The 66,788-nt window shown below is 44.6% G+C and overlaps 3 protein-coding genes across 10 annotated transcripts in view; 1 reads left to right on the forward strand and 2 right to left on the reverse strand.

The window, feature by feature from the left end:
• The window catches only part of PITPNM2 (phosphatidylinositol transfer protein membrane associated 2), a 226,410-nt gene extending 223,103 nt beyond the window's left edge, over window positions 1-3,307 (forward strand). For all 8 annotated transcript variants that reach the window (XM_060785502.2, XM_060785507.2, XM_060785506.2 and 5 more), the window contains one exon: window positions 1-3,307. This exon is cut by the window's left edge and continues 1,971 nt beyond it. The gene's annotated coding sequence lies outside the window, so the exon portion shown is untranslated.
• Window positions 3,308-5,851: 2,544 nt separating this feature from the next.
• ARL6IP4 (ADP ribosylation factor like GTPase 6 interacting protein 4) lies at window positions 5,852-29,084 on the reverse strand. Its single transcript, XM_060785511.2, has 6 exons — window positions 29,002-29,084; window positions 16,565-16,767; window positions 12,469-12,837; window positions 10,571-10,688; window positions 9,302-9,371; window positions 5,852-7,089 (listed from the first exon to the last, which is right to left on the reverse strand). Exons 2-6 carry the CDS (start codon window positions 16,752-16,754, stop codon window positions 7,033-7,035), a joined length of 804 nt encoding a protein of 267 aa, XP_060641494.2. The 5' UTR covers window positions 16,755-16,767; window positions 29,002-29,084; the 3' UTR covers window positions 5,852-7,032.
• Window positions 29,085-33,705: 4,621 nt separating this feature from the next.
• On the reverse strand, window positions 33,706-45,228 carry OGFOD2 (2-oxoglutarate and iron dependent oxygenase domain containing 2). The gene is made up of 7 exons (XM_060785510.2): window positions 45,085-45,228; window positions 43,319-43,375; window positions 41,166-41,276; window positions 39,813-39,912; window positions 38,941-39,065; window positions 36,317-36,574; window positions 33,706-35,128 (listed from the first exon to the last, which is right to left on the reverse strand). The coding sequence occupies exons 1-7, from the start codon at window positions 45,226-45,228 to the stop codon at window positions 34,853-34,855; spliced, it is 1,071 nt and encodes a 356-aa protein (XP_060641493.2). The 3' UTR covers window positions 33,706-34,852.
• Window positions 45,229-66,788: the final 21,560 nt, after the last annotated feature.

Raw genomic sequence — 66,788 nt, forward strand, 5'->3', positions numbered from 1 at the left:
ATTCTCTTTGGACAAGGGAAGACCTGCTCGCCAAAGGCTGGCACGGCCCCATCTGGCCTTTAGTTCCTGGAGGTTTCTGCATTGGTTCAGGGTGCCCTCCTTGGTTCAGTGTGCCCTCTCCTCGCCCGTTTGTGACCGCCCTCGACTTTATAAGCTCTTATACGTCCAGATGATTTCCTTTTCCAGACCAAACGTTGCGTTTCCTTCCCTTTTTGTTTTCTTTTCAATACCAAGACTCGTAGCACTGTGAATGAGGCCTCTACTGAATCACAACGAGGCTTTTACAATTCATCCAGATGTTTGTGGGAAACACACCCACACTGGTTTGCTACTTCGGTTTCGACACCAAATACAACCGTGGGCTCTGCCTAGAAGAACGTGGTTCTCTAAAGAAGCCAATGTCTTTTTTTCCCACGGGAAGAGCTCTTCTTTTGAGATGAAGCTCACAACATACGTCAGCAGTTTAGGTAGCCATACTGCACAGGTCTAAGCCACTAGTGTTGGATACAGTTGACAAGGAGAAACTAGCAGTTTTTTTAACTATTTAAAACAAAACTAGCTTCCCTTTCTGCTCACGGAACCTAGTTCTTTGCAAAGGGAGGGGATTGACATGGACTGTAGTGTAGCTCTTGGCCGTATAGCTCAGTCTAGGCCATAGGGCCACACAGGTCTGGATCATCCTGTTCCAATTCATCCTCACAAGAGACAAAGATGGTGACACAATCTAGAAAGGACTTTCACTAATTCAGCCTATCCTTTCAACATTACCAATGAACCAAATGTGACTTGTACATTTTTTTCCAATTTCGGATGAAATTCCACTTTGTGTATTTGTGTGTGTGTGCGTGTGCGTGCGTACGCATGTGTGTAGTATAAAGCAATGGGCAACAGGGAGGGGTGGGGAGGAAGTGGGGCTACAGATTACGGAAGTGCATTATTTAGTCTTCTAAAAATGTCTCTGGAGGGGCAAAACCCTTTAGGGCTTACTATGTCAAATTTCAGCTTTCTTACCCTACCTTTTGGTTTCAGGCCTTGCATACAAAATCGTATTTTTATGGACCTGACAGGACTGTCAGTGGATGCTACGTGCAGCTTTCTAACTGCCTCTCATCCAACCCCATTAGAAACCAGTAGTTCATACGAGGGACAGTTAATCCCATGCACATCCGAAACCATGGCCAGGCTTTGATATCTCCCAGACGTTCTCCATGTTTGTTTTCTCAGCGGGCAAAAATCTCCCGCACTTTTCTGTGCTATTGTGACAGTGCTAGGTGGTGCGGTACATCATGAGAGAAAATGGGAGGAAGCACTGGCTTGGTGCTTTTTACAAGTCCCTCCCAACGCTGTCATGCTGGTCTATGGATTTTGTGTAGCATTCTACCGTGCATTATATTATTCTGGGCTTTGAAATGCAATTTCTTACTTATTTACATTCAAACAGTAGCAATAGGCCAGTTTGAAAGTAGGCTAGCTTGTGTGTGTGTGTGTGTGTTTGTGTGTGTGTGTGTGTAATGCAATTGGAGAGCAGCGCTTCAGTGGCAAGTGACGTGGCATTTGAGGCAAGAAGTAGTCGAGAATGGAAACTTTCCCCTTGCCAACGTCGAGAAGCACTTACACCGTCGTGTGACGTAGCCATATTTGTTGTCAAGGGGAAACAATGTCTATTGCTATAAGCTGCCATGATGGCACAGCATCCTAGGAATCTTGGCTCTCATTGGAAATCCAGAGCAAATGCAAAGCCCTCTGGGGCTTGAAAAGTCAAGGGGGGCTCTGCAGGGCCATCAGTGCAGAAAGATGTGAAATGTTGTGCTTTGCCTCCTTCTCTCCTATAGCCAACTCTTTATGCATTTGTGAGCGATTTGTGTGATTTGCCTCATTTATTGAAGTGACACCGTTTTAGCCCAATTTGTAGACTTATTAGAATTGTCATGGGTTTGGGGCTTTCTTATGTTAACATTTTCTTCAGACCTCAGACATCAACTTACCATTTGTCTTTGGGTTGGGATCTTTGCAGAGGAAGGTGGTCTTGCAGAAACATTTCCAAATAGCTAAACTTTCATCAAGCTCTCACATGGGATACGGTCATAATTTATATCCCTGTATACAGAGCACACCTTTTGGCTCCTTGTTCCTATGTTGCACAGTCAACTTGGCAAGGCTCTCTCCCTTGCAGCTGCAGGGGAAGAGTGAGCCTATGCCCACTGAGGTGGATGGGGAATTGAGTTAGATTTCACTCACTACTATCACCCCAAGCTAAGCATTTCTTATGGGACAACGCTCTCAATTAACAATCTGAAAAAGCAACACGTAAGCACATAGCTTGTTCTCACTGGATGGAATTCTTTCAGCACACTCTTGTTTCTATTCACTTGGAGGTTCTGCTTCAGTGGGGCTTATATTCCCTCAGAAGTGTATTTGAGATGGCCACTTTGGTGCTGAACAGGAATCCCCACAATGCAAACAGGAGGAAGTTGAGCTCAGTAGGATGTGTTCTCTGCAAAGTGTATTTAGACGGGCAGTTGGGATCTAGTCTGGCTCCAGCGCATGACCTGAGGGCACACAACTGCCAAAATGGAGGTCAGGACTGACCCCGGATGGGAAGCCCCCCCCCAGCTTCCTCAGTGGAAGGTGGTGCGGACTCAATCAGTGAGGCAAGCTTGATGGGAAAGAGGCCGTCTTTCTGCACGAAACAAGATTGTTTCCTATTAATTTTCACATCCTTTGACACACACACAAACAAAACATTCAAAAATCTTTAATTTTGAAAAAAATGTTTACAATGTCCTAAACCTAGGTCAAAGAATGTCAGCTGCTAAAAAGATTTCAAGTGAAACTGCTGCTCACCTGGAGCATTTTGTCCCATGCTCCTGTCACCAGAGCAATCCTTCTCGTTCAGGTATCTCTCCCATTGCTGCAATTTCCCGTTCCCGTCCAAAAGCCTTACGTTGTTGTCTCCTTCAGCCCCCAGGCGCCTTTCCTCCCTGACTGTTCAAATGTTTGTCTCTTGAGAGTGTTCTCTTTTTGGAACAGAGGTGGGAAACAATGGAGGGGGGAAAGCAGATTGAAATATTTAAGACCGTTCAATGTAGAAAGGCACAACTGCAAGGCCCAACTCCCATCTGGGCCTGTTGTTTCATCTTTTCATTACTGTGATTGTGTGCATGTTACTGTCAATCTCCTGACTCTTGTACGTAACAACCCATCCTTCTCCTTTGCTGTTACTGCCGCCTTGTATTGCAGCCTGGGTGTGCTTTGTATATGGTTATCACTTGTATGTTAACACCGAATAAAAAAAAATGGGAAGGTGCTCTTTTGTGTCTCTGCTTCTTTGAAAGACATTGGTAGCATGTAGCATTATGGGGATTTGAGGTACTTCTCTCCAGGATCCTTTAGTCAGATCCTTTGGAGAATCACAAGCTGGAGGACATCGCAGCAATGGATGTAGGGGGTCCCCAGACATACAAAAACTGGTGACTTCAGCATGGCTTCATATTACTGAGTGACCAAGCAACCAACTAACATGCAAAACAACTTGGAATTAGGAGTTAATCAGGTCTTTTGGCCCCATGTAACTATAGTGTTCCCTCGCTTCACTTTTTGCGGTCTCGCTGTTTTGCGGGTTTTTGCCTCCCAGTTTATGAATGGTTGTCGTTGCCCAGAGCAGCGTTCTAATCCCGCCTCCTGGCAACGATGGAGTGGGGAAGGGGGTTTCACCCTCCCCCTCAGGAGAGACGCAGCCAGTCAAGAGAGACTACAAAGCAAAGCAGAGATAGCTAGCAAAAAAAAAGTGCGCAATGCCTTTAAATCTCTCCTTGCTTCTGCCCTTCTCACCCTCGGAATGCGATATACATATATAGCATCCCTACTTCGCGGATTTTCACTTTTTGTGGGTGACCCTGGAACTTAACACCCGCAATAAGTGAGGGAACACTATACACTCAAATAGGTGGTGGTGGCAAGGAGGACAAGGGGACCAGTAGCTCTCAAAGAAGCCAGAGGTAGGCAGCTTCCATTGTCACCACTGTGCCACTGGGGGGAAAGCTACTGCTAGTGTTGTGCCCAAGAAGGGAGAGCAATAGGTTAATACAGAACTCTGGGTCAAACCTCCCTTTAGCTCACAGTCTTACTTTGGACAGGTCGCAACTTCTCAGATGTATCTATCCCACAGAGTCGTTGAGACACAGAAAACAAATAGGTTCTGGCTGTGACTCACTCAGAACAAGAAAAAACATCAACAGTTTGATCTCATATCACATTTACTCACTTATTGACAAAATGAATCAAGCAGGGGTGTTCTTGGCCTCCTCCTTGGTTCAGTAGGTCTTCCCAGTGCCATAAGGATCCCATGCGCATGCAGAACATCATCCATATGCCTTTTTCAAGCTACATGTCCACTGATAGAGGACCAAATCTTTCGCTTTACAGTGTTCCATAAGGAACAGATGATTCCCTGATGCTCATAAAGCTGATGGGCAAGGAAGGTTGTTTTAATACAATAATGTGTTTCTTCAGTTGGAAGACGCACCCAAATTTCAGGACTGCCACCACCAACAAAAATACATACAATACCCCTGAGAATCTAAGACTCGCCTCATTTTCAGATCTGTCTGCATAGGAAAAAGGTGCGTCTCACAATTGAAGAGAGACCGCATATTTGCAGCATTTGTTATCTGAATGGGTCTGAATGGCTTGAAAAGAACTTCTGATTTTGAAAAGGAAGCCACAGACGTCTAAGAGCACAATCAATCCAAACTTAAGCCATGAAAGCTGTGTGTTTTTGCAACCTTCCTACAGTCAATTGTTCCCTTCTAGCATTTTGTAAATACTTCACGACGTTTGTGGTCCTGCTTTGCGCCGACTGCCAAATCCCAGGTGCATTATTGTTCAACAATGGGGAGCTAATTAAAAGCACAGGACGCAAATTACATTTCTGCCCCTGTGCCTGATTGCCAAGGCAGGACTTGGGAACAGCTGCTCCCACCGCTTATGTAAGGTGTCTCTTTAAGAGGACAGATCATCAACCTCTCCAAATAAATACTGGGGAAAGAAGAAAAGACCCATTCTCCTTCATCTGCCAACTGCATAACGCTGGCGGCATGAGCAACCCTCAAGAGCCCTCCATTAGGGAAACCAATTTCAGGGGGAGAGATGTCGCTAAATGTCAGCGCAGATAGACACGACACTCAGGAGTGCTTATTATCTTCTTTGGCTGATAGTCCAGCTGCGCCCCTTTCTAGAATCAGAATAAATACGATGATGCAACATGCTGGTGAGCTCAAGGCTGGACTTCCACAATGCACTTTACATTGGGCTCCCTCTATACCAAGTTTGGAAAACCTAATCTGTTCAAAACATGGCAGTCAGATTGGTTACAGGAACATCACACCCATATTAAAGTCACTCCACTAGCTGCCAAAGAGTTTCGAGGTCAAGTACAAAGTGTTGGTTTTGGCCTTTAAGGCCCTACATCAGGGGTCCTCAAACTAAGGCCCGAGGGCTGAATACGGCCCTCCAAGGTCATTTATCTGGCCCTCGCTCAGGGGCAACCTAAGTTTGAAAGGACTTGAAAGCACACAACAGCAACAAGAACAACAATCCTATCTCATCAGCCAAAAGCAGACCCACACTCCCCATTGAAATACTAATAAGTTTATATTGGTTAAAATTGTTCCTCATTTTAATGTACTGTTGAAGGCTTGTAGGTTTGTGGGTTATATGGCCATGTTCTAGAAGCATTCTCTCCTGACTTTTCACCTGCATCTATGGCCTACAACCCCCCCCCCCCCCAAAAAGCCTACAACCCAGTTCTTCATTTTAATTATTGTATTGTTTTAAAGTGGGGGGGGGGGGGTTGCACTACAAATAAGATATGTGCAGTGTGCATATGAATTCATCAATGCTTTTTCCAAATTATAATCCGGCCCTTCAACAGTTTAAGGGACTGTGACCTGGCCCTCTGTTTAAAAAGTCTAAGAACCCCTGCCCTACATGGTTGGGTCCAGGTTACCTACAGGATTACCTTCTCCCATACAATCCATGGCCCTTTAGGACACAGGTCCTTTGAAGGATGCTTAGTCCAACCAGCTAAAACCTGACTGACACCTGTCACTCAGAGGACCTTTCCATCAGCTGCCTTTTGTCTATGGCACGACCTGCCGGAAGACGGCCGACAGCTGAACAAATCTGAACTAGAATTGAAGACCTCTCTTCGAGTAGGCCTATCTAGTCCATTCTAATTGATAACACTTCTAATTGACCTTTTATTAGTCTCAATTATTTTAATGTGTGTTTCAATCAATTATATCTATTGATGTTGTAACCCGCCTTGGAGAGAGGTGGGTAACAAATCAAAGTATTCTTAAATTTCATAAAGCCTCAGATGCTCTGTTGCAGAATCCTCAACCTAATTAACAATTCAGCTAACATTGGAGTTCGGGAATTTTTGCCTTTTTGAATAATAACACCCAGCGTAGCAACATGGCCATACTAACCAGGGAATGCTCCAAAAGTTCTGCTCCTTGCCTTCTGGAGTCAAGGGGGCTTCAATCCATTTTTATTACCAGCTCAGATGGGGAATGTCTGTCTTATGGCACAGGCCAGAGTGGCTGTAGCGACATGATGGACTATAACATCCATCATCCCTGATTAGACTGCTGGGATCAATGGGAACAGAAGCCCAACACTGCCTAGGTCTGTTTCTACTCGGCCTCCTTTTACTTTGGAAGAAGCTCCCTCTGGTTTCCCTATGGATTGTGTTCAGAAAGGAAGTGGGAGTCTTCTCCCGGAGGACCTCTGCGGAGTGCAATGGAGGAGCCTTGCAGCAAAACAGGGAAGCTTAACACCAAAAAGTGGCAAATACATGCAGCAGCTGTGGGTTGGGACCTCACTCTCCCCCACCTTTATCTGCAATGTAAGTCACTGGTCATGCGTTTTTCGTGGGGACAAACAGGTTGTATGCGCTCTTTCAGACAAAGCCTGTTGTGACTGGGCAGGAAATCCATCTTTGGCACAGCGGAACACACTCTACCAGTATTACTGCAGCATTCCCGTCCGCATCTGGAAAGAAAGGCCATCTCCTCGGGTGGCTTGCTGTGGAAACACATGCAAAAGAATCATATATTACTCGTGTTCTGTGCCAAAAGACTCAAAAAAGGCAAAACATGGGGGGGAAACATAAGAGAACTGGCTGATAAAAAAATCCGTTAAATACGGTATGGGCTACTACAGTGCTATCAGAAAAGTTAACTTAAGCCATTGATTAATTTCAAACCAAGAAAGACTGGATGAAGAATGAGTCAGTAAATTACAGCAATTATATGTAATGGATGTAACTAGAATAAGTAGAAGTAATAGAACTGACAGAGCTATATTGTATATAGCACGACATGAATGATGAGGTGAGGGGAGCATAGATCGGCCTTATGAAAAATAAAAAAATAAAATCAATATTATAAAAAAGCCTATAATGTTGAAGAACTACAGTTTCTAAGAATTGGTCCGTCAATCCAATGGGGCCCAGACAGCAGCACAGCTTACTTTGAAAAACCACATGATCAAAGAAAAGTTACTTGAAAATGGAGGTAGAACAGAGTAAGACATGTAACCTACACTTTCCTTTAAAGGGAAACTGCAGCAATGCACTCCAGTTTTACTGCAGGGGAGGGCAACAATCAGGCTTGCTTTACAACACAAACTGGTAACCAGAGTCCCACCCGCTGGAGCCAGGGATAAAACAGTGGGTCAGTTACCTGGGGAGGCCCATAAGCCAAGTGATAATATGGCTCGCACAAAGAAGTCTAAACCTCTACCTTGGTGATGACACATTAGGGTTCTAAGTTTACTTTGTGGAGAGAAAAAGCGGGGTATAAATAAAATAATAATAATAATAATAATAATATATTATTATTATTATTATTAACAATATATAATCAATTATATTATACATATAATTAATTGTATAATATATAATAATATATAAAGATGATGATGATAATAATAGCAACAATAATAATCATAGTCTAATAGACGCTTTTGAACTGTGTTGTTGGAGGAAAATTCTGAGAGTGCCTTGGACCTCAAGAAGATCAAACCAGTCCATACTCCAGGAAATAATGAGAAGTGAGGAAAGCTTGGTGAAGAGAATGATGCTGGGGAAAAAGGAAGGAAAAAGGAAGAGAGGCAGACCAAGGACAAGATGGGTGGATGCTATCCTTGAAGTGACTGGCTTGACCTTGAAAGAGCTGGGGGTGGTCACAGCCAACAGGGAGCTCTGGTGGGGGCTGATCCATGGGAAGGCACTGAACAAATAAACAACAAAAGCAGTCTAATTGCTCCTGTCCAAACCTGGGAGCTAGAGGTACTTACTGGCCTTCTGCAAATCACCCAAAAATTTAGACCAGGTGTCTTCAACCTGTGGACCTCCAGGTGTTTTGGACTCCAATTCCCAGAATTCCTGTCCATTGGACAAGCTGGCAAGGCCAAAAATCTGGAGGGCTACAGGTTAAAGATTCCTCATCACGGATATTTAGGAATCATTTAGCAATATGGTAACCCACCTCGAGCCATGAGGCATGGCGGGTAAGAATTATTATTATTTGAAACACAACAAAATGAGTCCACAGCAAACAAGATCATTCTGCTGGCTGTTGCATTGGATCACGTGTCAGACACTTCCCAAGTGTCTAGGACTGTGTGATGTATCAGCAAATAATGCATGCAGATCCCAGTAAGGTGGCCTTCTGCAGCTGGCAGATGGTAATTTTGTCAGCGCCGATTGTGTTTAAGTGCAGGTCAAGGTCTTTAGGCACTGCACCCAGTGTGCCGATCACCACTGGGACCACCTTGTTGCAGTTCAATCTTTAAATCCTTGTATTGTGTATTATTATTATTATTATTATTATTATTCTTTAGAGAAGCCCCCCCAATAATCACCAATGAGAGATCTTTGCCACTGCTACTAAAAGGTAGGAAAGCCACCATCTCAGAAGGGACTGACGCTGCCCACAGCAGCACCAAAAGAGAGACCCCAACTCTTGGCCAAGCTGATCAGAAATATTTCAATAAGATAAGATTCCAATAAAATAAGAGTGTGAGGTTTCATCTGTTTCTGAGCTGGAGGTTATGCACCCCTCCTGCAACAATTCCAGCTTACAAAATCCTCTCGCTTAGTCCCAACTAAAGAAAATGAATCCATTGTTGAGCCATTTACTCAACTGTGGGGATCAACAATAGGCTTTTTCCTGTTCAAAATACTCAAATCTGCTGTCTGTAAATCTCACGACTTTACAGCCTATGTACGTACCTTGTTAATTTCCTTATGTCTCTCCTTGGTAACAATTTCCTCAAGGACCTCGCCATCGCCCTTAATAAGCCTGGAAGAGAAACCGAGTCAGTGCTCCCAGCTCAGTTTCACGCACAATAGCTATCGATAAACCTACCATTAGTACTTTTGTGGAGTTACATTGACATTTTGAGAACAGCAGGGAGTTCAGAATGGCTTTCCATGGAGAAAAACCATAGATGGGAGAGAAAAGAACATGATATCCATTAAACTTTGGAGAGGTGTGTTTAGTGACCTCTATTGTTGTGTGCCTTTCAATCAATTCCAACCTTGGGGGGGGGGGGGGGAGAGGTCCCACCATGGGGCTTTCTAGGCAAAGTTTCTTCAGAGGAGGCTTGACACTGCCATCCGCTTCAGTGACTGAGGCCCCTTCCACAAAGCTGTATAAAACCCCACATTATCTGCTTTGAACTGGGTTATATGGCAGTGTGAACTCAAATAACCCAGTTCAAAGCAGATCTTGTGGATTATCTGCTTTGATATTCTGGGTTATATGGCTGTGTGGAAGGGCCCAGAGAGAGTAGGACTTGCCCAGGGTCACCCTATAGGTTTCCTGGTTGAGCAGAGACCTAAACCTGGATCCTAGTCCCACACCCAAATCATGACCTTTAACATTTATGCATTTATTTATTGAAAACATTTATGCCCCACCCTTCTTGACCTCTGTGGAGGGACTCAGAACAGCTTCCAAACAGGCAACAATTTGATGCCAAACATAATATAAAGCATATAATGAATACATCCACAAAATTAAAATAATTCTAAATATGCATTAAGAACCCGCTCACCAGATCAAAATCACCAGAATTAAAATCATCATCCAAAGCAGTCCAAGTCCGCTCCAATAAATGTTGTCTTTTCCAGTAAACAAACTATTCTGTGAACACCTCATCCCATAACCAGGATGTAAGCTTCTTCCAGAAGGTTAGGAGGGAGGGGCAGATCTAACCTCATTGGGGAGGGAGTTCCACAGCCGAGGGGCCACCACGGAGAAGGCCCTGTCTCTCGTCCCCACCAAACACGACTGCGATGGTGGTGGGACTGAGAGCAGGGCTTCCCCAGATGATCTTAAGGTCCTAGACGGTTCGTAGGGGGAGATACGTTCGGGCAAGTAAACTGGACCAGAACTGTTTAGGGAGTTATAGATGAGCACCAGTACTTTGAATTGAGCCTGGAAGCTAATAGGCAGACAGTGGAGCTGGCATAATACCACCCCAATAATTATCACACCTTGTTCTCCCTGTTTCTGGATCGGTGACTCTCCTTATGACGCTCTGCCGTGCATCCCACTCCTCTTTGGTCATTGGCTTCATGGCTTGGATGCGAGATTTCTGCTCATCGGTCAGGGCTGAAAGGTAGACATCCATCAACATGGCGAACCCTTCTCTTAATGGGAATGACACGTCAGTCTCCACATACCACTGGTTAAAAGCACACACACACAATCCCACCCAGCAACCAGTCAGTGTGTTCAAACCACAGCATTTGGGAGGAAAATGCTCTCCTCTTCCAATAGGGAAGGCTAGTGAAGAGGAGGGGCCATTCTCCCAAGAGGGCCTGATTGACTGAGGTCTAGATCAATGGCTCGAGTTTTCCTAAGCATTAACACAAGCCTCTTCAACCTGTGTCCTCCAGGTGTTTTGGACTGTGGCTCCCAGAATTCCTAAGCATTGGACAAGCTGGACAAGCCTCTGGGAGTTGGACGGCAGGAGGTTGAATTGGCCTGCTTTAACAAAACATGCCTATACCTGGCAAGGAAGAGACTATGGCAAAACCATAACAATGTAATTTTCTGTCCTTAACTGTTCATAAAATAGAGAACATCCAGTGCAAAACATAACAGCCTGCATCCCTCCTAACCATCGGATGCCTCAAAAATGGAGCCCAGAGACACTGGCGATGAAGGAATTAATGATGGTAACACCCCTGGTTGGTCCTGGCACTAAAACATAGTGGCAAACAGTGGGAATTCCCAAAGATGGAGGTGCAGGAAACCTTGCACATAATCAAGTCTTCTTAGTTCAAGCACCTCCACATCCATGCTGGGGACCCCAGAGGCTTTGGGGAAGGTGGGGCTTCCCTCCAGGGCTCCAGCTCTTTCTACCTGGGCCCCAAGCATCCACCTGTCAACATACAATAACAATAATAAGCCCAGAAACCATACAGCAACAACAACAACAAACAACATAACAATAACAATAACAATAACAATACAATAATAATAATAATAATAATAATAATAATAATAATAATAAAAAACACGAGAATGATCTCCTGCAAACTCCTTCTTCCCCATTCCCTGCTAGCTGTGAAACTGGGTCACATCCTGACTATCTTGTGCAAAGCCCAGAAAGATCCCAGGATGGTGAAGCCAAAGGCAGTGACGAGCTGAGCCACTTCCGTGTCCGAGAAAGGTCATTCTTTTAGAGTGGTGGTTCCCAACTTTTTTTTTTTACCAGAGACCACTTTCCAACATTAGTACCAAAAGAGTTACAAACCAATTTTTGGTCAACTTTAGATTCAGTTCAGTTATTTGGGGTGTTGATTCAGAACATTGCATTGGATAGACCACATCAGCTCTAGCTTCTAATACAGAACATATGCCATCCAGTAGTCGCCACCTGCTCACCCACAAAAAACCTTATTTAGTAAGCCTTAGCACTATAAGAGGGTTTTGTGAGACCAGTTGCTGTCGTTGCAATGGTGTAGTAACAGTGAGGCCACGGACCATATTTTAGTTCTTGTGGACCATTGGTGGTCCATGGACCACAGGCTAGGAACCACTGTTTTAAAGGACAACCCCCAGAAACCCCTTCCAGTCAGAATAGCAACAAATCATGTTGTCTGGGGGTACATGCTGAACATTGCCATCTCAAAATGCAATCTGCCAAGCTCTTGCATGGCTACATTCCTTGAAATATGGAGGCCAAGCTGAAGGACCTAGTATGGAGCAGTCCTAACAAAGTGAAGCTAGAGCAGGAAAAAAATTCACCAGGAGAAAAAGTGGTCTTCATCACGAACTTGTAAGCCTCGTCTTTAACTGCTGGATTTTAATGGACCTGTTCTCACAAAATGCAGCTCTCTGGAAACAGTCTTTCACGTTTAATCTGAGACAATGCAAGCCTTACCTGGTCCAGGATCTGCCATTGTCTCTCTCTGCCACTGGTCTAAAGATGGTCCGGGCAGTTCCTCCACTCTTGTTTTCCCCTCTTTCTCCTTCATTTTCTTCTTTGCCTTCTTCTTTGCTTTCCTTTTCCTCTTCCTTTTCTTTTCCTTTTTAACCTTCTCTTTGGCCAGCTTTTTCTTGCTCTGCTTCTTCCTTTTGGGCCTGGATTCGCCATCACTCGACTCTTCCAGAGAGGAGTCAGAGGAGGAGGAGGAGGACCCAGAAGAGCAGGACGTGATCTCAGAGGAGGAGGAGGAGGACGAGGAGGACGAGGATGAAGAGGCCACCATACTGGTCTTTCTTTTCTTCTTGTCTTTTTTCTTTTTTCTCTCTGGAAGCCGGCATCAGTCAGAGGTTAACAAAAAGTACCTGCAGTGTGCTATACAGCTCTACAAAGATCATCCAAAGAAGGAAAGGGGTATTCTCTTTTTTTAATCATGTCTAGAACCCAGCCCTATCCACCCTTCTTGAAGGTACTACCCATGGCAGCTTTTGTGCAAGACATTCTAGATTATTATTATTATTATTATTATTATTATTATTATTGATAATAATAATAATTATTATTATTATTATTATTGCCATGCCGTGCCAAAAGATCTCAGTCGGCATTAGGAAACAATAAACATCGACAAAATCACAATCCGTCAACTGCGCATCATTCGAAAATACATCACACAGTCCTAGACACTTGGGAAGTGTTCGACTTGTGATTTTTTGATACGAAATCCAGCATATAGATCTCATTTGATGTGACATACTGTGCTTTTCTGTCAGTAAAATAATAATAATAATAATAATAATAATAATAATAATAATAATAATATCATCTCTAATATCCTAGGCCAGGTATCCTCAAACTGTGGCCCTCCAGCTGTTTGGGCCTTCAACTCCCAGAATTCCTGACAATTGAACAAGCTCGTTAGGGCCTCTGGGAGTTGGATGCCCAAACAGCTAGAAGGCTGCAGTTTGAGGGTGCCTGTCCTAGGCCCCTGGGAAGAGCATGATATTCAGAGAGGAATCCCAGACACTTGGATCTAATGTGCATGTGTGCTATGTTGTTATGTACATGTAATGTTGTAAAGCAATACTTTTGGGTGCAATGGGAAGTTGCTGCCAATTGCGAGGGAAATAAAACTGAACCCTGTGAAAGCTACTCACTATATGGCTATCAGCCTCCTCCCAGTAGACTTAAATCAAGGAAAAGTTTAATGAGAGCCACCATTCCCCTAAACGTTCCTCCAGCAACAAGAATATCCCTGTGGGCAGCAAAATCAGGCAATTCCAACTGGATGGTCCCCCACAAGGGTCTTCCTCCAGGGGTAAACCAAGAACGGGCAACTTGGAAGTCCCTGAAACAGACTCAGAAGTGGAGTGGGCAGATCAAAAGGCAACCTGACAAAATGGCCCTACCTAGAAAAATCCTCCACCTTGTGTGATTGCAGAGTAGAACAAACAATTCTGCATTTGTATGCTTGTCCAACATGCCCTGACTCATGCACAGGGGAAGAACTGTTTAAAGAAAGCATGAGCAAACTTTCTAACTTGGGGGCCGCATGGTGGGCCGGAGCAGAATGGTTGGACTAGGAGTGGGGTTTCTCTCCAAATTCCCATTCCCTTCCCTTCCCTCCCCTTCCTCTTCTATTTCGAAGACAGAAAGTGAAGGAAAGATGGGAACGTTTGGATCCCAAAAGGGGTTAGCCTTGGTCAGGATGAGATGATGGATGGGAGAGAAAAAGTGTATCCATGAGACCCTGTATTGCCTTCTCTTGATATAGAATTCCAGAACTATAGAGCTGGAAGAGACCCCCAATGGCCATCCAGTCCAACCCCCTGCTATGCAGGAAGGCACAATCAAAGCACTCCCAATAGACACAGCCTCTGCGGAAAAACCTCCAGAGAAGGAGACTCCACCACACTTCCAGGCAGCCTAGGCCACTCTCCAACAGCTTACTCTCAGGAAGGGGAAAGAGAGAGAAGGAAGGAGGGAGGGAAGAAAGAGGGAGGGAAGAGAGGAAGGAAGGACGAAAGGGTGGCATGGAAAGAAGGAGTGAGAAAGAGGAAGGAAGGGAAAGGAAAAAGAGAAGGAAGGAAGGAAGGAAGGATAGGATGGTGAGAGAGAGGAGGGCCTGAGAGAAGAGCCCAAGGGGTCGCACCCAGCCCTCAGGCTTGGGTTTGCCCATACCTGGTTTAAAGCTACAGACAATGTGGTTGCTGTTGCCCGTTTTTGGTCTAAACCTATCTAGCAGCTTGTGCTTCCTTTATTTTATCAGTTTTAGATAAACTATTTTATCAGTTTAGATAGACTATTTTATGCAATGCTTTTGACACAAAATAAATAAATGTACATGTAATAAAATTATTATTATTATTTTGTATTTATTACCCGCCTCTCCTCATGGCTTGAGGTGGGGCACAACACAGTTAAAATACATCGCAATACTAAAACTCATCTCATAAAAAGCAGGTTTAAAAACATATTTCTAAAGTAAAGGTAAAGGTTTTCTCCTGACATTAAGTCCAATCATGTCCGACTCTGGGGGTTGGTGCTCATTTCCATTTCTAAGTCGAAGAGCCAGTGCTGTCCGTAGACACCTCCAGGGTCATGTGGCCAGCATGACAGCATGGAGTGCCTTTACCTTCTCACTGGAGTGGTACTTATTCATCTACTCACATTTGCATATTTTCGAACTGCTAGGTTGGCAGAAGCTGGGGCTAACAGTGGGAACTCATGCAGCTCCCTGGATCTGAACCTGCGACCTTTTGGTCAGCAAGTTCTGCAGCTCAGTTGCAGCGGTTTAACCCACTGGTTTAACCCACTGCGCCACCGGGGTCTCCTACATATTTCTATGCATATATTTTTAAAAATCCAGCCAAATATGGTGGAATTCAATAGATCTCCTTGGGTTATTTCAGGGGTTCACATTTCAATATTCTTTCATCTAGAAGTGTCAGGGTTACCAAAGCAGGAAGAAGGGAGAGATGGGCAGAAGATAGGTACAACTCTTGGAGGAAGTTCATTGCCTTCCTAACAGTACTCCTCTAGGAGAGCAGGAGGAGAAGCCAGGACACCTTCCTCACCTCCAAAAATAGTCTACCATGTTCTGGTATCCCCAAGCTTCTCTGCAACCCACTTCCCAACCAAGGATATAATCAGGGATATCAATTCCCAACCAAAGAACCACATCCATAAGTTTCAAAGGTAGGCTTTCAGGACGGTGCATTCACAGGAGGGACAAAGCTTTCCATTAAAAACAGAATGTTTTGGGCCTCTTCACACTAGAGAAAAAAATCTACTTAAAATCCGGTTTCTGCCTCCTGCAGAATTCTGGGCTTTGTAGTTTAGGGAGGAGCCTTTAACAGTCTCACTAACCTACAAACCTCAGAATTCTGTAGGAGGCAGAAACCAGATTTTAAGTGGATTTTTTCTGTAGTGTGATGAAATATAAGGTACTGGAGGGATGTTTGATGTCAAACACTTACAAAGTGAAAGCAATATTCATATAAGACTAGGAATTATTTCACTTTGTGAACAACTTTGTGAACCATATTCTAGATAAGAACAGTGGTCGAAGTTAGCAGGGAGTCGAACGAATACAGTTTGACCCACTTGAATGTCCTGGCTCAATGCTGTGGAGTCCTAGGATTTTGTAGTTTGGCAAGTCACAGACAGTCTTGGGCAGAGAAGGTGAAAGACTTTGTAAAAGTACAACTCCCAAGGTTCTGTAGCACTGACCAACAGCAGTCCAAGTGCATTTATTCTACAATGCAGAAGACCCTGGGATGGCAGATAAACATCAAGGAAGGTAGGTGAGGATGTTGGGTTGCCTTGGCCCAAATGTAAACACCTTCCCTTCTGCATTGGTTAAGCAAGAGATCCACAATTCAGAGTAAAAGTGGATCATTTATGACCCTCCAGATGTCACTGGACCAAAAGTCCCATCAGTACTGGCAGCAGAATAGTGAGAGATGATGGGATTTGCAGTCCAATAGGGAGTGGAGAGCCGCCCATTGCCCAGCACTGCTTTAGAAGAACCGGCCTCCTTCCAAATCCTCACCTGAGCTCAGCCTGAGCCTCTGGGATTCGGGGCCACTTTTGCTGCTCGGAGACGGGCTTCTCCTGCTCCAGGAATCTTTGCTGCTCTTCCTCCTTTTCTTTACCTTCTTTTTCTCTGCCACATGGTGCTTACTTCGAGAGTCACTTCGGCTCCTGCTATGCGATCTTTTTCTCAGCTGGTTGTGAGCCATGGCACATTCAACCCTAGTCAAGACAAAGACAGGATTGTTTTTCCCCAATGTTTGGGATAGTGATTAACAATTAAACGAATCACATTTATGATGGAGTCACAGAACTTTTCAACGTGCTTGCAAATGGGGGGGAGACACGTTCCAGGGTTTTAGAAAGATGGCTGTATAGCCTCAATGCTCTGCCCAATCTTGCTGTTTTTGCTTAATAGGATACCACTTCGTGACGGTAAAAAAAAAAAAAGACTGAAAGTACACTCTGACATTAAGGAATGAAATGAGGGTCTGGTTTCTGCCTAGCAAGTGATTCGAGAGGCTTTTTTTCCATCCAAAGGAACGAAAAAAAGATCAGACAGCAGACAATGGCAATCCAGACAGTTACAGGATGTCCCTTAATGGGTCCAAAGGAGATAAAGCAAGAAGACAAAGCCAGGAACCAAATCAAAAAAAGCAATTTAAATCCCCCTCCCCGAGGCAGCTCTGCAAAGAACTGCAAGAGAACAACAAGCAAGCACTTGACCCGTTAGTATGTCATGCGAAAGAATTCTCAAATAAGCTAAGCAATTTATAGAAAATTGCTTCTGATGTGCTGGACGTAAGCATTCAAAAAGAAAGACGGATCCGAGGCCTTCAAGAGCTCCTTGACATCATTACTAATAAGATGAAGGGCCTTGAAAACCAGGAGCACAGGAATAATTGGAGAATTCAAGTGGGCCCAGAAGGCTAGGACGAAGGGGATTGGGCAGAACTCTTAATTAACTGAATTCCAGAATTGTATTCACATGGCAAATGAAGATTTGGAACAGGCACACAGCGCCCTGGGTCACCATCTATAAAGCCCATGACTCATGAGAGAGAGAGAACCACCTAGCCAGTTTGAAGCATGCAATTTAAACTTGTGTATTTAATGTATTTAATGTATTTAATGTGTATTTTATAGGCCCCCTTGTGGCGCAGCAGGATAAACTGCTGAGCTGCTGAACTTGCTGACCAAAAGGTTGATGGTATGAATCCAGGGAGCAGGGTGAGCTCCCACTGTTAGCCCCAGCTTCTACCAACCTAACAGTTCAAAAACATGCAGTCATGCTGGCCACATGACCTTGGAGGTGTCTACAGACAACGCCGACTCTTTGGCTTAGAAATGTAGATTAGCACCAACCCCCAGAGTTGGGCACAACTGGACTTAATGTTAAGAAAAAAGCTTGACCTTTACCTTATAGAAATATGTTTTACTATGTATCTTTTATAGAACTACATTTTATATGTGTGTTTATAGGATTTTTGTTGGAAATAGCAACCTGCTACAAGCCTCCTATGCTAGTTATTTGTTATGTATATAATTGAGATTGCTGACAATATTGTGTGTATGTATTGGTATGCAGTTTTCCCCTTAACTATACGTTGTTAGAGGTTGTAGGATGGACTACACACCATGTGACTCTGATCTTCGAATGCTCAGAGTGAGACTCCATTTCAGAATGTGTTTGAATCAGAAGCCAGTTCGAGTCAGTTGAGGTTTGAGTCAGTTGGAAGTTAGACGTCAGTTGAGTTGGTTGATATCAGTTAGAGCAGGAGTATAATCAGTATGCTGCAGTGAGATGTTCAGTTAATATATGAGTCTGTTTCCAGCAGATGTATAGTACAGTATAACACAGTTGATGTATAGTAGAGTTTGCATCGGAAGTATAGTACAGTATATTAAAGTTTGAAGTATTATTCAGTTAACATGAAACCAATAAGTAATGTACCTGTATACTACATTCATGAAGTTTGTAAGTAAATCAACTATGTTAACTTTTAACGAAGACTACTCATTTTTGGTCTCTTGAGAGTATGATTTGAAGGCGATATATTTTATGGGAGAGAAGATTTTTTTGGGGCAACGGAAATAACACCTGAAGATCTGCTATATATGTCATGCATTGGCATAGCTTTGTTCCTAACAGTTCAGAGAGATAACCAGGTATATCAGTCTAACAACTCAGAAATCTACATTGCCTTGCATGAATACTAGTGGATATTTATCACTAAGGAGAAGACTGACTCAAGAGAGTTTTTAACTCTTCTCAAGAAGATCATACTTTACGAAATCTCTAACAAGGTCGTGTTTTTCCAAAAGGTAATGATTACTCCAAATAGTGTGAATGTCAATTAAATTCCGAAAGGGTCATGCTTCCAAAAGCGTGTGGAGATTCCTGGTTTCCCCAAAGGTTTTTACAATGTTTGTGTGTTTTGATTGTGCTGTGACTTGCTTTGAGTCATGAGGAGAAGCAGGTAAATAATAATAATAATAATAATAATAATAATAATAATAATAGAGGTCTTGATTTAACAGATAGGCTAAAATGATGTCTGGAAAATTCCCAAAGCAATCCAAAGCCTCATGTTTGAAGACAGAAAAAAAAATCTCTGTATATCAAACAGCAGCACCAAAAAACTCTACAGAAACACTATGCTTTACTTCAATTCCAGCAGCTGGATACTAATATAATTGGGGTGGAGAAATTGGATGGAGTGGGAGTCAATCTAGCCCCTTCTGGAGAACTGTGTGGGCAAAACAACTGACTAGACAACCCAGGCATTGATGGGGAATTACTAAACTGACTTTTCCATTTACTTTATTCGTTTATCTTCCAGGATGGACTTCCTAGATCAGGTAAAGGTAAAGATTTTCCCCTGGCATTGTCCAGTCATGTCCGATTCTGGGGGTTGGTGCTCATCTCCATTTCTAAGCCAAAGAGCTGGCGTTGTCTGTAGACCAGGCATGTAGCCAGAGGGGGGGGGCTTGAGGAGCTTCAGCCCCCCCCCCCCCCGGAACTCTCATGATGGTTCATGAAATAGGCCTTACTGGTGCATTATTTAAACTGTTATGTTTATTCCTATCATGATCTGATCACCCTATTCAATATATTCCACATGCATGGGGTATTGGGGTAATGATACAAAAGGTTTGCTAGGCTAGACCCTCTTTCACTCAGACTCAGCCCCCCCCCCGAAACTCAGCCCCCCCAAACCCCCCCTGAAAAAAATTCAGCCCCCCCCCCCCCAAACGAAATCCTGGCTACGGACCTGTAGACACCTCCAAGGTCATGTGGCAGGCATGACTGCACGAAGCACTGTCACTTTCCCGCCAGAACGGTACCTATTGATCTACTCACATTTGCATGTTTTCAAACTGCTAGGTTGACAGAAGCTGGGGCTAACAGTGGGAGCTCTCGCCACTCCCCGGATTCGATCCTGAGACCTTTCGGTTAGCAATTTCAGCAGCTCAGCAGTTTAACCCACTGCGCCACCGGGGGCTCCTTCCTAGATCAGGGGTATCCAAAATAATGCCAGCAGGCTGAATCTGGACCCCTAGAGCAATTTTTTGCATCCCCCAGCCCCTCCACTCACAGCCGGCAGGACCCTTGCCGCCTCCTCTTCCAAGGAGCCCCAAACCGGCCATGGGAAGGAAGAGAAAGGAAAGGGGGAAAGACATCAGAAGAGGGAGGGAAGGAAAGAGATAAAAGGGAACAGAGGGGAAAGGAGGAGGGAAGGAAGGAGGAAAAAGGAAAGAGAGTAAGATATGAGAAGAGGGCAGGAAAGAAGTGGAAGAAGAAGAGATAAAAGGAAAGGAGGGGGAGGAGGAAGAAAGAAAAGGGAGAAAGGGAAGGAAGGAGGAGAAAGGAAAGAGGGAAGATAAGAAAGAGAGAAAGATATGATAAGAGGGAAGGGAAGGAAGGGAAGAAAAAGAGAAAAAAGGAAGGAAAAGAGGAGGGAGGGGAGAAAAGGGATGGAAAGAAGGAGAATGGAGAGCGAGAATGATATGAGAAGAGTGGAGGGAAGAAGGGGAAGAAAGGAGGAGAGAGGGCAGAAAAGGGAGGGAAGGAAAGAGTAGAAAGGAGAGAGGGAATGCTAAGAGAAAAGGGAAGGGAAGAAAGAGAAGAAAGGAAAAAGAAAGAAAAAAGAGGACAAAGGAGGAGGGAAGGGGAAGAAAGAAAAGGGAGGGAAGGAAAGAGGAGAAAGGAAAGGGAGAAGGATATGATAAGAAGAAAGGGAAGGAAGGGAAGAAAAAGAGAAAAAGAAGGGAAAGGAGAAAGGAAGGGAGAAAAGGGAGGGAAGGAAGGAGGAGAAAGTACAGGACAGATATGACAAGGGAAGGAAAGAAAGAGAAGAAAAAGAAGAGAGAAAGGAAAGTAGGAGGGAGTGGGAAGAAAGAAAAGTGGGGGAAGGAAGGAGAAAGGAAAGAGGGAAAGATATGAGAATAGGGAAGGGAAGAAGGGGAAGAAGGGGAAGAAAAGAAAAAAGGAAAGGGGGGGAAAGAGGGAGGGAAGGAAGAACGAGAAAGGAAAGAAGGAAAGATAGGATAAGAGGGAAGGGAAGAGAGGGAAGAAAAAGAGAAAAAGAAAAGAAAGAAAGGAAAAGAGAAGGGGGAAAGGGAGGGAAGGAAGGAGGAGAAAGGATAGGGGAAAGATATGAGAAAAGGGAAGGGAAGAAAGGGAAAAGAAAGAAAAAAGGAGAAGAAAGAAAGGAAAGGAGAAGGTAGGGGGAAGAAAGAAAGGGGAGGGATGGAAGGAGAGAAAGGAAAGGGAGAAAGATATGATAAGAAGGAATGGAAATATAGAGAAAAGAAGAGAAAGAAAGAAAAGGAGAAGGGAGGGGAGAAAAGGGGGGAAGGAGGAGAAAGGAAAGAGGGAAAGATATGAGAAAAGGGAAGGGAAAAAAGGGAAAAAAGAGGAAAAGAAAAAAGAAAGAATGAAAGAAAGAAAGAAAGAAAGAAAGGAAAAGAGAAAGGAGGAGAGAAAAGGGAGAGGAGGAAGGAGGAGAAAGAATACAAGGACAGATATGAGAGGGAAGGAAAGAAAGATAAGAAAAAGAAGAAAAGAAAAAGAGAGAGAAAGATATGAGAAGAGAAGAGAGGAGGGAAGGGAAACAAAAAGAGAAAACGGAAAGGAGTAGGGAGGAGGAAGAAAGAAAAGGTAGGGGAGGAAGGAAGAGAAAGGAAAGAGGGGAAGATATGATAAGAGGGAAGGGGAAAAGGGAAGAAAAAGAGAAAAAGAAAGAAAGGAAAAGAGAAGGGAGGGGGAAAAGGGAGGGAAGGAAGGAGGCGAAAGGAAAAGGAGAAACATATGATTAGAAGAAAGGGAAGAAAGGGAAGGAAAAGAGAAAAAGAAGAGGAAGGGAAAGAAGAAGGGACGGGAGAAAAGGGAGGGAAGGAAGGAGGAAAAAGGGTAAAAGGACAGATATGAGAAGAGGGAAGGAAAGAAAGCGAAGAAAAGGAAGAAAGGGAAAAAAGAGAGAGAAAAGAAAGGAGGGAGTGGGAAGGAAGAAAAGGGAGGGAAGGAAGGAGAAAGGAAAGAAAGATATGAGAAGAGGGAAGGGAAGAAGAGGAAGAAAAAGAAAAAAGAAAGGAGCAGGAGGGAGGGGAAGAAAGAAAAGGGAGTGAAAGGAGGAGGAGATAGGAAAGAGGGAAAGATATGCGAAAAGGGAAGGGAAGAAAGAGAAAAAAGAGAAAAAGAAAAGAAAAAAGGAAAAGAGAAGGGAGGGGGAAGGGAGGGAAGGGAGGAGAAGAAAGAAAGAGAAAGATATGAGAAGAAAGGAAAGAAGAGGAAGAAAAAGAGAAAAAAGAAAGGAAAAGAGAAGAGAGGGGAGAAAAGGATAGAGGGAAAGCTATAAGAAAAGGGAAGGGAAGAAAGAGAAGAGAAGAAAGAGAAAGAAAAAAGAGCAGAAATAAAGGAAATAAGGATGGAAAGGGAAGAAAGAAAAGTGGTGGAAGGAAGGAGGAGAAAGGAAAGATTATAAGAAGGAAGGGGAAAAGGGAAGAAATAGAGAAAAAGATGAGGAAGAAGGGAAAGGAGAAGGGAGGGGAGAAAAGGGAGGGAAAGAAGGAACAGAAAAGATAGAAGAGGGAAGGAAAGAAAAAGAAGAAAAGGTAGAGAAGGAAAAGAAGAGAGAGAAAGGAAGGGAGGAGGGAGTAGAAAGAAAGAAAGAGGGAAGGAAGAAGGGAAAAGGAAAGTGAGAAAGACATGAGAAGAGGGAAGGGAAGAAAGAGAAGAAAAGGAAGAGAAGAAGAAAAAGAAGAGAAAGGAAAGGAAAGGAGGGAGGTAAAGAAAGAAAAGGGAGGTAGGGAAGGATAAGAAAGCAAAAAGGGAAAGATATGAGAAGAGGGAAGGAAAAAGGGAAGAAAGGAATGAGAAGGAGAAAAATAAGAGAAAGAAAGGGAAGGAGAAGGGAGGGAAAGAAAGAAAGAAAGAAAAGAAAAAAAAGAGGAAAGAAGGAAAGAGCATATTCATTTTGAATATTGCCTTTTTTCCATGGGTTTTTTGCACTACAAATAAGATATGTGCAGCCTGCATAGGGATTTCCAACTGCTGCTACAGAAGCTGTCCAGGTCCTGGATCAGTATCTGGCAGCTGTAACAATTTGGATGACGGTGAACAAATTAAAGTTGAATCCCGACAAGACAGAGGTACTCCTGGTCAGTTGGAAGACCGAACAGGGTATAGGGTTACAGCCTGTGTTGGACCGGGTTTACACCCCTGAAAACACATGTCCACAGCTTGGGACTTCTCCTGGACTTACTGCTGTGCCTGGAACCTCAGATCTAAAAAAAAAACCCCAAGATTATGGCAACCAGTTTGATTGATAACTGGGAAATAGAGGGAGAAAAGGTGGAGGCAGTGACAGACTTTGTATTTCTAGGCACGAAGATTACTGCAGACACAGACTTCAGCCAGGAAATCAGAAGATGTTTCCTTCTTGGCAGGAGAGCAATGAGCAACCTTAATAAAATAGTGAAGAGTAGAGACATCACACTGGCAACAAAGGTCTGGATAGTTAAAGCAGTAGTATACCCCATAGTAACCGATGGATGTGAGAGCTGGACTATTAGGAAAGCCTAGCAAAGGAAGAGAGACACTTTTGAACTATGGTGTTGGAGGAAAATTCTGAGTGTGCCTTGGATCGCAAGAAGATCCAACCAGTCCATACTCCAGGAAAGAAAACCTGCCATTAATATCCTTTAAAAGGATATTAAAGGCAAAGATGAAGTCCTTTTGCCACAAAACGAAAAAATAGGAAAGCTTGGAGAAGACAGTGATGCTGGAGAAAATGGAAGGAGGAGGGACCGACCAAGGGCAAGATGGATGGATGTTATCCTTGAAAGGCTCCCAGAGACCCCCACAAATGACGGACCTGGACCAAACTTGCCACAAAGCCCCCCCCCCCCCCATGACCCACCTCATGTCCTGGTGTGGCCTGAGGGATTATGAGATTTACAGTACCTCCACTCACTTCCAGAGACCACTGAGACCTCCACACATGATGGACCCCGACCAAACTTGGCACACAGAACCCCCATGACCCACCTCATGTCCTGGTGCAGTTTGGGGGATGATTGGATTTGCATTACCTTCACCCAATTCAGCTCCCACAGACCACTTTGATCCCCATGCATGACGGACCCTGACCAAACTTGGCACACAGAACCCCCGTGACCCACCTCATGTCCAGGTGCAGTTTGGGGGATGATGGGATTTGCATTACCTTCACCCAATTCAGCTCCCACAGACCACTGTGACCCCACGCATGACGGACCCTGACCAAACTTGGCACACAGAACCCCCATGACCCACCTCATGTCCTGGTGCAGTTTGGGGGATGATTGGATTTGCATTATCTTCACCCAATTCAGGTCCCACAGACCACTTTGATCCCCATGCATGACGGACCCTGACCAAACTTGGCACACAGAACCCCCATGACCCACCTCATGTCCTGGTGCAGTTTGGGGGATGATGGGATTTGCATTACCTTCACCCAATTCAGCTCCCACAGACCACTTTGATCCCCATGCATGACGGACCCTGACCAAACTTGGCACACAGAACCCCCATGACCCACCTCATGTCCTGGTGACGTTTGAGGGATGGTGGGTTTTGCAGTACTTTCACCCGATTCAGCTTTCACAGACCACTGAGACCTCCACAAATGACGGACCTGGACCAAACTTGCCACAACCCCCCCCCCCCCATGACCCACCTCATGTCCTGGTGTAGCCTGAGGGATTATGAGATTTATAGTATCTCCACTCACTTCCAGAGACCACTGAGACCTCCACACATGATGGACCCTGACCAAACTTGGCACACAGAACCCCCGTGACCCACCTCATGTCCTGGTGCAGTTTGAGGGATGATGGGATTTGCATTACCTTCACCCAATTCAGCTCCCACAGACCACTGTGATCCCCACGCATGACGGACCCTGACCAAACTTGGCACACAGAACCCCCATGACCCACCTCACGTCCTGGTGCAGCTTGGGGGATGATTGGATTTGCATTATCTTCACCCAATTCAGCTCCCACAGACCACTTTGATCCCCATGCATGACGGACCCTGACCAAACTTGGCACACATGATGGACCCCGACCAAACTTGGCACACAGAACCCCCGTGACCCACCTCATGTCCTGGTGCAGTTTGGGGGATGATGGGATTTGCATTACCTTCACCCAATTCAGGTCCCACAGACCACTGAGACCTCCACACATGATGGACCCCGACCAAACTTGGCACACAGAACCCCAGTGACCCACCTCATGTCCTGGTGCAGTTTGGGGGATGATGGGATTTGCCTGACCATACTTGGCAAACAGACCCCCCCCCCATTGACCAATAGAACATAATCAAAGGGTTTTAAGGGGACTGACCCACCCGTGTGGGAGTTACAATTCACCATGCATCTAGAGAGCATTCTGAACCCCACCAATGACAGACCTGGACCAAACTTGGCACACAGAACCCTGATGACCAACACAACATAATGGAGGGGTTTGGGGAACTGACCCACCCGCATGCGGGTTCTAGTTCACCCTGCATGCAGAGAGCACCTTGAAGCTCACCAATGATGGTTCAGAAAGAAACTTGGCACACAGAAACCCCAGGAGCAACAGAACGTACTGGAAGAGTTTGTGGGGAAACTGACCCACCCAAGTGGGACTTGTAGTTCACCCTGCACCCAGAGAGCACCCTGAAGCCCACCAATGATGGATCCTGACCAAACTTCACACACAGAATCGTGTTGACCAACAGAACATACTGGAAAGGTTTGTGGGGAGACTGACCCACCTGAGTGCATTTTCTAATGGAAGCAGTCATAACAAACAAAAGGAAAGACTGGGATTTTTCTCTAAGAAATAGTGTTACAAATTATCAAACTACTATTACCAAACATCCAAAAACAAACAATACCTTTTTCATACAACTCAGGCATTGCCAGATCCTCAAGCTAGTTAACTATAAAGCCGTCAACAGTTCGGGCCCAGACTATTTGGCAAACCACATCCCTGCCTACAAACCTGCTCGGACACTGCGATTGACAGAGGGGGCCCTCCTCTCAGTCCTACCCCGTCCCAAGCACGGCTGGTGGGGCCAAGAGAAGGGGCCTTCTCCGTGGTTGCTCCTTCCCTCTGGAACTCCCTCCCTAAAGAAATCAGAGCAGCCCCATCTCTCTTCTCCTTTAAGAAACAACTAAAAACTTACTTTTGTATGCTAGCTTATGTAGAAGGTGATTTGTTTTTTCCTCTGATTCTAACCTGACGGTGTTGACAACAAATTCCTTAACTTATTGATGAGCTATATATTTTGTATGTTTATATTTTATACAGATTTCAACAGCTTAACTATTTATTTAAGTATAATTTTCGGTTATTTTCTGGCTAGTTTCAAAAGTTCATATTGATATCATTTTTACCCACTGTTTTGATGTGATTTGTCGTTGCTTGTTTTCGGCACTGAATGTTTGCCACTATGTTATTTTTGTTGGAAACCACCCTGAGTCCCCCCCAGGGAGATTGGCCGGGTTATAAATAAATGATGATGATGATTATTATTATTATTAACTTCTTAAGGTGTTATTTATGAGGCCTGACTGAGTTATATATCTTTTAGCCAAGATTGTTCAATTGTTTTATCTTTAACTGCTGTTAACTGTTTGCTTTAATTGTTTTTGTTATTTCCACATAGCATTAAATGTTTGCCATCTTTCGTTTTTGGAAGCCGCCCTGAGTCCCTCTGGGGAGAGAGGGTGGGATAAAAATGAAGATTGTTATTATTATCATTATCATTATTATTATTATTTGAAACACAAAAAGATTAGTACATAGAAAACGAGTTCACTCTGCTGGCTGTTGTATAGGATCACACGTAAGACACTTCCCAAGTGTCTAGGACTGTGTGATGTATCGGCGAATAATGTGTGCAGATCCCAGTAAGGTGGCCTTTTGCAGCTCACAGATGGTAATTTTGTCAGCGCCGATTGTGTTTGTGATCGCATCTCCTACCACAAACCTGCATCATCTCTTTGATTCATGAGATCTCTTCCAACTCTTTGTACCCAGACTCTGAGGAGGCCCTTCTCTCGCCCCTTCCTCCATCACAGATTTGTCTTATGGGAATGGGGGAGAGGACCTTTTCCGCTGTGGCCCCCCGCTTTTGGAATTCGCTGTCTAGGGAGATCAGGCAAGCCCCCACCCTAGCTGCTTTTAAGAAAGATCTAAAAACCTGGCTCTTCCGATGTGCCTTCGTAGAATGACCACTCAACCCATCTGGTTAGCCTGTAGCTGCACTATGAATAAAGCACCTTCCCTGCCCTAAAAAGGCTAAATCCCACAGCTCCTCCCTGTTGGGCTCCTCTCTTACAAATGCACTTTCATCTCTATCTCACCCATGGTTTAAACTTTTTAACATTTTACCTCATACATTTGGCCCGCCCTTTGCGTCTGATTTTATTATGCAGTTTTATATTGTTGATTTTATTTGTTATTTCATGTTTTATTATTATGTATTTTGTATTGTCAAACCCTCACTACCTCTGAGGATGCTTGCCATAGATGCAGGCGAAACGTCAGGAGAGAATGCCTCTAGAACATGGCCATATAGCAAAAAAAACCAAAAAACCCTACAACACCCCATTATGTATTTTGTTATTGTGTGTTTGTTATGTTGTATTATTTTGGGCCTGGCCTCATGTTAGCCGCCCCGAGTCCCCTATGGGGAGATGGTGGTGGGTTATAAATAAAGTTTAATATTATAAAGTTTATTATTTAAGTGCAGGCCAAGGACTTTAGGCATTGTACCCAGTGTGCTGATAACCACTGGGACCACCATGACTGGCTTGTGCCAGAGTCTTTGCAGTTCGATCTTTAAATCCTCGTATTGTGTCAGCTTTTCCAGTTGTTTCTCTTCAATCCTAATAATACTAATTATTATTATTACTACAGATGATCCCCCACATCAGTGGTTCTCAACCTTCCTAATGCTGCGACCCCTTAATATAGTGGTTCTCAACCCTAATGACCCCTTAATACAATCCCTCATGTTGTGGTGACCCCCAACCATAATATTGTTTTGTTGCTACTTCCTAACAGTCATTTTAGTACTGTTATAAATCATATTGTAAATATCTGATATGCAGTATGCATTTTCATTGACTGGACCAATCTGGGCACAAATACCCAATACACCCAAAAGTGAATTCTAGTGGGGTTGGGGGAAGATTGATTTTGTAATTTGGGAGTTCTAGTTGCTGGGATTTATAGTTTACCTATAATTAAAGAGCATTCTGAACTGCACCAGCGATGGATTTGAATCAAACTTGGCTCCCATGACCAATGGAAAACACTGGAAGGGTTTGATGGGCATTGACCTTGAGTTTGGGAGTTGTAGTTCACCTATATCCAGAGAGCACTGTGGACATGCAATGGTGGATCTGGACCAAACTTGGCACGAATACTCAATATGCCCAAATGTGAACACTGGTGGAGTCTGCGGAAAATAGATCTTGACATTTGGGAATTGTAGTTGCTGGGATTTATAGTTCATTACAATCAAAGAACATTCTGAACTCCACCAGCGATAGAATTGGCTCAAACTTCTCACATGGAATCCCCATGACCATCAGAAAATACTGTTTTCTTATGGTCTTTGGTGACCCCTCTGTCACCCCCTCGCGACCCCCTCAGGGGTCCCGACCCCCAGGTAGAGAAACACTGCCCCACATACACTGAAGCCCAAGAGGGTCCCTGCCCCTTTAAGAAGTCACACACTGCGGCTGTTGTCCTTTCCAGCCTCCTCGGCCAATCCCGGCGATCCATTTCAGTCCCGACTTCCTAAGCCCCGCCCCACCCAGTCGCCGCAAAACGCCCTGGCCGGAGGACCAAAGCGCATGCGCCAAGTAGCCTACTTTTCGTCCCGTTGGCCAAACTCACCCAGACAGACGCGGGCCTTGGTCCCGGGACGAAGGAAATGCTTCACGGCGTCGGAAGAAACACGTTTGCTGGAGTTGGCTGCCTGGACCATGGTAAGAGGTCCGCAGCCTCGGAAAGAACGCCACCCCCCACAAGCGTTTAGTGAGTTTTCTGAGCGAGTTCCGGTTTGCGTCTTGTACGTTCTGAAGGGGTCCGGCGGGAAAACGGAAACCGCAAACCGCGTATATTGGTTCCTACTTTGGTGGCACCTTAAAACAAAAACGATGCTTAGGGGAAGGGAGAGGGAAGCAGGGAAAAGCATGGCCTCCCCATAGTGCCTATCTGTGAGATGAAAAGAACAAGAGGAATGAAGAATTTAATGGGCATATAATAACAGCCAGCCTTTTAGAAACGTGGAAAAGGTACAACAACAACAATAATAATGTAAAGTAAAGGTGGTCCCAGTGGTGATTGGCACACTAGGTGCAGTGCCTAAAGACCTTGGCCTGCACTTAAACACAATTGGCGCTGGGAAAGGTTACCATCTGCCAGCTGCAAAAGGCCACCCTACTGGGATCTGCACGCATTATTCGCCCATACATCACACAGTTCTAGACACTTGGGAAGTGTCCGACATGTGATCCAACACAACAGCCAGCAGAGTTATCTTGTCTGCTGTGGACTCATCTTAGAAGTGACTTGCAGTTTCTCAAGTCGCTCCTGACACGATAAAAAAAAAGCTAGTTAGTTAAGTTACGACATTTATATGCCACCCTTCTCACTCTGAAGGGTTGACCCCTCACAAACTAATACCTATGCCAACATAAAGGCAGATCAAATAGCACACCAACTCTTGAAGAATGGGAACCTTGCCACCAAAGTAGGAAAGAAACCAATAGCCAGACAAGCAGAGATTGAGAACAACAACCTTCATGAACCTTTTACATCTACTGAATTGGACACGGCTCTCAATAAATGTAAAAATGGCAAAGCAGCTGGCCTGGATGATCTACGGATGGAAGAAATCAGGAACTTTGGTCCAAAGGCAAGATGCTGGCTGCTGGAACTGATGAACAACTGCACTGCATCCTGTCAGATCCCCAAATTCTGGAGGAAAGCAAGAGTCATAGCCATCTTGAAACCAGGCAAAGACCGCAATGATCCAAAAAGCTATAGACCAATGTACCTGCTGTGCCACCTTTACACAGTTCTGGAGAGACTTATTTTGCATAGAATTATGAAAAAAATAGACCCATGTCTGATTCCACAGCAAGCTGGCTTCAGAAAAGGCAAAAGCTGCACATCGCAAGTGCTGAACCTGACTCAGTACATAGAAGATGGCTTTGAAAGGCAGCAGATCACAGGACCTGTCTTCATAGACCTGTCAGCAGCTTATGATACTGTAAACCACCACCGCCTCCTGAGAAAAATGTGTAATATCACAAAGGACTACCACCTCACCCGCCTCATAGGAAACCTGCTACAAAACAGGAGCTTTTTTGTTGAGTTCCAGGGCCAGAGAAGCAGATGGCGGAATCAGAAGAACGGCTGAACAGAAGCTCTCTGAAGCTCTAGGTGCCCTCACTGTCTATTACAGGGGAAACCAGCTGATCCCTAATCCATCTAAAACACAGACGTGCTTTTCACCTTAAGAACAGACAAGCATCCCGAGCTCTGAGGATCACCTGGGAAGGAATCCCACTGGAGCATTGCAGCGCACCCAAATACCTGGGAGTCACTCTGGACCGTGCTCTGACCTACAAGAAGCACTGCCTGAACATCAAGCAAAAAGTGGGCGCCAGAAGCAATATCACACGAAAGCTGACTGGCACAGCCTGGGGATCACAACCAGACACAGTGAAGACATCTGCCATTGCGCTTTGCTACTCTGCTGCTGAGTATGTATGCCCAATGTGGAACACATGTCGCCACACTAAAACAGTAGACGTGGCTCTTAATGAGACATGCCGCATTATCACAGGGTGTCTTGCGCCCTACACCACTGGAAAAATTACACTGTTTAGCCGGTATTGCAACACCTGACATCCGCTGGGAAGTAGCAACCAATAGCGAAAGGACCAAGGCAGTGACATCTCCAGCTCATCCCCTGTTTGGGTATCAGCCAGCACGTCAACGACTTAAATCAAGAAATAGTTTTCTAAGATCTACAGAGACACTCGCTGGAACACCTCAGCAAGCGAGAGTCCAAAAGTGGCAGGCTCAAACCCAGAACTTCAATCAATGGCTAATACCAAATGAGAGACTCCCCCCCTGGGCACACAGAAAACTGGGCGACTTGGAAGGCGCTGAACAGACTGCGCTTTGGCACCACGAGATGGAGAGCCAACCTTAAGAAATGGGGCTACAAAGTGGAATCCACGACATGCAAGTGTGGAGAAGAACAAACCACAGACCATCTGCTGCAATGCAACCTGAGCCCTGCTACATGCACAATGGAGGACCTTCTTGCAGCAACACCAGAGGCACTCAAGTGGCCAGCTACTGGTCAAAGGACATTTAATCAACTACCTAGCCTGCAAACTTTGTGTTTTGTTTGTTTGTCTGTTTGTTTGTTTTTTTTAAAAATGAAATACAACTGTTCGGTTTGCTCCCAACACGATAAATAAATAACCCCGAAGGGGACTCAGAGCGGCTTACATGATATATATACATACAATATATTATATTATTAGCATAGTACAATATTAGTATTATATATTACTATATTGTACTATACCATTACATTGTAATATTAGTAATATTACATGTAATATATATTATATAATTATAATATTGTATTATTAGTATATAATATTGAAAGATTATGTACACTAAATAAAAATACACAAAGAACACACGTTTGCATCTAGGCAGAACAGTGTATGAAATGAAAGAAAACCATAGTACCTTGTTATTCATTTGAGTAGGATTTTTATTTATTTATCTTGTTGTGTTTCAAATAATAATAATAAACTTTATTTGTATTCCGCCCTATCTTTTCGAAGGGACTCGAGGTGGATTCCAACATAACAATGGCAAACATTCAATGCCTACATAAAACGCACGATGATAATAACAGAAAATCCCAGAAAAACTCCACATATAAAAGTAACATTAAAATCTAACATCAGTACATTAAACCTGACACCAATAAATTAAACTATATGCAGTAGACAAAACTCTAAAAACATAAATCTAAACAAAATATCCATATTAGTGTACGAAGGGGTAGGGCAAAAAACAAAAACGAAAAAGCAGGCCTGTTACCAGAAGAAAAAAATGGGAAGGGGTTGAAACTCCTCCCCCCCCCCCCCCCCCCAGATGACTTTTTAGGTCAGTGTCTTCATATCTGGCAGGAGACCTCAACAAGGCCCTGAAATTACCATCATTGTGCAAAGGTTCTTCACGTTGTTCTGATGATACTGTTTTGGGTGTCTAATGAAGACTTCTATTGCATTTTTCCATCGCAACAACAATAACATCATACTTTATTTATATCCCAGCCCATCTCCCCATGGGGACTCAGGGCAACAAGGAAAGGCAAATATGCAATGCCATACACAAATGGTTTAGCAACCCATGCACCAAGCTTCTGATGAGCACCTTTACCCCCAACTTCTCCAAACACCACACTGTACGTACGCAGCACACCTTGTACATGAAATGAGAAGGCCAAGCAGAGAAATCTGCGGAACCATTTGGGTTGAAAACTTAGGTGCTTCTTCTTACCCACAGAAAATACATATCCTGGCAATGGTGTCTGTGGATTTTGTACTAATTGAGCTTTTTGGTCATCAGAAACAGTCTTGGTCATATAAAGTTCAAGGTCTAACAATGGCATAGCTTCTTCTCTTTGCTCCTGTTCCATTGTTTCTTGGCAGGGCTTGGATTAGTTCAGTGGCTCTCCCCAGGTGTCTTGGCCTACAACTCCCAGAAATCTCAGCCAGTTTACCAGCTGTTAGGATTTCAGGGAGTTGAAGGACCCAAAGGTTGAGAACCACTGGATTAGATGAACCAGTGGGGGACACCTCAGTTTCCACCTGCAGTCCAGGTCAAATCCCCCCCCCCCTCTGCCTCGTGCCTTTGGGTTTGCCTGCCAGCTTGGTCACTTCTAGTATATCAGCTATTGCTGCTATTGCAATTTTTAATTGGTAGAAAGGTAGGTAATGATAATGTGGATAACCCAAATTTGGTTGAGATAGTGCGTGCAGTTCTGGAGGGACTCTTAATTTTTGATTCTCATAGACTTGGCAGGGGAATTTGATTAACCCGTTAAAATTCATGAGTAAATCAGTTGGGGTTTTGTTTGGTTTTGTTTTTTTGACCTGAACATTTTAGAGGGTAGTTTGAACCCTTAAACCACCCCCTTGGCTATGGGCTTGAAAACCCCCTTATGGCTGCGTCCATTGAGAGCAGTCCCGAGACCGGCTACACACACTGAATCTGGAATGTAAAAGGACTATCTGGTTAAAGAGAAAGGGCGATGGATAGTCAAGGGGAAAGAAGAATCAGGGATCAAAGACTGGTTCAGCTTCTTCCAATTACATGACAGATTTAGGAAGGACGTGGGGGTAGGATTTGCCTCTAAAAATTGGAGTTAGAATGCATCTTTGAGAAGGGCAACAATAATCCACATCTGTTTTGAACTGGATTATGAGAGTCTACACTGCCATAAAATCCAGTTCAAAGCAGATAGTCTGGATTTTATATGGCAGTGTAGAAGGGTCTCTTGTCAGTGTTGAGGAATCTGAGCTGTTAGGCTCAAAAATAACCCTCAGGGTAATTCTTTTGCTTGTAAGCAGCTTAAGTTGGAACCTGTTGAGGTATATCTCGACCTTTTTGGAACGTCACATTGGCTTATTTCACAAACTTCTATGCAGTTCAACTGCTAGAGAAAAACAACCATATCCTTCAATTCCATGTGAGTGTGGCATCTTTAGGGAGTGAACAAGATTTTCCAGAATCTTTTTACGGAGAAAATGATACAGATTTCTCTGCTTTCTGTTCAGTTGAGAAGGAGGCAGTGATATTATTTTTAATTTATTTCAGACATTTATATTCTCATCTTTTCACCTCCAGAGGGAGCCTCAGAGCAGCTTACAATCAGCAACCACTAGATGCCAACAATAAAAACACAGTTAAACATTATTTAAAATATCATCATAAGTTAAAAGAGCATTTAAAACAGGCCACTGTGCGCAGTGACTATGTTATAATTGATTGTTCTCTCCAATTCAGGCAGGCCAGAAGTAACTGCTGTCTGTGCCCCTTACATTCAGAATGTTCAGTTTATCATTTACTATAGTGTACCATCTTTCTGCCAAAATGGCACTCGAGTTGGCTAACACGAATATTAAAAAATAGCACTAATTTATTAATAAAATTTAACGTCTTAGATGCTGAATACAAATCTGTTTGCCTGGCAGCAAATGAAAGGAATACCTACTTAGTTGAGATCCACAGCTAGGGAGCAACTACCAAGAAGGCCCTCTTTCACATCCACACAAACTGTGCCTCCAGTGGCACAAAAGAAGACCTCCACCAAAGCATTTGGAAGCCTAGCAGCCTTGTAGGGTAAAATATGGTCTTTCGGAGACACATATTTTACAGGGAAAGTTTGATTCTTAAGATCCATGGCTAAGACAGTAGAATTTCATTTGACAGTTATGCAAGTCTGGAATCTGCCGCTGTATAATCTGTACTTAGTGATTTTGCTCTGTGACTGCTCATTGTGATGTTTTCAGTTCTTTAATGTATGGACTGCTTTACAAGCACACAAGCCATCTTCAGCTTGGTCTTTGGGGAACATATTGAGGCTACCGCTGTTGTCTTTATGGAAGTCGAGCTGTCAGATTCACCTTGCGTAGTTCCTCTAGATTAGGGAGCACACATCCACAGTTTCAGACTGACTGCCATCAAAGTTGCTGGTGAACCCCTCTCCAAACCCCTCTGCTTCCACCAGTTCTGGCGTCCTGTTGCACATGGGACAAAGTTGGTTCCGGACAATAGATGATCTCATCCAAATAATGAGATTCCAACGCTCTCCAGAGGTGACCGGCAGCGCCCCATGCATCTGTCCCCCACGATGGAGCAATCCATGAAAAAGCACATGCTCCACCTCGATGTACTTTGGCACAGGGTTGACATCCTTTAAAAGCAGAAATAGCATCATGTTAAAATGCCAGGCAAACGACTCTTTGGAATAAAAACAGAAGAGGGAAATGGAAATATATCTTCTCATAGTACACCTTTTCTGATATGTGAAATGTGCTAATCACTTAGAAATTAATAACAGGACTAGATAAATTGTATGCTCACCACCAATGTTAAATGGAACCTTAGCCTGCCTTTTTAATATAGTGGACCATATCAATCAGAGGTTATTTGAATCTTTCACAAGTACACAACCAGGTCTGAAATATGTCTGTTTCATGCATGCTCAATGCATGCTGGGAGTGTGGCAATCCTTTTTCCACGTGTGGTGGACCTGCTCTAAAGCAAGGCAATTTTGGAACTTGATATAACAACTACTGCAAAAAAAAAATGTCAATGTTGCAATTCAACTAAATTCTGAACTTTTTTTTGACTTGGACTGCAAAATAGACAAGTGAAATCAACAAACACAAAAACATTACAATAGATGTTAACTGGGGCGAGAATGTTATAGGTACAAAATTGGAAAAGCACATGAATGCTAACCTAAGAAGAGTGTATTACAAAGATTTTTAATCTAGCAGAACTAGATAAATTGGCAATGATGTTCAGGGGAAAAACCCAAAACAATTACAAAAAGGACTGAAAACAATTTCTAAAATTCATCAAAAAAGAAAAAAAAAGACAGACAACTATGGAATTTGAATAAAACTGAACCAGGGAAAATCACCTCAAAAATAATCTAGAAACAAGAATTAGCCAGAGTTGCTATCTTGGAAGATGCCCAGCAGACATCTTTAAAGTAATACTATCTCTTGAGAGAATAATAAATTTTTAAAAAGAAGTATGATCCTTTTCTTCTGTTTAGTGCCAGAATCCCAATAACCACAGGTAACTTCTCTGGCCATGTGAGTTCCATATAGCAGGGATGTTCTGGACTTCAGCTTCCAGAAATCCCAGCCAGTGTGGCTGATGGGTTGCAGAAGTTTTGCTACAAAACATCTGGAGAGCCAAACGTTTCTTATCTCTAAGCTTACCAGTTTGCTTAATCTTTAAAAAAAAATCTGCCATAGCCATACCATCTGAGAGTGAACAGCATATTTTTGTATAGAATATAAGAGCAATAAAGTAAACAAGTGCAAAGTAAACCACAGGAAGCTCATAATTTTTAGAATGATGGCACCTCTTTGAATTCGGCAAAGTAGAGGTTGCCATCTGTGAACTCTTTCCCCAAGGAAACATTAAGTGTGACTTCTGCATTGTCGTAGTGGGAGCTTAAATCCAGGTCTTCTTTTAAGGCATATTTCACCACAAAAGCTTTATGGCTGTCCAAGTGGCCTCCCCCACAGTCTGGATAAAGCAGAGCCGCAAGGGGCTGCAGGTATTTCTCACGCAAAGGGGTGATGAACGCTTCATCCATCCCAAGTTCATTTAGGAGAACCTACACAGAATGGTATAAGAGGGAGAAAGAAAAAGCTATAGGGTGAAACGATGAATTAAAGTCATTTTGCAATGGCTGAGAATGGCTCTCAGTTTTCTTATTGTTATATTATGTTAACACCCAGTCATCTTTAATATTGAATTTAAACTCACATCTTATGTTCACTATATTTTAATCTTTGTCCTGTGTATTTTAACATATGTATACGGAAGAAATACGCTGTAATAAGTTTATTTAATAAGTTTATTGTCTAGCTCCAGTGCAGTCTGGCTTTAGGCCAGAACACGGAACTGAAACAGCCTTTGTCGCCTTAGTGGATGATCTGCGTAGGGAACTTGACAGGGTGAGTGTATCCCTGTTGATTCTCCTGGACCTCTCAACAGCCTTCAATATTTTAGACAACAGTATCCTTCTGGGATGCCTCGCAGGAATGGGTCTTGGGAGTACTGTTTTACAGTGGCTCCAATCCTTCCTGGGGGGTCGTTCTCAGAAGGTGTTGTTGGGGGACACCTGCTCAGCCCCACAGCCTTTGTGCTGTGGCATCCTGCAGGGTGCAGTATTGTCGTCGTCGTCCCCCTCGCGGGAAAGCTCAATTTCACAATCCCTGTTTTAATGAGCCCCCCTCTGCAAATAACCTGCTTCTCCTTTTATCTCACCCGTGTTTTTAATTAGTTTTTAATCCGTTTTTTAATCATTTTCTCGCACATGTAGCTGCCCATTGTCACTGTGACTGTTTATTGTAATCTTATATAGTTAATGTATTCATATGTTTTATGTAATTATGATGTTGTTCGTTGCATGTGTTTTTGGTTTTATTTTGCTGTAATTTGTTGATTGGGCTTGGCCTCATGTAACCTGCCCCAAGTCCCCGTTGGGGAGATGTTGGCGGGGCATAAATAAAGTTTATTATTATTATTGTTGTCTCCCATGTCATTTAACATTTATATGAAGCCGCTCGGAGAAATCATCCGGAGTTTTGGAGTTTTATGCCATCTGTGTGCAGATGACACCCAACTCTACTGCTCCTTTCCACCTGCTGCTAAGGAGGTTGTTCAGGTCCTCAACTGGCGCTTGTCAGCTGTGACTGTCTGGATGAGGGTAAACAAATTGAAACTAAATCCAGACAAGACAGAGGTCCTCCTGGACATTCACAAGGCCAAACAGAGCATAGTGTTACAGCCTGTGCTGGACATGTTTACACTCCCCCTGAAGATGCTGGTCTGCAGCTTGGGAGTGATCCTGGATTTATCATTGAGCCTGGAACCCCAGGTTTCGGCGGTGGTCAAGGGAGCATTTGCACAATTAAAACTTGTGCGCCAGTTGCGCCCATACCTTGGGAATCCAGACTTGGCCACAGTCATCCACACTCTTGTTACATCCTGTATAGACTACTGCAACGCACTCTATGTGGGATTGTCTTTGAAGACTATTCGGAAGCTTCAAGTGGTCCAATGGGCGGTAGGCAGGTTCCTCACTGGAGTGTCATACAGGGAGCATACAACCCCCCTGTTACGCCAGCCCCTTTGGCTGCCAGTCTGCTACCAAGCTCAATTCAAAGTGTTGGCTTTAGCCTATAAAACCCTAAACAGTTCCAACCCAGGGGAATGTATCTCCCTCTATGAACCTTTATGGAGATTAAGATCTTCTAGGGAGGCCCTGCTCTTGGTCCCACCTCCATCACCAATGCAGTTGGTGGAGACAAGAGACAGGGCCTTCTCAGTGATGGCCCCTCGGCTATGGAACTCACTCCCCAGGGATATTCAATCAGCTCTTTCCCTCCTGGCTTTCGGAAAGAAAGTAAAAACATGGCTATGGGACCAAGCTTTTGGAGAATAACGGCAGTGCGATAAATGAATGTACAATCTGTGCAATGACAATTGGAATGGCTCTGGATTACAACCTTGGATTATATGATTTTAATAATTGATGTAATTGTTTTAGATGTTTTTAATTATTTGGTTTTTAACATAAATGTTTATCAATTGTATGTTGTTTTTAAGACATTGAATTATTGCCGATGTGTAAGGCCGCTCTGAGTCCCCCTCAGGGTTGAAAAGGGTGGGGTACGAATGTGGTAAATAAATAAATAATATTTTATATAATGGTTATGATGATTATGTATTTTAGCTATGTTGTAACCTGCCTCAAGCCACAAGGAGAGAATATGTCCTGTTAGTCAATAAGTCCCATTGATTCTGAAGCATTTACTGCACGTAGGACTAAAACTGGATCTACCGCTACACATTTCCCAATGGACAGCTCAGTTGCTTTCTCATATGACATACCTGTTAAGTTCAGGTGAGCCATACTATCCCCTTTCACACTGTGATGTCCAGACTTTGTCATCTACAAAACAAGGCGCTCACCCCATAGTTATTCATAGAGTTTGGCCTCCCCTTGGGCATCTCGGAGTGTTCAAAACTCTCCAGTTCTTTGATGAAAGCTTGACAGAATTCCTTGGCAAATACTGGCAATCGATAGATTCTCTTATCTGATAGGAGGGAATTAAAAAGAGAGGTATTAAAAAGAAAGAGGCTTGTACTGAGTAAGAATGCTCTCCAGGCAATCAAACAGAACAATGTTGGCTTTCATTTTGGAAATGGGTTCATTCTTTTTATTGAGATAGGACCCTAGCTCATTGAGAGGTTCATGCTTTGCATACAGAAGTGTCCCATGTTTAATCCTTGGCACACCCAGTTAAAAAGAGTCTCAGTTTTTCCAGTGAAGGCCAGAGTCCTTATTCCTAATATTGCTGGACTGCGATGCCCATAAGTTCTGATTGATGGCCTCAGGCTTCTGGGAGATGAAGTTAAACAGATTGTGGGGATTCAAGGTTGGGACAAGCTGCCTGAAAACAGTGTGCTGTCTAATTGTTTGATTTTACACAGAAAGAAATTGAACGACTTTCAAAGCCACTACCTGCTAAATGCATTTTGTATAAAGTGAATTCTCACCCAGGAATACAAAATGCCAATACAGTCAAAGATCTTGCACAAAGAATTCACACAAGGGGTTGCAGTGAGTTTTCCGGGCTGTCTGGCCATGTTCCAGAAGCATTCTCTCCTGACATTTCACCCACATCTATGGCAGGCATCCTCAGAGGTTGTGAGGTCTGTTGGCAACTAGGTTTATATATCTGTGGAATGTCCAGGTGTGTCTTGGAACAGTTTCTTTCCGTAGATATGTTCACACAAGTACCATGCCATGTGTACTTTACTGATAAGTCAATTTCGCTTACCTGATATAGTTTCTACACGACTGAGGAGGCCTTGGAGATCTGCCTCTTTGGATGTACAGTATTTGACTGTTTCTAAAAACTGTGGTGCCAGAAATGATTCCTAGAAGTGGAAGAAAAAGCAAGATGTGTGAAACAGAATGGAAAGTGCCATTTTAAGAGGACTCCCTTCCTGAATACCTCTTCCTGTAACACTCTTTACACACAGACATGGATGGACCAACTGACAAACAGACAGCCCCTGATCTTAATAATAATAATCATAATAGTAATAATAACTTTATTTTTATACCCTGCCTCCATCTCCCCGAAGGGACTCGGGGCATATTACAAAGGGACATGCCCAATAAAACAGGTTAAAATAAGCATAAAAAACAAGCAATATCAAACATCAATAAACATAAAATTCAGACTACATTATAAAAACTATCAAAGCTAACGTGGCTGAGCAAATAAAGTGCTGGGTTCGAATCATAATTACTAAGTGCAATGAATCCTAAGAAGAGCCAGGGAAAGTGCAACAATCAGAAGGCTGGGCTAGGAGGCAAATGTCTTTAGGCTATTAAGGTGTTAGAAGTGCCAAAAAGGGACCATGTTAAAGTGCAGGAGGTGGATAGGTCAGGAAATTCGGTGGTGAACTGCCTCATCAAAGGCACAATGGAACAGGCAAGTTTTTTATTCCTTGTGGAAAATGGAGAGAGTGGGAGCCTGTCTGATCTCCCTGGGGAGGGAGTTCCAGAGCCGAAGGGCCACCACAGAGAAGGCCCTTTCTCTCGTCCCCACCAACTGAGCTTGTGAAGGCGGTGGAAGCAAGAGAAGAGCCTCCCTGGATGATCTTAAAGTACGTACTGGTTCATAGGGGAAGATGCAATCATGAAGATAGACTGGTCCCAAACCGTTTAGGGCTTTATAGGTGGTAACCTACACTTTGTATTGGGACTGGAAACTTATTGGAAGCCAATGGAGCTGTTTGAACAGAGGGGTTGACAGCTCCCTGTAACTAGCTCTAGTTAGTAGTCTGGCTGCAGATCTTTGAACCGACTGTAGTTTCCGGGCCATCTTCAAAGGCAGCCCCACAAAGAGTGCGTTGCAGTAATCCAATCTGGAGGTAACTAGGGCATGGACCACCATATCCAAGTCAGACTTCACAAGATACGGGTGTATCTGGCGCACAAGCTTTAATTGCGCAAAGGCCCTCCCAGCCACCGCCGACACCTGGGCATCAAGTGTCAAAGCAGAGTCCAGAAGGACCCCCAGACTGTGGATCCGTGTCCTCAGGAGGGTTGTAACCCCATTGAGCACAGGTTGCCACCCTATGTCTTAAAAATACATCAATATCAACACGAGGTTCTTTACCTGTAAAGTATAGAGCTGTGGGTGCTTTGGTCTGTAGTTCCGGGAGATGATTGCTTTCCTCTCTTTAGAACGGTAACTTAATTCCTTTCTTCTTTGCACTTCTTTCTCAATCTGGAAAAATCCAATCTGATGCTTATTAAGCGATCACTAGATGGACAGAAGACAAACTTAACACCCCAATATTCTCTATATTTACTTTGATATACTGCATAGTCTAATCTTATCCCCTCTTTCTTAGAAGTGAGTCCTATAAGTTCAAAATGATGTTGTGAGCGCATGATGTACCGAAAGGATTGAGTGGTGCAACCTGATCTTACTCTACAATAGAACCCAGATTGTGTCATCAGTTGCCAAAGAAGAAAAGGTGCTATAAATCAGAAATGCCCTAGCCACAGAAGCATAACCTATGGTGAGGAAAGGCTCCACAATTCCCACCCTTGCTCTAAATCAATTAATTAAAACTTGTGCGCCAACTGCGCCCGTACCTTGGGAAGTCTGACTTGGCCACGGTGGTCCACGCTTTGGTTACATCCCGTTTAGATTACTGCAATGCTCTCTACGTGGGGCTGCCTCTGAAGACTGCCCGGAAGCTGCAGCTAGTCCAACGCTCGGCAGCCAGATTTCTAACGGGTGCTGGGTACAGGGAGCATACAACCCCTCTGTTATGCCAGCTCCACTGGCTGCTGATTAGCTTCTGAGCACAATTCAAAGTGCTGGTTTTGACCTACAAAGCCCTAAACGACTCTGGCCCTGTTTACCTGTCCGAACGGATTCTCCCCTACGAACCATCAAGGTCTTTAAGATCTTCCGGGGGGGCCCTGCTCTCGATCCCACCACTGTTACAATCGCGGTTAGTGGGGATGAGAGACAGGGCCTTCTCGATGGTGGCTCCCCGGCTTTGGAACTCCCTCCCACAGGAAATTAGAACTGCTCCCTCCCTCCTGATGTTCAGGAAGCTAACAAAGACTTGGCTATGGAATGCGGCCTTTGATAACCGAGTCAACTTTGGTCCACATGGAAGGAGAATGAATACCTGTGAATTATGACCAGGAATGCTTTGACGACGTGGCTATATCAGTGTGATGATGACGATGTTGTATTGCAATATGTTTTTAATTGTGTAATGATGATGCATTGTGTGGTTTGGATTTTTGTATATGAACACATGTTGTGAACCGGATCTGAGTCCCTCTTGTAGGTGAGAAGATCGGTATAGAAAACTTTTAAATAAATAAATAAATAAATAAATAAATATTAATTATTATTAATAACAATGATAATAATAATGAGTCTATCTACAGCCTAGATTACAGTGGTCACAAGAAACAATTGATCCCCCAACTTCCCAAGCATTCTAGCATGTCCTTAATTCTATTCTGCCTTTTTACAAAAAATATATAAGAGCTGGTATTCTAGTCAAAATGGTCAAATTGTTTATAGGAATATTACTTGTGGTTATGTATTCATTTTAAATATATTGGATTATATTTAGCCCAAGCTAAATATAGGAGCCCTTGGTGGCACAATAGGTTAAACCCTTGTGCCAGCAGTACTGAAAACTGACAGGTTGCAGGTTCGAATCCAGGGAAAGCATAGATGAGCTGCCTCTGTCAGCTCCAGCTCCCCATGTGGGGACATGAGAGAAGTCTCCCATAAAGATGGTAAAACATCAAAACATCTGGGCACCCCCTGGGCAATGTCCTTGCAGACGGCCAATTCTCTCACACCAGAAGAAACTTCCAGTTTCTCAAGTCACTCCTGACATGGAAAAAAAAGCCCAAGCTGAAACGCAATTAGGTAGAACAAGATATATACGTAATAGTCTGACAGTTGCCTTTGCTTGAGGGGGAAATGAGATGTGGTTTTAATGTTTTATTTGTGTGAATGTATTTTTATTATTTCACTGATTTACTTTATTTTATTTTTAAATGGGGGGTAGAGGTTAGTTGTTGGTCTGTGTTGGAAGGTATGGGGAAAATTATGCTGTGGGATATTATTGAGTTCTTGTGTTTATATTTGTTTTTGTTGTGAACATTTAATTAAACATAATTTAAAAAATCTATTGTGCCTTTGGTAGATTTTAAATTCCATCTGTTTGGAAGGCAACCATGGCAAAGGGGCAGTTAGTTCTTTTACATTGTATTGTACTGTACCTCTTGGATTACAGTTGTAAATTCTTCCTCCGTTCTGCAGCCACGCTGTCTTAATGCCTGTCAAATGAAGAGGAAAAAAGAAGCAATTTAAATATTAGGAAGAACTTCCTGACAGTAAGAGCTGTTTGGAAAGATGCTGCCTGGTGGGGGTCTCCTCTGGAGATTTTCATGCAAGATGGCCATCTGTCAGGAGGGCTTTGGTTATGACTTCCTGCCTGGCAGAATGGGATTGGACTGGATGGCCTTTGGGGTCTTTTCCAACTCTAGGATTTGATTATTCTAGGTGTGAGTGACTTTCGGAAAGCACACATATTTTGCTTCATAAATGGCAGCCCTTGTACTAGCTCCTGTATCAGTGTACAGCTTCCACAAGGCCTTTGCTCATGTTCCTGTTGTTGTTTGCAGGCAACATTTTCAGATCACGCAGGATGGGTATTAGGTCCCCTGAAGTAGCCTCACAGGTATATCTTTTAAGTGTAACTCCAGCCACATATATGCATATATATTTGCTTTGGATAGCATAGAGAAAGGCAAACAACACTGAGGCATTTGTTTTGCTCTCTGTGCCCCTGTTCAGAAGATTTCACCCCACTTTCTGTCCCTGTGATTTTGAAATAACTGGCTTATTGTGGAAAAAGGGACTGGTGAGAAAGATTCAGTGGAGACCCTTTTCCCCATGATAACTCTTCCAGGAGTGAATCTCCCTTCCGAGGGATAGATTCCTCTCACCCTTGTTGTCTCACCCATTCTTAACTAGGAGTCATTTGTAAGTCAGATGTTTGTAACTCGAGGATTGCCTGTATAGGTGTTATACAGTCCAACGCTTGGACAAGGCCCTGACTGTCCACCAAATTAATTTTAGAGTTTTTTTAAATACTTGTAGCCAGATTTTGTTCATTTTCATGGTTTCCTCCTTTTTGTTGAAAATGTCCACATGCTTGTGGATTTCAATGGATTCTCTGTGTAATCTGACATGGTGGTTGTTGGAGTGGTTCTGCATTTCTGTGTTCTCAAATAATATGCTGTGTCCAGGTTGGTTCATCAGGTGCTCTGCTATGGCTGACTTCTCTGGTTGAAGTAGTCTACAGTGCCTTTCATGTTCCTTGATTCGTGTATGGACAATGCTGCGTTTGGTAATACTGGCTACCAGTATTAAAAAACTGCCAAGCCATCAAATGCTAATCAAGGTGGTCAGTTGAAATATTCACACCTAGCTCCAGCAGACAAGAGTCCTTTGTCCCACCCTAGTCATTCCACAGATATATAAACCCATTATCCTAGTTCCAACAGACTTCACTACCTCTGAGGATGCTTGCCATAGATGCAGGCGAAACGTCAGGAAAGAATGTCTCTAGAACATGGCCATATAGCCCAAAAAACCTACAACCCAGTGATTCCGGCCATGAAAGCCTTCGACAATACATGGCTCTCATTTCTCCTCCCAACCTTCCCTTCTGCAGGCTAAACAGAGGGATTACTCGTGGTTTCCCTCCTCTGGACACTTTCCAATTTAAGAGTCAATGTCTCTTTTACAGCTGTGTGGAAGGGGCCCAGTCTTTGGCCTTCCAAGGGTTTTGGACTTCAACTCCCAGGATTCCTTATCATTGGTCACAGCGGCTGAGGCTTCTGGGAGTTGAAGGCCAAAACCGCTGAGGCCGACACTGTCATCCTGAGAGTTCACTACAGAAAGCCTGTCAGAACCGGAAGGAAGTAAAGAGGGAGGGATCGGGAAAAGGGGTCCGCTCCCACCCATCTCCCCTGATTACCGGCCCGTATTCCCGGCGGAGCTGCTCGGGGTCCCCGGCGTAGCGGACGTGAAGGCCATAGCGCGGCACGAAAAGGTTGTCGGTGAAAAAACAGGCGCAGGAAAGGAAGCCCTTCCTGACAGGCCTCACGCTGCCGGCCGCCATGGAGTCCGCCCTCGAGCCCTAGTGAGTGGGTCCGTCGCGCAAAGCGCTCCGGGAGGAAACGCTCCCACACGTTCCGGAAAGGCGCAGAGAGGGCAAACCGAAGGCCTGCTGCTGTTGCTCCCCGGCCTAGACAAGCCCGCCTGGTCGCCGGCGGCCATTGAGTTGGCCTGAAGTCACAATGGCGAGGCGCCTCAGTCCTGTGTCTCGCCCAAGGGGAGCGGATGCCGCCTGAGCCGCCACTGCAGAGGGGCTTGGGTAGGCCCGGCATGGAGGAGGAGGAAGAGGAGGAGGAGGAGGAAGAAGGAAGGGGGCCTCCGCCTCGCCCCCCGCCCAGCAAGTTCGAGGACATCTTCCGCCTTCTCTCCGAGGGACGCTTCCCGCCCGGGTTCGGCGCCATCCAGAGGAAGAACCTCAAGCGCTATGCCCAGAAGTTCCGCGTCGAGGGTGAGGGAGTGCGGGCCCCGGGCTGGAGCCCTTGCCATGCCCCCATTGGGAGGGAGGGAGGGAGGGCCCCAAAGGACCTGCACGCAGGACAGCCAGGGAGGCAGGGCCCCAACTAGCACAACCATATGCTGGACACAGCATATCATTTGAGAACACCGAAATGCAGGACCACTCTCACAACCACCATGTCAGGCTACACAGAGAAGCCATTGAAATCCACAAACATGTGGACAATTTCAACAGAAAGGAGGAAACAATGAAAATGAACAAAATCTGGCTACCAGTATTAAAAAAAACTCTAAAATTAAAACAGCAAAACAGCAGAGAGGAAACAAACAAGGACATCTAATCACCTCTGAACAAAAGCACTTCCAGGCTATCAAATGCTAATCAAGGTGGTCAGTTGAAACATTCACACCTAGCTCCAGCAGACAAGAGTCCTTTGTCCCACCCAGATATATAAATCCCTTTTCCTAGTTCCAACAGACCTCACTACCTCTGAGGATGCTTGCCATAGATGCAGGCAAAACGTCAGGAGAGAATGCCTCTAAAACATGGCCATATAGCCCGAAAAAACCTACAACAACCTAGCACAGCGGGCTTCAGCAGAGAGAAATGCATGGAGTTGGAAGAGACCCTGAGGGCCATCTAGTCCAGTGGAGCCCCCAGTGGCGCAGTGGGTTAAACCCCTGAGCCGGCAGGACTGAAGACCGACAGGTCGCAGGTTCGAATGTGGGTAGAGGCAGATGAGCTCCCTCTTATCAGCTCCAGCTCCTCATGCGGGGATATGAGAGAAGCCTCCCACAAGGATGATAAAAACATCAAATCATCCAAGCGTCCCCTGGGCAACGTCCTTGCAGACGGCCAATTCTCTCACACCAGAAGCAACTTGCAGTTTCTCAAGTTGCTCCTGTCACGACAAAAAAAATATCTAGTCCAGTGTTTCTCAACCGTCTTGATGCCTCCACCCCTTGATACAGTTCCTCATGTCATGCTGACCCCCAACCATAACCTTATTTTCGTTGCTACTTCATAACTGTCATTTTGCTACTGTTATGAATTGTCATGTCAATATCTGATAGGCAGGATGGATTTTCATTCACTGGAATGAATTTGGCACAAGTACCTGATACGCCAGATTTGGAATACGGGGGGGGGGGGGGGTGGATTGATTTTGTCATTGGGGAGTTGTACTTACTGGGATTTAGAGTTAACATACAATTGGCAAAAGTATGATAGCTGGGACCCTATGCTGGTTGTGCGATGCAGGTCAGAATTAGAGAAGCGAAGACGTTACATATTTGAACATGTTTGCATACGATATCCAAATAGCCTTAAGCACTTACTTACTTAGGTGATCCTCGTTGTCCAAGTAGGATTGTCTTCCAAGATTGCTGCACTGGCGGTGGTTCCATAGGTTACTGTGGAGCCCTATTCTTGATCTGTATGTTCTCCCGTAGTGAGGGCATTGGTTTCCAGGTGGAAGGTGGTCCCAGTTGGGGTTAGCTTGATGTGCCCTCCTCTTGACACGTTTTTCTCTTTTGCCCTCCCTTCGTGTCTCTTCAAATTGTACAGCACTGCTGGTCACAGCTAATCTCCAGCTGGAGCGGTCAAGGGCTAGGGCTTCCCAGTTCTCAGTGTCTATGCCAGAATGTTTAAGGTTGGCTTTGAGTCCATCTTTAAATGTCTTTTCCTGCCTGCCAACATTCCATTTTCTGTTCTTGAGTTTGGAGTAGAGCAACTGCTTTGGGAGACAGTGGTCGGGCATCCGGACAACTTGGCCAGTCTAGCAGAGTTGATGGCGAAGGACCATCGCTTCAATGCTGGTGACCTTTGCTTCTTCCAGCGCACTGACATTTGTCCGCTTGTCTTCCTTAAGCACTATGCTTGGCTGTTTGTTGTCCCCCGCCCCTTTCTGTTAAACTATCTTGCCACAACTCTGTCGCACCTGCGTTTCTGACTCGCTGCGCTGTCTTGGCATTGGGTCCCAGCTATCATACTTTTGCCCTACAATTAAGAGCGTTCTGAACTTCACTAATGATGGAATTGAACTGACCTTGGCACACAGAACTCCCATGATCAACAGAAAACACTGGAAGGGTTTGGTGGGCATTGGCCTTGAGTTTTGGAGTGATAGTTCACCTATATCCAGAGAGCACTGCAGACTCAAACAATGATAGATCTGGACCAAACTTGGGAGTTTGGGAGTTGTAGTTGCTGGAATTTATAGTTCACATACAGTCAAAGAGTATTCTGAACCCCACCAACGATAGAATTGGGCCAAACTTCCCACACAGAAGGGACATACTGACATGAGCCTCCCTTCAGCTGTGCATGCTCTCCGTCACCCATACATGTGCACCACGCTGCCATGTGCCCAGCATGCCTGCTCTCCCCCCCCCCCCCCCCCCGGAGTCTCAGAAACAGCCCTCCCCTTGGCTGAGAGGCTGGCTAATCACAGCAGAGGAGGGCTTTTGGTGGGAGGATTCTCCTTCTGTTTCCCAAAAGGAAGAGAAGGACAGGCAAATAGCTTCAGCCTTCTCTGCCAAAGGGATTCCTAAGACCATCAGAGTGGTCTTTGGTGACCCCTCTGAAACTCCCTCACGACACCCCCCCCAGGGGACCTGACCCCCAGGTTGAGAAACACCTATCTAGTCCAACCTCCTTTTGCCAGGCAAGAAAAGCACAACCAACCCCCCCCCCCCTACACACACACACACACACACACATTATTATTATTATAATTTATTTATTTATTTATTTATTTATTTATTTAGAGCTTTTATAACCCGGTCTTCTCGACCTCCGAAGAGGGACTCAGGCCAGCTAACAGCAGAAAATTCATACACACATAGAATAAACATAATAGCATCATAATACATTAATACAGAAATACATTAAAATACAGATCATACAATTACAAAAGCCAGGTCGTCAGAGTAAAATCACAAATTCATCACCATCTGCCAGTGTGGTCAGCCGTTACTGACTGCAAATGCTATATTCCAAAGCCAAGATTTTACCAGCTAACATGAGCTAACAGTGTGATGCGTCAGCTAAGAAAACCAATGCAATTCTAGGCTGCATCAAGAGGAGTATAGTGCCTAGATCAGGTATGGGCAAACCCAGGCCTGGGGGCCGGATGTGGGCCCTTGGGCTCTTTTCTCAGGCCCTCCTCTCTCTTACCATTCTATCCTTCCTTCCTTCTCTCTTTCCTTCATCATTCCTTCCCTCTTTCTCCTTCCTTTCCACCCTTTCCTCCATCCCTCCCTTCCTTACCTCCCTCTTTCTCCCTCCCTCCTTCCTTCCCTTCCACCCTTTTGTCCTTCCTTCCTTCCTTCCTTCCTTCCTTCCTTCCTTCCCTCTCCCCCTCTTTCTCCTTCCTTTCCTTTTGTTTTTACTTCCTTCTCTTTTTCTTCCCTCCCCTCCCTCTTTTTCCCTCCCTCCATCCCCTTGCACTACTTCCTTCTGTTTCCTTCCTTCCATCAATCCTTCCCTTCCACCCTTTCATCCTTCCCTCCCTTTTGTCTTTCCTTCTCACTTTCCTTCCTCCTTATCTCCCTCCCTTCCCTACCTCTTTCTCCTTCCATCATTCCCTTTCACCCTTCCTTCCCTCCCTTTCTCCCCCTTTCTCCTTCCTCCCTTCCATCTTCCTTCCCTCTTTCCTGCCTCCTTCCCTCTCCTTCCATCCTTCCCTTCCTCCCTTTCGCTCTTCCTTCCTTGTTTTGTCCTTCTTCCTTTCTTCCACCATCCTTCCCTTTCTTCCTCCTCCCCTCTCTCCCTCTTTCTCCTTCCACCCTTCCCTTCCCCCCTTCCATCCTTTCATCCTCTCTTTCCTTCCTCCTTCCCGTCCTTCCTCCCTTCTTTCCTTCCATCACTGGACAGCCAGTCCTTCTAGCAGGGAGTGCTAGCATGCGGCCCCCAAGTTAGAAAGTTTGCCCATGCCTGGCCTAGGCTGAGGGAAGTCCTACTCCCCCTCTCTTCTGCTTAGGTCAGACCTCCACACCTAGAATAAGAACTCTGTGTCCAGTTCTGGGCAAAGCACTCCAAGGAGGAGATGGACAAGAAGGAAGATATCCAAAGAAGGGCAATAAAAATGGTAAAAGATCTGGAAACTAAGCTCTACAAGGAGCATCTTAGGGAGCTAGGTCTGTTTAACTTGGAGGGGGAAAAGACTGAGAGAAGGGGATGGGAGAGCAATGTTTGTTGTTGTTTATTTTTTCAGTTGCTTCCGACTCTTTGTGACCTCATGGATCAGCCCCTGCCAGAACTCCCTGTCGGCTGTCACCACTCCCAGCTCCTTCAGAGTCAAGCTAGTCACTTCAAGGATGCCATCCATCCATCTTGTCCTTGGCCGGCCCCTCTTTCTTTTTCCTTCCATTTTCCCCAGCATCATTGTCTTCTCTAAGCTTTCCTGTCTTCTCATGATGTTTAAATACTTGAAATAATGAGCAATGTTTAAATACTTGAAATAATGTTGCTATCTTTCTGATGTTCCAGAGACTAGGAGCTCTTCCAGACAGGCCCTGTATCCCAGGATCTGATCCCAGGTTTTCTGTTTATCCCAGATTATCTGGCAGTGCAGACTCATATAATGCAGTTTAATGCCGAAAACATGGGATCAGTTCCTGGGATATAGGGACCTAGGACTCAATGGAGCAATTGATCCAAATTGCAGTGAAAGAGCTTCCACCTAAACTTCCTGTTTGGCAGTAGAATATGCTTCTTCCTGAGAGTGGAATGGAGTCTCCTCTGAGGTTTTTGAGCCCTCTTGCCTCCAACAACACTTATAGTCTTAGTGGACAGCAAGCTAGACATCTGCCAAGAATGTTATGCAGCAGCTAAAAAGCCAATGGGATTTTGGGCTGCATCAAAATGGGTATAGTGTCCAGATCAAGGGAAGTCACAGTGCCCCTCTCTTCTCTTTGGTCAAACCTTCTCACCTGAAATAATAACCCCATGTCCAATTCTGGGGTCCAAAATTCAAGAGGGATATTGACAATCTGGAAAGTGTCCAGAGAAGGATGACCAAAATGATCAAAGGTTTGGAAGCCAAACTCTGTAAGGAGCATCTTAGGGAGCTGGAGATGTCTAGCTTGGAGAAGAGAAGGCTGAAAAGACAACAGGAGAGCCATAGATTAAAAGGGGGGGGGGGTGTTTAGTGGAGGAGTCAGGTTTGTCTCCTGATGCTACAATCACAGTGAATTCAAACTGGAGGGGGAAAATATTCCACTTAAACATTAGGAAGAAATTTCTAGTGGTGACCTTTTCAACAATAGAATATGCTGCATCAGAGTCCGGTAGTCTTTTTCCTTAGAAGTTTTAAAGCAGAGCCTGGATGGTCCTCTGTTGGGAGGGCTTTGGTTGTGTCTTCCTGCCTGGCAGAAAGGGGTCAGGCTAGATGACCCTTGGGGTCTCTTCCAACTCTAGGATTCTAGGATTTGATTACAATATTTCTCTCTGGTGACTGCCAGGCCACTCTGCTCTCTTTCTACAGGGGGCTGCCTCTATTATGTGGGCCCCAAGAAGGAAGAAAAACGTGAAGTGGTGGTTGACCTCGAGAGACGACGGCAGGTTTTTCTCGAAAGCCACTTCACTGAGATTGGGAACCACCTTGGGCAGAAGAAGACGGTGCATCGCATCCAGAGCCGGTACTACTGGCTGGGGATCGTCAAGGATGTGGTGGACTGGGTAAGTGTCCCAAAAGGCCATTTTCTGCCATTGTTTTCCTGCTGAGGCAAGTGTTTTTCTGAATCATGCCTTTTTCTGTAAATACGGTGTGGTTGGCATTTGCTGGCTGGGTATAATAATGGTTTGGGCCCCACCTATCTCTGCAATTGCATCTCCCCCTACAAACTGGAGTGGACTCTTAGATCTACCGGGGAGGCCCTTCTCTCACTCCCATCACCGTCTCAAATGTGGCTGAGGGGGATGAGGAAGAGGGCCTTCTCAGTGGTGGCCCCCCGCCTCTGGAACACCCTCCGCAGAGAGATAAGACAAGCCCTGTCACTTGCATCCCTCCACAAGGACCTGAAAACCTGGTGGTTCCAGCCGGCTTTTGGAAATGATTAACCCCAGGCCCTACCCTGGCTATTAGTTAAGTCCCCGCTCTGTACTCTACACACTTCCCCGGCCCCTTTGCTACAAGCCCTTGTCTAGCCCTATTATAGCTATTCAGCAGGACCTGGAAATGAGGAGCCCCAGGCACCACCCTGGCCATTAGTTAGGCCCTTGTCATGCACTTTACCCACTTCCCCGGATCTTTGTTTCGCCGTTGGCCCAGCCCTCTTGTGGTATGGAGCAGACCTTGGAAATAAATAGCTCCAGGTCCCACCCTAACCATTAGGTAGGCCGTGCTTGCACTTTACCCACTCTCCGGGCCCTAGTTTACTTCATCGTACCAGCCCTCTCATAGTTGTCAAGGTCCACTTTGGAATCTTGCCCATTGGAAGCTGAGCTGCCCGATGTAATTAGTACTGAATTGGCTTTTTAATTTTAAATATTTACAATTGTTATATAGTATTATGTTTATGCTTTTTATAATGACTTTTTGTATGTTTTCATGTCGGTAATTGCAATGCTTTACAATGCTGGAAACCGCCATGAGTCCCCTCGGGGAGATAGAGTGGTATACAAATAAAGGATGATGATGGTGGTGGTAGTGGTGATGATGATGATGTTGTTGCAACCTTCTGAAAGGCTAAACCCCCTATTCTCCCCCCCCCCCTTTCCCTTTATCTCTCCCTGCCCCAGATCAAGATGTGTGAAACCTGCCAAAATGCAGAGCATGGCAAGAATCTGCTGAAAAAGCCTCGGCCTGTCAAAGTGGAATCGCCATGGGAAGTTCTCGGACTGGATGTCTATGGTATGTTTCTTTTAATGTAAGACAGATGTACACCTGCAATACTTATTTTAATGTTGATAGGGACCTTTGACTTAGCGTATATTCCGGGGTACAAGACGACTTTCTAAGCCAGGAAAATCATCTCAAAAGTGGGGAGTCGTCTTGTACCCCGGAATAAAGTTTGTTGGATCATTTTCCCCTCATCTCCCTCGCCCTTGGCATCCCCGTGTGGTGGAGCCTGGGAAGAGGAGGGCGGAGGGAGGGAGCGAGGAGGAGGAGCGGCAGGCTTCGCTACCAAGCCGGCAGCGTGGTAGCCTACTGGGCTGTCTTCACCCTCGTCGGCATTGAGTTGGCTCCGCCTCCGCCCTCTAATCCCAGAACAGCTGCTGCAGGAGCCAAAGCCGGAGGGGTGGGGCCTCTGGCTGCTCCAGCCCTGCCCCTCACAGAGGACCCCGCCCCCGTACCGCCCCTCCCCCCCGCTCCGGCTTCAACTCCTGCTGCGTTACCAGGCCAGCTGAGGGTGTTTGCGTGCTGTGCTGTCCCCTCCGCCACTGGTCTGCTGCTAGCTCCGCCTCTGGCCTCAAGGTCAGAGCAACCGCCGAGGGAGCCAAAACTGGAGCAGGGAGGCAGTGGGAGAAGAGGACCCCGCCCCTCGCGGCCCCGCCCCACGCTCCGCTTTTGGTTCCCTCGGCGGTTGCTCTGACCTTGAGGCCAGAGGCGGAGCTAGCAGCAGACCAGTGGCGGAGGGGACAGCACAGCATGCAAACACCCCAGTCGACCTGGTAACGCAGCAGGAGTTGAAGCCGGAGTGAGGGGGCGGTACTGGGGGCGGGGCCCTCAACAGGGGGCGGAGAAGCCAGAGGCCCCGCCCCCGCCCCTCCGGCTTTGGTCCTGCAGCAGCTGTAGGCTACCACACTGCCGGCTTGGTAGAGAAGGCTGCCGCTCCTCCTCCTCACCCCCTCCCTCCCTCCGCCCTCCCTCCTCCTCAGGCATATCAAGTATGTGTGTCAAGTTGGTCAGATACATCCGTGTTTGGATTCACAGTACTCTCTGGATGTAGGTGAACTACAACTCCCCCTAATCAGCGTGAATTTTCCCCCAAAGGCCTCCAGTATTTTTTGCTGGCCATGGGGTCTCTGTGTGCCAAATTAGTTCCAAATCCTTTGTTGATGGAGTTCAGGCTGCTCATTGACTACAGGTGAACTATAAATCTCCAAAATGGCCAGGCCAGTTCCCCTCAAAATGCACCAGTATTCAAATTTGGGTATATTGGGGATGTATGCCAAGTTTGGGTGCATACTATGCTCTGGATGTAGGTGAACTACAACTCCTATAAATCCCTCCAAAGACCTCCAGCATTTTTGTTGGTCATGGGGGTTTTGTGTGCCCACTTAGTTCCAGGTCCATAAGTGGTGGAGTTCAGAGTACTCAATGACTGCATGTGAACTATATATCCCAATACCTACAACTCCGATACATCATGATGAATTCTAGGTTTGTTTCCTAGATAATTAAATAAAGATTTTCCTGCTATTACTGATTGAATCCATGGATACAGAAAGTTGGCTCTAATGGAAAAGGCTTAAAATAACCATGTTGCGCAGGCCAGTGAATGCTTGCGTAAACAGGGCTTTTAAAGGAACAGCCAACATGGCACTGCCATTCTATGGTGGTGAAATTGGGACAATAGACCATATTTATAATGTCAGAAGCAGTACAGTTATAATGTATTTAAAAAGACACAAACAGAGCAAAAACTTGGCATTACACTAAATGTCCTTTGACCAGAAGCTGGCCACTTGGAGTACCTTTGGTGTTGCTGTGGGAAGGTCCTCCATCGTGCATGTGGCAGATCTCAGGCTGCATTGTAGTAGGTGGTCTGTGGTTTTCTGTTCTCCACACTCGCATGTCATGGTCTCCACTTTGTGGCCCCATTTCTTAAGATTGGCTCTGCATCTCGTGGTGCCAGAGCGCAGTCTGTTCATTGTCTTCCAAATCACCCAGTCTTCCTTGTGCCCAGGAGAGAGTTTCTCATTCGGTATCAGCCATGGATTGAGGCTCTGGGTTTTAGCCTGCCACTTTTGGACTCTTGCTTGTTGGGGTATCTCTGTGAGTATCTCTGTAGATCTTAGTAAGCTATTTCTTGATTTAAGGCATTTCCTTGCTGGCTGATATCCGAAAAGAGGATGGGCCGGAGATGTCCCTGCTTTGAATCATAGAATCATAGAGTTGGAAGAGACTTCATGGGCCATCCAGTCCAACCCCATTCTGCCAAGAAGCAGGAAAATATCATTCAAAGCACCCCTGACAGATGGCTATGCTGCCTCTGTTTAAAAGCTTCCAAAGAAGGGGCCTCTACCACTCTCCAAGGCAGAGAGTTCCACTGCTGAATGTCTCTTACAGTCAGGAAGTTCTTCCTACTGTTCAGATGGAATCTCCTTTCTTGTAGTTTGAAGCCATTGCTCCACTGCGTCCTAGTCTCCAGGGCAGCAGAAAACAAGCTTGCTCCCTCCTCCCCGTGACTTCCTCTCACATATTTATATATGGCTATCATGTCTCCTCTCAGCCTTCTTTTCTTCAAGCTAAACATGCCCAGCTCTTTAAGCCGCTCCTCATGGGGCTTGTTCTCCATTGATCATTTTAATCGCCCTCCTCTGGACACATTCCAGCTTGTCAATATCTCTCTTCAATGGTGGTGCCCAGAATTGGACACAATATTCCAGGTGTGGTCTAACCAAGGCAGAATACAGCGTGGGGAGCATGACTTCCCTGGATCTAGACACTAGACTCCTATTGATGCAGGCCAACATCCCATTGGCTTTTTTTTTTTTTTGCAGCCGTATCACATTGCTGGCTCATGTTTAACTTGTTGTCCACAAGGACCCCAAGATCTTTTTCACATGTACTGCTCTTGAGCCACGCGTCCCCCATCCTGTATCTTTGCATTTCATTTTTGACAGAAGTCAAACTTGAAAGCTCTTATTTGCCCAGGGTCCCCCTTCATCTTTTCTGATCTCTTTTCCCCTTCTAACAATTAAACATCACCTGGCTGTGTTCTTGAGAAACTCTAAAACAATTCAAGCTGTCACAGTGATTTAAGGATGGAGACATGTCAAGATGTGACCCAGTAAACATGTGCCATGCCAAATGCTACATTTCTGAAGGATGAGGGTCCAATCTGCCCCTCTCTTCTGATAGGAGGCCCTGATTTATAAAGACTGCATATAGATAAAAATTCTACAAATGCTTTGCCTTCACCTCAGTACTCATAACACAAAGCCTGACTTCTATTTGCATGCAAGCTTCTGTGCCAACATAAATGTAATCTGAACCATTTAAAGCCTGCTTTCATACTTGCCAGCATGATGTAAAAGACCCAGAGGGTAAATGAAATTCAAGGGAGGAAGAGCAACTGTAATGTACAATGTAAGGTACAGTCTCCCTCTCATAGGAACCTGCATGTCATAAGCATTTCAATTAAAATTACCATATTGAATTCAAATCTGATTTTTCAATTTTTTTATTTAGTGTGCATTGGAAGAGGGGTGGTCTTATACAGCGAGTATATCCCAAACTCTATATTTTAACTGGAAAAGTTGGGGTCGTCGTATATGCCCAGTCGTCTTATATGCCGGAATATACGGTACCTTGTCCAGTATTGTGTATTTCAGCAAAATTTTGAATCAAGGAAAGTTGGGTTTTAGTTTAAAACACAAGCTACATCAGAATACTTTAACAAAACACACATTAACATATTCTTCTAATCCAGGATGAAATGGAGAAGGGAGATAAAAAGTGGAACATCTTATAAAAGATTATCCAGCCAATGGAATATGAAGGGAGCTTCTTTCTGCTGCTTCAGTGGATAGGACCCAGTCTAATGTATTGAAATAGCAAGAAAGGAGATGTTGACAGAACATTAGGAAGAATGTCCTGACACAATGAGCTATTCAGCAGTAAAAAAAGACCTCCTTGGATGAGAACTCAGATTTTTCTCTTACAGTATCACTGAGTAGTATTTCTTTCACTGTGACACAAGACAGCAGGAAGGCCCATAAAGGAAATCCCTTCTGTCATGTGGCAGCTCTTTCACTGTTGTTAATACTTATTATTTTGTACACAGGCTTTATTATTGATTGGATGTGCAATTGCACTTGTATGCTATCTGGATAGACAAGAAAAACAAGGGAAAATGTGAAGTATAAAAGGCAGTATGATTTTCAGTTGAACCAACATATATAAAATGAGCATTGCAAGCTATAATCCTATTCAGAACTTGGGAGAAACATGTGAAAATAACTAGGTGCTTGTGATTAATCCTTTTCTCTCACTGAAGGTGTAACTAAACATGCATCTACACTGTAAAATTAGTTCACTTTGACACCACTTTAACTGCCATGGTCCCATTCTATGGAATCATGGGAGTTGCCATTTCCAAAGGTCTTTATGCTTCTCTGCCAAATAGTGGCTCACCAAAGTACAACTTCCAGAATTCCATAACATTGAGCCATGGCGGATGAAGTGGTGTCAAAAGTGCATTAATTCTACAGTGTAGAGCCAGTCTACATTGCATTACAACTGTAGATTACCAATAAATACTGTGTTTCATTGAGTCTAAGGCATACTTTATATAGCTAACAAATTCTTTTTTAAAGTATTTTTTCAAGCTCTGGTCACTTCCTAAACAAACAGTAGTACATCTACACTGTGGAATTAGTGCAGTTTGATACCATTTTAACTAACATGCTTCATGGGATTTGCAGTTCTATAAGGTCTTTGCTCTTCTCTGACAAAAGAATGATGGTGCCTTATCAAACTACTGCACTTCTAAAGACCTTTTAAAACTCTGACTCCCAGGAATCTCAAGCCTTGAGCCAAGTGGTGTCAGACTGCATTCATTCTACAGTTCGGATACACACAGAGATAGGGATGTACTTAAGCCTCAACAGAGATGGCCCCTTGCATTGGCTTCTAACCTGGGTCTTGCCAGTCAATTTTAATTTCTGCATTTTACCTGCGTGTATCAATCAATCAATCAATGATTTATTACGGTCTTTGACCAGCACAGTACAGAATGGGGCATCAGTGCCCAAGGAAGGGAATCGTAGTTCCCAAGTAGATCAGGTATAAAAGCAGATTAAAAGCAGATTAAAAACATGTTATAAAAGAAACAAATTAAAAAGATAAAACAGACTAAACTTACAGTTTAAAGTGCATGTATGAATCTAAAATAAGGGGCGGCTGATAACAAATATCAGACGACTGGGAAGCTATAAAAGGGATGAGAGGGGAGCATTTACAGCATTTCAGTTATTACAAATCATTCTATCTATATTCCCGGCAGGAAGTTGCCTGGTGGAGTCGGTCATCAGCCGTCTAATGTTAATTGCTGCTGCACAGAACTTGCCAACACTGTAGGTTGTTGCAGAGCAAGAGTCCGAGAGCAACAGGGAGGTGTAATATCTTTCAGTGCGCCCTGGATGTTTTAAAAGCCATGGAGTGATGAAATTAGCTCTAATGTCTCTATAGAACACACATTAGAGAAGCACATGTTCAGTTGTTTCGATGTAGCCAGACTCACATGGGCATAGTCTCTCCTGGGCAGGGGTCTTCCGGTACCTCCCCTCCAGTACTGCCGATGGAAGGGCATGGCATCTTGCGTGTATCTTCTTATATGTATTTTAATTGTGTTTTATCTCTCTGTTTTAACCATGTTTTACCCCGACTTGAGTCTCAAGAAAAGGGGGATAATAAATTTGTTGTTATTGATGATGTTGCTGTTGTTATTGTATTTCTCTCCATATCAGCCACATTGAATCCCTCTGCTCAGAACTATTTTCTTGACAACTGACTCCATTTTGGATTTGATGTTCCCTAGGACCATTTCCAGAGTCCAACCGGGGCAATACACATGTCCTTGCTGTAATGGACCACTACTCCAAGTGGGTGGAGGCCATCCCTCTGCAGAAGAGAGATGCTTTTTCAGTTGCCAAAGGCCTGTCTTCCTTGTTTTACAGGTGAGCAGGGGCAGCTCAATCCATTACGCAAAGTAAGCATTTGCAGTATAGTTGATTTTGCCCAGGGGCGCTCTTGAGGTGCTCTTGGGGGAAAATAGACCTTGACATATGCGAGTTGTAGTTACTGGGATGTATAGTTCACCTACAATCAAAGAGCATTCTGAACTCCACTAATGATGGAATTAAACCAAATATGGCACACAGAACTCCCACGACGAAACAGAAAATATATATCAGTGATTGGTTGGGGGGGGGGGGGGCAAAATACTGTTTGCTTACCGTTGAAAATTACCTAGGGCCACCTCTGCAGGTGAGCTCTGGTCTTGTGTGCCTTCAAGTCATTTGGAGTCATGGCAACCATAATCCTGGGGTTTCCTCTGCAAGTGTTGTTCAGAGGGGTTTCGTCTCTGAGGCCAAGAGAGTGTGATTTGCTCAAAGTCAACCAAGGGATTCCCATAGCTGTACTTACCTGACCTGTCTGGAATTGAGATTGTAAATGAACAGAAAGCGTGTAAAACATCCAAAATTCTAGAGTGTTGAACAGTTACTTTTGGGGGGACACCAATTCCTAGAATTCTCTAGTTGTGGTGGCTCTTCTGGGAGTTGTAATCTAAAATAATAGCTTTTTGGAGTGCTGAATATTACAGTAGGTAGGAGAAAAGGCTGGGTTATTGCGGAACTTCAAGAATGAATAGTGTTTTAGCTCAGAGCCTCTTTCTTTGTTACTTCCTTCCTTCCTATGTGTTTACTTAATTTTGCTGCTCACTAGTTTGTGTGCAAAAGCACTTTAAGAAGAGATGTGTTGACTCAGGCCTGTTTAGTACAGTACTATGTTCTGCTGTGGTGACAAACTGGATGTCCATGGGAAATCCATAAAAACAGAAGAACTCTGCCTTGCCATTCTTCTCTAGCACTGGAAATTGAGAAGATGAGTTCCAAAGTCAACTTTTGCTCATTTTTAGACACAGCTGACAAATAAAGCAAGAAGTTCCCAGGACTGAAAGAACCGCATTACCACTCCAATTACTGCTACTGTTATTTTAGTATGATGTTACTATGAGCATTGCTACTCCATGCATTTACAGTATTGAGGGGTTATTTCAAAGGGGCAGTGGAAAATAACTGAATCAGAGTTGTTTGTAGAAGTCCCATCCAAGCCCCTGTGGTCCTACCATTATAAAATTCTGAATCACTTATTGTTGTTTTCATTAATGTATTTTGCTTTTTCTGAATCAGGTTTGGTGCATCCAAGAATATTTTCTGCACTTTGAACTGGGACTTCTGTGAAGAGGTAGGTCAGGCACTTTCGGCCTGTGAATAAAGCAGCCTCCCCCAATCTGGTGCCCTCTCAATGTGTTGGACTACAGGTCCCAGAATGCTGTTTCCAATCTTCTTATAGGTGATCAGACTTCTCTTGGAGAGATGGAACATTTCCCAGCTTCTGACCCCATCTGACACAGCCAGTTGCAGTACCCTGGACAGTCGAACCAACGAACTCTTGAAATCGTCCATTTGCAATCTTGTGAATGAGAAGCCAAGCGACTGGGATGAAACCCTTGACCCGGTCCTGTTTGGGCTCCGCACAGCAGTCAGCCCTGTAACCAAATACACCCCCTTTTTCCTCTTGCACAACCGATACGCCTGCCTGTCCTCAGAGGTAATCCTGTTTTGGAACAACACTTTATAAGAAATCATTTTAAAGATGATGAATCGGGATTGTTGTTGGTATTATGGACTTGGAGGATCAGATGTCATAGAGTAGTCTTGAGCCCCCCCCCCCCCCCAAAGCAATGTAATGACGCCTTCTTGATCAAATGCATGAAATGGATGCCTAGGGATTAAAGATAATCATCTCTGTATGTGACTTTCATTATCTAAATGCAGCAGCTGGCTGCTCCAGCTCAAATCCAGGGGCTGAAAAGATATCCGTTCAGGTAGCAATTGAAGCAAAATCTTACTCAGATATCGCTATAAACCTATGAAGAGTCTTGCTGGATTAGAGCATGTGTCGAAGGAGGGCACGTTGTCCTACCATTTGCTCATTCTGCCATCTCACCTTTCTCCTGTGTGTGTTCAAATACCCTCCCCCCCCCCCCCAAACCAAACCAGCATAAAACTGGCTGTCAAACAAGAAATGAATTAGCGACACAGTCCACATGCTCTGGCTTTCAGCCAAAGGCCTCCAAAATCCACAAGGCAAAACCAAACCAAACTGCTGTTCCTGGCCGGTGTTTGAGGACCCTGGTAGTGTGAGGCATGAGGTGGCTTGATGTGTTGGCTCTGGCTGACAGCCTGGGCTCCAGAGGTGATCTTTTGTCTTCTTTCCCTTCTCTCTCCCTCCATCTTCCCAGGCTGCATACATCAAAGACTCCTCTAAGGAGGAAGGAACCAATGCCTTTAAAAACAATGGCCTCCCGTCCTTCAGTGCTGCTGTGCAGGAGCAACAGAACGCCGTGAAAGAGATTGTAAGTGGCGACAGTGTCCTCAATGAGTGTTCCTCTTCTTTTTATAACCATCTTCCATGAATATCAGACTATTGCCTTATCCCAGCCTTTACATACACAGAAGAGGTACTTCCCAAAGAGTTGTATTGTACTGTATGACAAATAGAGCCTCCTTTATCATATGCAGGAGCCTCCGATGGCGCAGTGGGTTAAACCCCTGTGCCAGCAGGACTGAAGACCGACAGGTCGCAGGTTTGAATCTGGGGAGAGGCAGATGAGCTCCCTCTATCAATTCCAGCTCCTCATGCAGGGACATGAGAGAAGCCTCCCACAAGGATGATAAAAACATCAAATCATCCGGGCGTCCCCTGGGCAATGTCCTTGTAGACGGCCAATTCTCTCACACCAGAAGCAACTTGCAGTTTCTCAAGTTGCTCCTGACACGACCAAAAGGAAATCATATGCAGAAAAGGTTATCTTCATCCTCTTAAACTGGAGCCCCCAGTGGCACAATGGGTTAAACACTTGTGCCAGCAGGACTGCTGGCCAAAAGGTCAGCAGTTCAAATACGGGGAGCGGGGTGAGCTTCTGTCTGTCAGCTCTAGCTTCTCATGCCTCTCATGGGATGGTGACACATCCGGGCGTCCCCTGGGCAACGTCCTTTGCCAATTTTCTCACACCAGAAGCAACTTGCAGTTTCTCAAGTTGCTCCTGACACCAAAAAAATAATCTAAAACTGAATTCAGCACTTAGGATGGAAGACATATGTTTGGATATAAAGCAATGATTCAAGTCCCCACGGACATTACTGGCAAACATTCAACAAGTCACTATTGAATCCCCAGATATGCCATGTGGTTGACATGAGTATAGAATCGGATAAACCCTGATGTAAGTTGCTTGGAGGTCTTATGGGATAGGTGGGAAAGTGAAATACAGTGTTATTTGGATGTGCCATTATCTAAGCTGTCGTGGTAGGAAAGGATGAATAAATAAACACTGGTCCCCTTATGTCCTCCATAGGTGATTGCCAACATGGCTGCTGCCTACAAACAGGAACAGAAGGGCATCCGGAAGAAAACCAGAGGCCTCTCGTCACTAACTTATAAAATTGAGGATGGCGTTTTTGAGGATAATGATGACCAGGCAGTGAAGAGGCTGAAGAAGAACCAGTTCATGTCATTTCATATTGAGGCAGTCTTACCTCCAGAAGAAAGTTTATCTAACATGAAGAAAACTAGCTGAATGGGGCTCTCTTTGACTGGGTCTCTCTCTATATAGAGAGGTGGAATTCAGCCCTTTGTTCATACGCCAAAGCCGCTGCAGAGACCGAGGGACCATAATAGACTGAGTGATATTTATAAAGAAGACAATCTTTTAAAATATATTATTAACATTGAAATGTTAGGTTTTGACCTAAGACAGTTGCATGGGGCATAGCCTCAATGTTTTTCATTCATTAACACAAGATTATTTCTGTACTGGAATACACTAATAGATTTCTGATTATCCTTGTGCAAATACAGATCATCTTTTCCTTCAAACCAAAGGCAGCTATGCAGTATTTTTTTATTGTAGGTTTTCAACCACAAAAAACCCCCCACAAAAAATGCAAGTTAAATGAAATTCCAGTGTTTTGAACACATTAACAATTCTGATAGGCAGTAGTGGAAGCAGTATACAAATAAATAAGTGTGTTTACCATGATATAATCGTCTTTTGTGAAAGTTTGATGGTGGGCGAAAGCTAGAAAGACCTCCAAATGTCAACAGTTGTTGCATGGAACCGTATAACGAGTTGCTTTCATTGAAATAGACAATAAATGGATACCATATTTCTTTAAAGGCATTGTCCGTAGCAAGTCCTTTGCTTAGTTCTTGGTGTTATATTTATATCCTGCTTTATCTCTCTCAAAAGAGACCCAAAGGCGTGAACACTAAACATCTATATAAATAAAAATGTAATGTTCGTTTGTGCTATTCACAGAATTCAGAAACCACTGGGGCAATTGACACCAAATTTGGACACTATGTCCCTAACAACTCAATGTATGTTCTCCACTAAAAAAAAAAACAACGAAAACAAAAAGTAGAAAGGACTTCTAAACTGCATGTCCACAAAGGAGAAACTGCATGTCTACCTAGACCCATGGCCACGCCCCCTCCTCCTCCTCGTGGGGAAACAGCCGGCCGTTAAAGCCAGGTGCACATGCACGGCCACACACACACACACAAACGAGTGGAGTGGAGGTGGAGGCTTGCCGCATGCAGCCCCTTCTCTTCCCCTCCTGTGTCAGGAGAGCAGTCTCCTTCTTTCCCTGTTGGAAAGTGCCAGCAGCAGCAACGGAGTGCTCCACGCAAGGAAGAAGAGGAGGAGGAGAAGGGGGAGGGGGAAGAGGCAAGGAAGGTCAATGGTGCTTGAATGAAGGACCTTCCTTCTCTCCCTTCCTTCCCTTCTTTCCGCCCTTTCCATACTTTCCTTTTCTTCTTTCCTTTTCCTTCCTTTCCTTCTTTCCCTCCTTCCCTTCCTTCCTGTCCCTCCTTCCTTTTTCCTTTCCTTCTTTTCCTTCCTCCCTCCCTCCCTTTCCTCCTTTCCCTTTCTTCATTTCCTTCCCCTTCATTTCCTTCCCTCCCTCCTTTCTTCATCCCCCTCCTTTCTTTCCCTCCTTCCTACCTTCTTCCTCCCTCCCTTCCTGTCCCTCCTTCTTTCTTTTCCTTCTTTCCCTTCTTTCCCTCCCTCCCTTCCTTTTTCCTTCCTTCCTTCCTGTCCCTCCTTCCTCCTTTCTTCCTTTCCTTCTTTCTATGTAAGATATAAATACAATATTAAATGGAAGGGACAGTCAAGAAGTAACGAGAGAAGGAGGGAGGGAAAGAAGGAAAGAAAGATAGAGAAGCAAGGAAGGAGAGAAGGAAATAAAAAAGTGAAAGGAAGAAGAGGGAAGGAAGGAGAGAAGGAACGAAAGAGAAGGAAGGAAGGAAGGAATTAACCAAAGAGCAAAGAAAGGGAGGAAAGAAACAGGTAGAGATGGAAGAAAGATGAGAGATAGGGAAAGAAAAAGAGGAAAGGAAGGAAAGAGGGAAGGGAGGAGAGAAAGAGGGAGGGAAGGTTGGCCACAGCGACGCGTGGCGGGTACAGCTAGTAATACAATAGATTTGTTGTATTCAGTTTTCAGAGAGAACAACATTCCCTATTCTGCCCAGTATCTTCTCATTGGCAATCCTTTCAGGGACCTCCAGGGATGCACTAACTGTAGCTAGGTAGCACTTCGGAGTATAGAAATCGAACTTGTCCTTTCCTTTTGGTCCTTGGTAAACTGGAAACAATGTGTGCTTTTGCTTCATTGCATGACAGAAAGCTTGAAACCCCTGAGATTCTTTTGAAACATTTAGACGGCATATGTAATTTTGTAATGTGGTCGTTGCAATTTGTTGTTAAAAGGTTGGCTTAAACTATCAAGGGAGGGGGTGGATCTTTTTTTTGGGGGGGGGGGGGTTGGCAAGGAAGGCTCAGGCTTTTCCAGTTCTTTCCAGATCCAACCTGAATGTAAGGCAGAACCTCCTGACCGTAAGGAGAGCTGTTCAATAGTGGAACTCTGCCTCAAAATCCGGTGGAGGGTCCTTCTTTGGAGGCTTTTAAACAGAGTCTAGATGGCTATTTATTTATTTATTACACTTGTATACCACTTTTCTCACCCCAGCGGGGGGCTCAAAGTGGTTTCCAACATAATTATGGCAAACTGTCATGCCTCACATACAGAGACCTAACATAACAATAATAACATACAATGAAATCATATCAATGAAATCATAAAACACATCATCATTTTACATTAAAACACAGAATTAAAACATATCAATATAAACATTAAAATCACACAATCCAACAATTGTAGTCCAGGCCATTCCAGATATCATATCTATTGCACATAATCCCTGAACATTCCTTGTACTACTTACTGCCCAAAGGTTTGGTCCCATAGCCAAGTTTTTATTTTTCTTCTGAAGGCCAGGAGGGAGGGTGCTGATCGAATTTCATTGGGGAGGGAGTTCCACAGCTGAGGAGCCACCACTGAGAAGGCCCTGTCTCTCATCCCCATCAGTCGAGCCTGCAAGGGAGGTGGAACCGAGAGCAGGGCCTCCCCAGATGATCTTAATCTCAAAGATGGTTCATAGAGGGAGATATATTTGGACAAGTAAAGTGGTCCGGAACCATTTAGGGCTTTAGAGGCTAAAGCCAACACTTTGAATTGTGCTCGGTAGCAGACTGGCAGCCGGTGAAGCTGGCGTAACAGGAAGGTTACGCCAGCTCCCTGTGCTCTTATCTATCTGGCTATCTGTCAGGGGTGGTTAGATTGTGCTTTTCCTGCATGGCAGGAGGTTTGACTGAATGGCCTATGTGGTCTCCTCCAACTATGATTCTCCCATCCATGTGCCAACTAGGCTTGACCCTTCTTAGTGTCCATGATCAGTCCATATATGAGACTGTGGCATCTAAGTGTCCCCAGAAAACCATGGTAAATATAGAACATCAATGTCAATAAGGCATCACTTTAATCCATCCTTTGGCTGCCAAGCAGGCCTGAGGCTACCAAGTAAACTGCCCTGAGTTTCCCTGGGGAGAGAGGGCAGGTTATAAATAAAGTAATAATAATAATAATAATAATAATAATAATAATATATTAAACTGCTCCAAGCCTGAACCTGTCTTTTGGAATATATAAATAACTACCCAATAAAAGCCTGATGTGTTCAGCCTAATGCATTTCTAATGCTGCTTTTAATTTGTGGTTTCCCAGCCTTGAGAAGAGCTGCTTGGGCTGCAGCCAGAGAAAAGGCTCACCGAAGGAGACGCCGGGGAACTAGTCCAAGCCTTTGGAGCTCTCTTTGCGCTAGACTGGTGACTCTTACGTGCAAACAGGCCTGGGCAGGATTTGTTGTGTGACTGTGGATGAATTAATAATTGTCATCTTAAACAATGTAATTATTATGTTTGTTTATACCCTGCTTTATCTCTCCAAAGGGAACTCAAAGTGGCTAAATGTTGTTTCCCCAACTCAAGGGCCAGTGCAAAGGTCTGCCCCAGGGAGAGAAATATTTGACTGTAGTTTAATTTCTAGCAGGACTTGTTCCAAAGCTCAACATTATTGGGGAGCAGATCAGTTTTAAGAAGGTGCAGAAGGCAGAGAAGGGCCAGGAGCTCTCTCAGTTGTTCTGGCAGGACTTTCCAGATGATGTGACCCTAAAAAGCCCTGTTTTGAACCACCATGGACTTGGTCCCCCAATCTCAGGTCTCACCAGGAGGGCATGGCAAAGGATGCATCTACATTGTGAAATTAATGCACTTTGACAGCACTTTTAAATTGCCTGAACTCAATGCGATGGACTCGTGGTTGGGTAGTTTTACAATCTTTGCCAAAACATGTGGGTGCCTTACCTAGGTACATATCCCATATATTTATTTATTGTATCAGGAGCGAACCAGGGTACAGTTGCAATGTATTTTAAAAAACAAAGTTTGAAAACTTGGCATTATATTAAATGCCCTTCGACCAGTAGCTGGACACTTGGAGTGCCCCTGGTGTTGCTATAAGAAGGCCCTCCATTGTGCATGTGGCAGGGCTCAGACTGCATTGGAATAGGTGGTCTGAGGTTTCCTCTTCTCTGTACTCGCATGTCATGGACTCCACTTTGTGGCCCCATTTCTTAAGGTTGGCTCTGCATCTCGTGGTGCCACAGCGCAATCTGTTCAGCACCTTCCAAGTCGCCCAGTCTTCTGTGTGCCGGGGGGGGGGGGGGGTGTGGTGGTGGTGCT

Source organism: Anolis sagrei, chromosome X, assembly GCF_037176765.1.
Source record: "Anolis sagrei isolate rAnoSag1 chromosome X, rAnoSag1.mat, whole genome shotgun sequence".
Lineage (NCBI taxonomy): Eukaryota > Metazoa > Chordata > Lepidosauria > Squamata > Dactyloidae > Anolis > Anolis sagrei.

Bases quoted from the DNA above. Each gene is read 5' to 3' on its own strand.
- OGFOD2 (XM_060785510.2), bottom strand. From the start codon at position 45,228: ATGGCGGCCGGCAGCGTGAGGCCTGTCAGGAAGGGCTTCCTTTCCTGC. The intron at 43,376-45,084 runs GTAATCAGGGGA...TTCATTTGACAG, and splicing joins TCCGCCGGGAATACGGGCCG to GCATTAAGACAGCGTGGCTG. The intron at 39,913-41,165 runs GTAAAGAACCTC...TTCCACTTCTAG, and splicing joins CACAGCTCTATACTTTACAG to GAATCATTTCTGGCACCACA.
- ARL6IP4 (XM_060785511.2), bottom strand. From the start codon at position 16,754: ATGGCTCACAACCAGCTGAGAAAAAGATCGCATAGCAGGAGCCGAAGT. The intron at 10,689-12,468 runs GTAAGGCTTGCA...TCTACCTTTCAG, and splicing joins AATGGCAGATCCTGGACCAG to CCCTGACCGATGAGCAGAAA. The intron at 7,090-9,301 runs GTACGTACATAG...GTGTTTCCACAG, and splicing joins GACATAAGGAAATTAACAAG to CAAGCCACCCGAGGAGATGG.